This window comes from Populus euphratica, unplaced genomic scaffold, assembly GCF_000495115.2.
Source record: "Populus euphratica unplaced genomic scaffold, PopEup_1.0 scaffold202.1, whole genome shotgun sequence".
NCBI classification, from domain to species: Eukaryota; Viridiplantae; Streptophyta; class Magnoliopsida; order Malpighiales; family Salicaceae; genus Populus; species Populus euphratica.
The window spans coordinates 500,973-572,627 of NW_011499975.1; the positions used below are offsets into that span (position 1 = coordinate 500,973).

General features: G+C 31.9%; 6 protein-coding genes and 1 long non-coding RNA gene across 9 annotated transcripts; 1 reads left to right on the top strand and 6 right to left on the bottom strand.

Annotated features, from left to right (window-relative positions):
- Positions 1-3,583: 3,583 nt before the first annotated feature.
- LOC105139505 (uncharacterized) lies at positions 3,584-5,149 on the top strand. The gene is made up of 2 exons (XR_844990.1): positions 3,584-3,827; positions 4,625-5,149. It is a non-coding gene; the product is annotated as an uncharacterized LOC105139505 (long non-coding RNA).
- Positions 5,150-6,016: 867 nt separating this feature from the next.
- LOC105139506 (PH domain-containing protein DDB_G0287875) lies at positions 6,017-8,436 on the bottom strand. Its single transcript, XM_011045967.1, has 2 exons — positions 7,676-8,436; positions 6,017-6,505 (listed from the first exon to the last, which is right to left on the bottom strand). The coding sequence occupies exons 1-2, from the start codon at positions 8,134-8,136 to the stop codon at positions 6,391-6,393; spliced, it is 576 nt and encodes a 191-aa protein (XP_011044269.1). The 5' UTR covers positions 8,137-8,436; the 3' UTR covers positions 6,017-6,390.
- A 4,092-nt stretch (positions 8,437-12,528) lies between these two features.
- Positions 12,529-16,072, bottom strand: LOC105139507 (uncharacterized). Of its 2 annotated transcripts, none has more exons than XM_011045968.1 (3): positions 15,887-16,072; positions 14,671-15,304; positions 12,529-13,051 (listed from the first exon to the last, which is right to left on the bottom strand). In XM_011045968.1, exons 2-3 carry the CDS (start codon positions 15,219-15,221, stop codon positions 12,982-12,984), a joined length of 621 nt encoding a protein of 206 aa, XP_011044270.1. In that variant the 5' UTR covers positions 15,222-15,304; positions 15,887-16,072; the 3' UTR covers positions 12,529-12,981. The 2 variants fall into 2 exon arrangements, with proteins under 2 accessions (XP_011044270.1, XP_011044271.1); XM_011045969.1 differs by having other exon boundaries at positions 15,814-16,072.
- An 8,643-nt stretch (positions 16,073-24,715) lies between these two features.
- On the bottom strand, positions 24,716-29,731 carry LOC105139508 (uncharacterized). 2 transcript variants are annotated; one of them, XM_011045971.1, is made up of 4 exons: positions 29,517-29,731; positions 26,884-26,964; positions 25,081-25,463; positions 24,718-25,000 (listed from the first exon to the last, which is right to left on the bottom strand). In XM_011045971.1, the coding sequence occupies exons 1-3, from the start codon at positions 29,673-29,675 to the stop codon at positions 25,089-25,091; spliced, it is 615 nt and encodes a 204-aa protein (XP_011044273.1). In that variant the 5' UTR covers positions 29,676-29,731; the 3' UTR covers positions 24,718-25,000; positions 25,081-25,088. The 2 variants fall into 2 exon arrangements, with proteins under 2 accessions (XP_011044272.1, XP_011044273.1); XM_011045970.1 differs by having other exon boundaries at positions 24,716-25,463.
- A 9,467-nt stretch (positions 29,732-39,198) lies between these two features.
- Positions 39,199-42,510, bottom strand: LOC105139509 (Nucleotide-sugar transporter family protein). The gene is made up of 6 exons (XM_011045972.1): positions 42,306-42,510; positions 41,602-41,837; positions 41,330-41,514; positions 41,052-41,252; positions 40,721-40,882; positions 39,199-39,813 (listed from the first exon to the last, which is right to left on the bottom strand). The coding sequence occupies exons 2-6, from the start codon at positions 41,729-41,731 to the stop codon at positions 39,484-39,486; spliced, it is 1,008 nt and encodes a 335-aa protein (XP_011044274.1). The 5' UTR covers positions 41,732-41,837; positions 42,306-42,510; the 3' UTR covers positions 39,199-39,483.
- A 4,244-nt stretch (positions 42,511-46,754) lies between these two features.
- On the bottom strand, positions 46,755-48,665 carry RPS18C (S18 ribosomal protein). The gene is made up of 4 exons (XM_011045973.1): positions 48,551-48,665; positions 48,241-48,401; positions 47,432-47,620; positions 46,755-47,081 (listed from the first exon to the last, which is right to left on the bottom strand). Exons 1-4 carry the CDS (start codon positions 48,551-48,553, stop codon positions 46,976-46,978), a joined length of 459 nt encoding a protein of 152 aa, XP_011044275.1. The 5' UTR covers positions 48,554-48,665; the 3' UTR covers positions 46,755-46,975.
- A 1,491-nt stretch (positions 48,666-50,156) lies between these two features.
- On the bottom strand, positions 50,157-61,227 carry LOC105139512 (protein GIGANTEA-like). Its single transcript, XM_011045974.1, has 15 exons — positions 61,056-61,227; positions 60,375-60,699; positions 58,571-58,642; positions 58,394-58,448; positions 58,136-58,278; positions 57,724-57,998; positions 56,439-56,494; positions 55,138-55,378; positions 54,613-54,763; positions 53,708-53,917; positions 52,069-53,610; positions 51,731-51,799; positions 51,151-51,369; positions 50,877-50,969; positions 50,157-50,722 (listed from the first exon to the last, which is right to left on the bottom strand). Exons 2-15 carry the CDS (start codon positions 60,462-60,464, stop codon positions 50,423-50,425), a joined length of 3,516 nt encoding a protein of 1,171 aa, XP_011044276.1. The 5' UTR covers positions 60,465-60,699; positions 61,056-61,227; the 3' UTR covers positions 50,157-50,422.
- Between the last annotated feature and the right edge of the window lie 10,428 nt (positions 61,228-71,655).

The following is a 71,655-nucleotide window of genomic DNA, read 5'->3' on the forward strand; positions in this document are numbered from 1 at the left end:
GAGAAGAAATTCTTATCTTTTATCAATGAAAAATTAGAATGGAAGTCGCCACCTAGGATTTTGATCATTAGAAACCCTAACTGGTCTTAGAGATCGGGTATGGGAACTGGTTGCATAAAGAGAAGGTGTTAGCACTCAAAATACGCCCTATCTAAGATAAGCTGCATTGTTTTATTGTCTGATAAAATTTAAAGTCTTGTTGTGTTTTCTAGTTGTTAGTCCGTCTATGGTTTAAGAAAAAGTTCTCTTTGGTAAAAAAATTCATATCTTATTGGATAAAACTTAATCATTCTAACGTTAACAAATAATTTAATATCCAGAATATGTTTTATGTATAAGGTTGTAACCTCATATATTAAAAGAAAATAAAATAATTTTTTTGAAAATTTTGAAATATTAACTAGTTCTCATGACTTTAATAAACTGATTATTAAAATCAAAATACATGAGTAGTTCTCATAACTTTAATAAATTGATTATTAAAATCAAAATACATGTTAAATTTTTTTTTTTATGAAGATACGATATGATTTTTTTTATTATATATATTTTTTAGAGAGATTTCGTTGTATGCATAAAAACAAAATATTTTATTTTTTTATGTTTTGACAAATATCAGGTATTTCAATATCAAATTTATATCTTTATAGTATAAAAATATAAATCAATATTGATTAAAATATTATAAAATATTTGCAGAAAATCATAAAAAAATTTTAAATATATATATATATATATTTTTTATATTTTTCAAGTTATAAGAGGGCTGGACCCAGCCACCCATATGGCTTGACCCAGCTAAGCCATGCACGCGTAAAATTCTACGCGTGCATGGAACAGTGCGAATGTAATTATATATTTACCTTCGCACTGTTCATCCTTCGTTTTTGCAGATAGCAAAAACGAAGACCCCTGGTTATTAACAAAGCAAAAACGAAATGGCGATCTTTTGGCTTACTTTCGTCTCCTGTTTCTTTTCTTTTTTTTTTTCTATACAAACCTGGTGTCGATTGTTGCGAAGAAAGTACATGAACATACCTGCTTCTGGAGAAAGGAAACCAATGGTGATGTTAACCTCCCCTGCTGTTTTTGTGTTTTGGATTCGCCGTTCGGTTTCTCCTTCTGCCATTGCTTTGCTCTTCTGTTTCTATATCCTCGTGCGGCCTTCCTTTGTGTTTCACTCTCCTGAATTTCCCATTGTGTTCTCTCTTCTGTTCTTCTTTCTCCTCTCTCGTTCCCCCCTGTCTCCTCCTTTGTTTTTTTTCTTTACCATCTCGTTCTCCCTGTCTCCTTCTACCCCTAGTTCTCTTTGTTTTCCTTTATTTTCCCCTTCTATCTCGTCCCCCCCCCCCCCCCTGTCGGTTTGGTTCTTGATTTTGGATTATTTTAATTAAATTTTTAATTGGCTATCAAACTTCAATAATTATACGATTAAACTTTTTTTTTTATCAAGTCAACTCTTCAAAATTATAATTGGACCATAAAACTTTAATTTATTTCAGTAAAAGTATAAATTGACTTAAAAATTATTTTTTCTTACAATCTAACCCTCCATAAATTCAATTAAATCTCAGATAAAATTTAATTGAGTTCATAAATATCTGATTTTAGATATATTTTTTCAAAAATTGAATTTTCTTTGTCAATAAAGCTCTCATCAGTTAACGATATACTGTCAAATTTCAACTTTTTACATTTTTAAACCTTCTAAACTAAGTTTGAAATTATTTCTACATTCTAGCGTTCTTTTTTCACTTATATTATTTTTTTAGATTTCTTCTAAATATTTTTTAATATATATTTGTTTTTTTAATTATTATTTTTAAACTCAAAAATAAGTAACAATATATGTCACTCAATTTCCTCTCTTCACCGCTAACAGCACGATCACCATTATATTTTCTAGATGGTTGTTCATGCTAATGTAGCCCTGCCAGAGTATCTCTACCCAGTTGATCTTCATGACAAACGATATCCTCCTTTTCCCACATAGCCGCTTTCCATTTTGAGCTTCTCTGACCCTTGTGGTGTTGGTAATGAATTTACTGAATACTTTCCTTATGCATGGCCTTTCTTGGTCCAAGTATTGAATATAACATATAACTAATAACATGTTAACATGTTGTTATACCATAAATTTTTTGGATATATATATATAAAGAAGAAGGAAAGTGTATATAAGTAAACATTTAATTAAAAAACAGCACTAACTCTGGTTGAAAAATAAGATTGTAAAAAGAACTCTAAAAAAAAAAGGATAAGAGGTTATTAATGGTTGATATACATATTTATAAAATACTCTAAAGAATGACAAATTATTAGCGGTTGATATTACTTGACCATATATGACATATAGCAATAAAGATCTTCATATAATTCAATAAAAATTTAAATTACTGAACTGGAATTTTATTAAATTCTCAGGAAAACTTGTAGGTAATAAAAAAATAGACAATAACTTTCTAGGAGATAATTAAGTAAGCTTGTAATTTCAATTTTATAAACTAAAAACATGTATAAAAAATGTTTTATTATCTAGAAATTTCAATTCATGAATATAATTGATAGAATGTAAATATTATTTTTTTCTAAATTATTAAATTTACTTTACATTTAAATTATTTGATTTTCTCTTCAGTTAAACTACTATTTGAAGTGGATTTCATTATGTTAATATTTGTGGGATTTCATCATATTAATATTCTTGTAACCATGGAATACAATTACAGAATTCAAACCTGTTAACTTAAAATTTTAATTTTAAGTGGTAAAGTTCTTTTAATTGAGTCAACACCAATCAACTTACATAAAGCACATGTTTTTCTTTATTTTATCTTTTCTAATATATTAGACATCTAGATTTATTCAAGTTCCTTTTTATAACTAAATTTATATTTTTATAGTTTGTTTCTATAAATTCTCCCAATTATTATTTGTAATTTTCTTTCTTAATGCCCCGTAACAAATTAATATATGCAAGTATCTTGCATGTCATTAATCAGCTAAAATCGAGTTCAAGCCAGAAAGGGTACGGGGTTAACTCGATATTTCCAGTATTCTAGGAACACCCGTCATTTTATATTCCATCTATTTAAATTAAACCATATATTTTGAAGGCAATTATATTAAAATTGATATGAGTTAAATAATTTAAACAAATAAAAATAATAATGAAAATCACATCAATTTTAATATATAATTATGAACCAATACATATTACTAAATTTAAACGGATAAAGTATAAGATAGTAAATAATACAGAGTACGGTTAGTTACATGCCAATGAATACCGGTTAGTTACATGCCAATGAATACCATAGGTATAATAATAAAAAAGAAAAAAAAAAACCGACTTCAATAGAACTGGACTAGGTGGATTTTTCCACTCATTTAATGGGTTGATTAAATGGATGTTTAATATTATAATAGTAGTTATTTTTTATATAAAAACATATTTCAATAATATTTTTTTAGTTCTTAAAATTTATTTTTAGTATAAACACTTCAAAATAATTTATAATTAATTAATTATAAATAAAAAATCAAACTTTTAAGAAATGCACGGTCACCCGTGTTCGCAGAAACTTCCTCCTAAATAGAGGCCCTGTCTGATATGGCCGAGATCAGCGTTGGGCTGCCACTAAAAAGGTAGCGACGGCTATCAGCATTTAGCACCTGACCGTCACCCCCTTTAATCCCGTCCTTTCTTTCCTGGTACAAGCTCCAATCCAATGATTTCTCTAGGGTTTTGACAGCCCAAAAAAATAATTCTCTCTGGGGATTTCGCGTCAAGAAGAATCTCGGCCATCATTCTCTGCGTCGTCGAGGTATGCTTTTCTTTCTTTCCTTTATGATTTATGTGTGTTGGTAGTAATAGATTGTCAGCAGGGATTTGGATAAAAAAATTGGGTTCGTGCAAAATATTTTGCTAGGATGAAGCTGTTTCTCTTTTCTTATTTTTTAGGTTTCTAGGTTTTAATTGTATTTTCATCCTTTGAAACCTCTCTTACTTTCTTTTTTTTTTAGACTTTGTTGTCCCGGCAAGAGATGAAGCTCTTAGCTTCGGTATGGTTTGCTAAGTTTAGCTAAACTAAAACATAACATTCTCATTTGACAGAAACGGACTGGGCAATGGCATATGCCATTAGTTTGAAGGGAGATAAAGAATGTTATTCTGATGAATGAACGTTTGTGGGTTGCTGTGAAGCCCGTTTAATAGCTTCATCTATTGAATCTTCAAAACTTGCATATGAAGAGCTGGGTTTTTTAAAGCTAACCCTGATACCACACATTATTGACTGGATATAATTTTGGTTCGGTAGCCATTCTAGCTGTATTTTGGGTGCTTTATGCTAAAAATTTAGGAGATCCTACTTCTTTGTTTCCATGAGTGGGTTTATAGTAGAATTCTTTTTATTGTTGCTTGATACAGATTAACATGAGGCCGAGATCAGTTTGGTTAGAGTCACTCTTGATAAACAGAACATGAGAAATGGCCGTTTCTTAATATCATCTTGATGAGAGAAGTTTTAAAGATATATTTTATAAGCAGGTTTAAACACTTTGGGATGTCATGATGTATTGCATTGATAACAAACTAGCAAATTTTCATCTCTCGTTGCAGTAAACTCCATGAATTGAAATGTGTCAGTATCGACCATGGGAAGATGATTCAGCACAAATTGAAGATTATGAACAACGTACTAGAAATAACACAGGGCATGTAGATACAAGGTTGGAGGCTCGGGTAGCTTTATTGGAGGCACGGATGGCAAATGTTGAGGCTCGAGTGGAAAGGCTTGAGGCGAAGATGTTCTTTTTGCAAAAGGGAATGCGTGTAGTGTGTGCTTTGTTTTTGGTCACTCTTGCATATGCTGTATGTAAATGAATTCTGGAGATGATTCACTCATTAGTCTCAGGCTTGTATCTGCGCTGCTCTTAATGAGATACACTGGAAAATGTGTTTCATAAAATGAAGAATGTTTGTGCCCACATAAAAGGCGGAAAGATGACTATATATACAAATACCTAATGTCCACTAGAGTAGAAGATGGCCCGCAGGGAGGACTAAGTTATGGGACCTGGTATTTGTTAATGTATCCGCTTATTACGGCTTTTGTCTGAATGGCAATTACCAATTATGATGCTAGATTGTTTATCTTCCTTTAGGTTATGAGGATGATTATATTCTGCAAATTCACACCTTCACAAGCTGACATGCTACTATGCTAGTTATGCTAGCTATTTTTTCTGAGCAAGGTGCTGGAATGATCAGTTACCATCTACTGCAGGAGAACCGCAGATGGCATGCATGACCAAATTGCAAATTGCTACAAAAATTTGAAGGCTTTGGTGATCTCCTGGTGGCCATTTTAGGTGCAAGAATGTTTTCCAATGGTTCTTAAGTTCCTTCTACAGGTTGACAACTCGCTGGAAAATGGTTCTTGCAGCTAACAGAACAAGCAAGTCGATCTCCTTTATACTTTTGAAGGTTGCTCGTGGAGCGTTAGAGATCCAGCCTCAGTGAAACTCTTAACGTTCAACCTTTTCCATGCAAATGGTGTAACAGACTTGAACACGAAAAGACAAAAAGAACCAAAGAAAAAAGAAAGGGGCTTCCGTCTGGAATCTGGATAATGAGCAGGTCTAGTTTCCTTATTCCAGATGTTGATGGCTTGTTCATGATTTAACAGATGATAAATTAAGTTTAATGGCAGAAATTAAGGTTATGTTCTATATGATTTGTATAAATTGCTTTAAGTTTTGTTTTTTTTTTACTTTTAACTTACAGAAAAACTATTAAGTATATTTAGTTAGAAATAACTTCTAATTTAAATAAAAAAAATTGTTATAAAATTGAGTCAAATTTTTAATTTGGTTAGAAGTTAAATTTTCTAATTTTAACTTATGGATTCTAACTTGTACTATGTTTTTTTTTTAAAAAAGTTTAAATTTATTTTTATCAAACATGCTTCTAACTTAAAGTGGAAACTATAATTTTAAAGTCATATCAAACTAAGGGAAAAACTAAGCCCTGGATTACAATGATGAATAATTGAAACAGAAAATAATAGCAGAGGGATGAGAAACAGAATGTATGTTACCCAATTTCATCAATAATGGGATGAGCAGGCGGAATTTGATTATGAACAGTATGCAATGATAGCACTCCACTTGCGAACGATTGTCGCTGAAACAACCTCTTCTTCATGATGTATAAAAATGGATGTTGTCTATTGAAGTCGAGATAATATAGATCACCGAAGGAGTTGCAAAACAATGTATATGCTACAGAAATTACAGAAATCAAAACGTATAGGTGTCTTTGAGGACGAAGAAGGCAATTGCAGAGATCAAAAGGTATCCATGGCTCTGAGATCAAGCGTGAAGTTATTCCAGATCTATTATCCCGAAATTGGACAGAAGAATCTTTACTTGATCAACAAAGTCTGAGCCCGTTGCATACTCTGTTAGCATCCCAACAGCAAAACCAAACATTGCCCATCTGCTCAACCGGAAATGCAAGCGGCATCAGATCACGTAGAGCTTTAATTTTTCATGAAAAGATATGTGAACGCATTTTCTCTTTCAGTTGGGAAAGGAGGGATTTTTTTTTAATTTGTCAGCGCAGGATAAATTACAAACAGTCTGCAGAAACCTTATGAAGGATTATGCTGGAACTCCAAACGAATAGATTACAATTTAAAGGGAAGAGCTGGTTTTTGAAAGGGAAAAAGAAAAGAAACACTTGCAGAACAAAAATAAAGAAAAACTAGGGGTAAACATGAGAGTGAAAAAACATCTTTCTCGCTTCAAAAGAAGCTTTTGCAAGTCTGTGGTGCAATGGATGCGTACCACCCGCACCGCCTTGCCTCGAGCACTACTGATTGGTTAGGCATAGAAAATCACCAAGATAGTGAACTTTACAGGGGTCACAACGTCGTGAGAAGCATTAACTTGAAGGAGACTATATTTAAGCACAATCTACAAAGGAAAAATGCGCACTCTTTTCCTTTCAAAGGCTAAAGAACAATGGGTTTGAAATACTTTCAGTTATCTATTCAGGGAGGCATTCTTGCTGATATGATCATTCCAAGGTTCTCCTGCATAGGCTCTTATTATTTGTTCTTACTACGAAGATGACAGAAACTAATTTGGCAAGAAACTAACTACTTTTAAGCCAGTTTTAGTGGGAAGAAGCCATATCATCACTTCTCTTTTCTCTACGAACAATGTATCATTTTTTTTTTTTTATTTTTTTTATTTTTTTTTTTTTTTTTTTTTTTTTTTGATTTACTCCGGGCCAGCTTACGCGCACCACGACTAATCCCCACGGCCCACTGAACATCCTGCAAGCCCAGTGAGCAGGTAAGGCACCGCGGGGGTGACAGGCGTGCATGGTGAGGTTCGAACCCAGGTGCGGAGGAAGGGGACAAGCCCCTCCCACCGCTAGGCTAGAACCTCACTTGCAACAATGTATCATTTTGATTGGCCTAGTCGTTCAATTTCACTATTCAGGACCATGTAACCGTCAACTTGGGGAAACACCCACGAATCTATCCAGTAAGATGAAGTATCGGCGTAAACCCAGATAACCTAAACTTCCAAAAAATCCAAATTGCACAGGGAAAGCTACAGGATAAAAACAAAAAAAAACAAAAACAAAACTTCTTACCTCCCATTAGCAATCTCATTCTTGCCAAAGAACCCAAAGAAAGGACCTTGATCTGCTTCCTCAAGCTTCTTCTGCTTAAAATATTCTTGAAGCTCCTTAGCCTTTTGTCTCTGAAACTCCAAAGTCATCACATTTTTGTCCTCCACAGCCACCTTAGCAGCTGGCTTGGGTGGGGGGGCCACTGGAGAAGACAGTGAAGAAGGAGGAACGGGCTTCAAAGGAGGCGATGGTGATGCAGGCGGGGAAGGTTCTCTAAGAGGAGGGGCCACGGGTCTCCTTACAGGCCCTTCAGCTTGAGAGCTCCTTATGGTCACAATATAAGGCTTAGTTGTTGTTGAAAACCTATAGTAAGAAGATGTCGAGGAGGTTGATGAAGAGGAAGATAGAGAGGAGCAAGATGATGATGATGATGATGAAGGGTTTGGGATTTTGATGTACGGAATTGAGGATGCCACTGACATTTTTTCCTGCTCTTCTTTCTTAATCCAACTGCTAAATCTCTCTCTCTCTCACTCAATTCTTTCTCAATAGGATAATTGTTTCTTTTTCTGTGCAGACGTGGGTTTCTACTTCTTCTTGTTTTTTTTTCCGGTTTAGGAGGGATTTTGTGTATGTGAGGTGTTCTCAGAATCAGAAGAGAAGAGGTGTGTGGATAAGGTGCGGCCAAGTTCGAAGGACCGGTGACTATGGCGCTTCGCAGCCACTCAAGCATGTGGGATGTTACCGGCATGCCCCTCTTCTCTTCGCTCACCAGAAATCACAGCGTGTAAGAAAGATTCCAGTTTTTCGTTTTGACGCCTCGTGTGCGTCTGGGAATGCGGTAAAATTTATTTATTTATCATTAAAAATTAATTTATTTTTGAGTGTTTTGTATTATTTTATTGTAATGATTTTAAAAATAATTTTTTTTAAAAAAAAATATATTATTTTGATATATTTCAATATCAAAATATTTTAAAAAATAACCACAATTATATTTGCAAACACATTAACTATGTTAAACGTGGTTTGTTATGGATTAAATATTTTTATTTTTTATAAAAAGTTATGTATGTAAATTTTTTTAATATATTTTTATTATTAAAAAATATAATAAATTAAAAAATTTATATATACATGTAATTAAATAAATTAAAAATTATATGTTTTAATAAATAAATAAATAATCATTAATAATATTCAAAAACAAAACTTCAACAAATAATCGTTAAGGTTGAAATACTTAATGTTCAACTTTTTTATGTAAATGACATAGATTAAGATATTTAATTTTAAAAAATAAAATATTAAATTGATTGAATAAAATAAAAAGAAAAAAAATAACATGTAAAGTTGCACATATTAAAAATATCATCTAAAAATAAATATTTTTTTATTTTAAAAAATATAGTTTATCTATATAAAAGATAAAAATAAAACCATAGATGAATCAGAAAAACCTTTACAAAAATAAACACATAAAAAAATTAATATTATTTAAAAGAAGCTCTCTACACAGAATAAAAGAGAGGAAGTTTTGTCTGTTTTTTTTTCTTTTTCTAACATGTTTTTGATCCAAAATAACTACAAAACACCCTAGAAACCATGACAAATCCATTTATAGCCTTAAAAAACCTAAAACACCTCCCAAAAAACAAAACTCAACCCGAGTTTAAATCTATTTTTTCACGAACTTTTAAGGTATAAAAACACTTAATATGAACTCCCGCATTAAATAGAACAATTTAACATAAAAATCTTTTATTTTGATAACCTAAATTAATACTAACAATAAATTTTTCTCTCTACCACTGGAATTCACGCGACCCCTCTCTACTCTCTTAATAAGGGAAAAAATAACAAAAAAAATAACAAACATAAACCTACCAAAATGTAATTGAAACAATTTAGAGGGACAGTAATTATATAATTTGCATGATTATTTAAGTTGGAGGACCGAAATGAATATTTTAAAACTTATGGTATATCACCTATGTTTGTCACCTTTTTTATTTTGGTCCCCATCTTCCAATCCCACTATTCATAAGAATTTGAAATTAAGTACTCTTTAAATAGAACTTCATCGCTTAAAAATAAAATTTGAGAACCAAACCAAAAAAACAAAATTTTGTACAATGACAAATGTAGAAAGAAAATCTCACACATTTTAGTATACAAGTAATTTTTTTATTACAATTTTTAAATATTTTATCATCTAAAAAAATATTAAATTAATATTTTTTATATTATTTTTTAAAATATTTTCAATTAAAAAACACTCCACTCTACAATATCAAATAAACATGTAAGTGAGAAAGTTAGATTTGGAGAAACCCCCGATTTTTGGTCTAAATACAGACCACCACTAAATATTATAAAAACTTAAAACATATGGGAAAAAGTACTATAATACATACCTTGATTGATTATGGATTATAATAGTAAATTTATGGTTTTGCCCTCAAAAAGATATTAATTGAACTTTCATAGGAGGGAATAAATTATTTTCACAAGGTTCATTTTTCTTTCTATGTTTTTCAAGGGACAACTTGTTTTTCTCTTAATTTATTTGTATGGTAAATTCAAAATTCTCAAGATATGGCTTTAAGGGATTTTGCTTAATTTTATCAAGGTTTTTTTCATAGTAATTATTTGATCCTAGGACAATGTAATAATTTGATAAACAAAATTATAACAAAAAATAAAAATATATTATGTTGCTTGCATTAGAGTGTTTGCTACTATGCTGCCTTCGAGAAGCACATGGAACTTACTCTATTTATGAAAAACTTTCTTTTATTGTGTCAATAAACTTCTAGCGGTGTTCTCTTTTTAAGAGATTATGACTATATAAGTTGGTTGTTTCTTGGAGGATTGCCATCGACAATGTGTTTTTCTTTCTTTTTCTTCACTTGAAATTCGCAATAACCATTTGAAATTTTAGGGCAATTCCCTTAGTTGTGTGCATTTGACTTTCGGTGTTTATTTTTTTAATTTATAATTTTAATCCTTCATCATTTTGTAGGTTTTTAATTTTTTGATTTTATCATTAAATTTAAATTTATTATTATTTTATTTAATTTTAGTCGTGATTCTTTTTATTTCTTTTTTTTATGCTTCTTTTGTAAACTTTCAATTTTTTTTTTTGAATTTCATCCTTTAATAAAAAAAATTAGTTTATTATTTTTTAAAATTTAGTCATTCTTTTGGTGGTTTCTTCTTTTAGTTATTTTGTGTATTTATATTTTTTTTATTTAATTTAACCCTCGATCCAAATTTATTCATCATCTTATTTTTTTAAAACAATTTGATCATCGCTCTTTAAATTACTATTTTTTTTTCTCTTGGATCATTTTGTACCATTATTTTTTTCAATTTTATTTATTAAAAATTAGGCTTCGTGGTTTTTTCAAGTTTGATGCTTATGTTCAAATGACCTGGAACACAGGTTTTATACGCTAACACAGGTTGACATCTTTTTTCTAGATTTTTTTTTGTCATTACTCGACATAGATTTTTTTAGAAAATAGGCTTTGTGGTTTTTTTTGTTTTGTTTTCTATCAAGTTACTCAATCTCATAACTTAGCCCATGAGGTTGAAAGGTTAATTTGTGTTGGCTTTCATCTTTTTCATGGCTTTTAATTACTCTTTTTTCTTTTGGATTCTTTTGTTTGGTTGATTTTTTTATTAGTCAATAATTGATTTTTTAAAAATTAAGTTTTATTATTTTTTAATATTTGATATTTCTGATCAAATGGCTTGAGTCATGAATTTTATAAGCTAACAATGGGTGTCTTTTTTTAAAAATAACTTTGGTGATTTTTCTTTTTATTAAGTTAGCAAATAGCATAACTTAATAGATGGGTGTGATGAGTTGACTTGGGTGGGTTAGAGCTTTTTTTCTTCATATAATTACTAAAAAAGTTTTATCTTTTTGTGATTGATTTTTTATATATATAATTCAATTATTTAATATTTAATTAATTAAAAATTAAATTTTAAAGTTTTTTAAATTTGATATTTATGATCAAATAACTCGGGTCATAAATTTAATAAATTAACATAAGTTAATATTATTTTTTGAGTTTTTTTTTTGGGACAATAGCTCAATTATTGAGCCCATTTGAGATTACATATATTATGATTTTAAAAAATTAAATTAAATTAGAGGATTGTCTTTTTATTATTAAATTATTTAAACTTATTAAAAACAGTCCGTTCAATCACTTGGGGTTTTGAATTTCTTTTACTGTTTTAAAAAAAATTGGCCTTTAACTTTGTTTTACATATGATAAAAAAAAATTAACCTGGCTTGCACTGTTATGCCTTCTACTAATATAAGTTTACTTTCAACTTTTAATAATTAATTCATTACAAATAAAAATTTTAATTTATTTTGATGCAGGTTATATACCTTTATCATGATCTAAGATGAATTACCTCACAATCTGTTGACACAAATCGATGCTGCGTCTAAATATTAATTTTTTAAAATATATTGTTTAAAAGATCATAATTAAAGTATTCTTAATAAAAAGTATTTCACCTTATGCATAAAGTTTTGACTTCCTATTGCCTTGGTACTTTTTTAGGCTGAAAAAAAAAAACCAAAATAAATCAAAACTAGCACAAGCTAAAAAGCTAGCACGTACCAGAGTTTGACCGGCAAACGTGACTAAAACCTTGAATAAATTCAACTACCAAATTATTGTATTCTCTTCTCATGCCTTAATCTGGTCACACAGTAATTCCTTTCGGGTTGTTCTCAGAGCACTTAAATCTATCCTCGAAATAAATAGAAAAGGAGAGAATCAGTTCAACTTGGTCTCGTATTGCTGTGATTCCTGGAAAAGCTTTCTCGCTAGTCTGAAGACTGAATAAAAATGGTAAAGGTGAATAATATCACAAAATGGGAGCATACAAGCTAATCCATCAAACTACCAATAAATGGCCAAAAATAACATGAGACATTCATTGAGAAAACAATGGGCAGGGCAATCACAAGTAACAAGAATAAGGTGATAAAACAGCGTGAAGAATAGAGTAACAAAATTGAAATCCTCATCAATTGAATATAGGCACAAATGATCAGAGTCCAACAGGCGTGGCCGGATATAGAACTTCTCATGAATTCACTATGGATGCGTGGTCGGATGCAGAACTCCTTGCTATGGTAGCATTTCATATGCACTCAATTACTCTTCTTCTTCAACAAAAATCAGTTGATCCAGGGAGAAAGCAGATGACCTCTGTTAGTAGTAGCAAATTCAAGGGATGTACCAGGCATCTTGTGAAAACTTGGGCGCCGCCAAAACTCTGGTAATTGATCACATAATCACACATGAACAACTTCTTTCATTTCCATTCTCATATTCATCATCTGATCCACCTGTTTCACTGTCATGGATCAAGTTTACGAATCAGCAAGATTGTCATGATGAATATTAACCAGATAGAAAGGAAACCTAAATGAGATACGAGTTAGATAAGAAAGTCTGGATGAAGAAAGCTGTGCTTCTGCATAATGCATAGCAAAATGCTACCAAAAATCTATATACAAAACAAGTGGACTCCTTCACACTTTAGGACCAGAAATTATAGAAACCATGTCACGTAGGAAACCAACTTGCTGACTCCAATGGTGCCCAACATTTATAGCTTTCTTCAATCATCGCATATGCATATGGCAGGGGCTGTTGTAGATGCAGGAAATGGATGCCCAAATCAAAGACCAATAATACTTGAACATAATGCCTCTTCAATATGGAAATAGCAATCAGAAGACCCATCTAACACACTTCAGTTGTGTAGATGGAAGCAATCAACAAACAAAATAACATCTATAAACACACTTCAAACAGTGGACTGACAGAAGATCCAGTATAACCAATCCAAGACAGTAGAAGAAGAACAGAATCAGTGCCAAAATAGGAAAGAGGCTTGAGGCCACGTTGCTATTTCAGGCTGTTAATTCAGAGAGTTGCTATTTGCAAATGGCAAACATGCACCATGGTCAATATAAAATTACTGAGTATCAGAAGAGAACTATCTTTTGGCAAGTCTCAGAGAGATGCATGCAATAAATATATCACCGACATTTCACTTCAAGCCTTCAGCTAGTTTGATCATACACAAGGAAAGGAAATGGTTTGATCAAACAAAGCTGATTTGCAGAAAGGAATGTGCAATGTGAAGTGACAATGTGCATGGAAAGAGAGTGGAATGCAAATGTACATGAATTGGCAAAGAACTGCGAACAAAAACAATATAAAGAAACTCAAAATCACCAGTGAAAGAAGAACACGCTACAAATAACACAATTGACGATAAGGAAATGAGAAGAACTGATGTAAACAAAATATTCCCTGCCCTCACTTTTGAGAGTCTGCTCTGGAACAAGGACACAAAACCTCATCCATCATAGCTACGGTCAATCACAATCATAAATCCTTTAGTGTTTTACTCAGTTTCAAAATCTCCAAACACATCCCATCCTTTTATCACTTGAGCTAAGGCTCAAGTTGAATGCTCATGTTATCATATAGATCACTTAACCTCCACTTGTTAGTACGAGATAGGCCAAACTTGCTGAAAGTTTTATTTGTTTCCTTATCAGGCAATCAAAATATAATTATCACTTTTTGAGATTGCGAGTAACCTGATCTTCTTAAGACTGTACTGATATGAACGAGTCATACAAAATGACTCAAAAATAAACATCTCATGTTAGTATTCCAAATGAAAGACAATCAACCCCTTAAAGCTCATGAGAAACAGGGTCCATGTTTAGCAATATGGGAAATCAGAACTTGTGCAGATGTAACTTGGAAATTCAAAAAGACAGTGGTACCCCTAGAGGTACCTATAACGGAGGCTTATGCCACATGGACAAGAGCACACATGAAACAAATTCCAGAAGAGGTTTTGCAATCTCCTTGATATGCTTGAAACATGAATTAAACTTAATGCAGATCTCATAACATCAAAATTTAGATCAAGAGAAGGTACTCCAATACCTTGGTTCAAATTCCCTAATTTCAGCAAGCTCACTCCCACAAACATCGGTCCACTGCACTTTTCTCCTTTCTGTATGACCAGGGATATCACTACCTTTTTCATTCAATGGCTCGCTCTGATTAGCATCCTCAACAGGAACTGGAATACTTTTTGATGTCTTCTTCAAACTACTCCTAAGAGTAACTTTTATTGCATTATTATCACCTTCGAGTTCAGTTGTAAGATCTTTTCCCTTGTCAGCAACAAGAGGATCTGGCAAGACATCCTTCTGTTGGGCAGGGCCTACTTTGAGAGGTGATGGGGATTCAAGTCCTGCGGAAGCGCGACCAAAGCAGACAAAAGAAGCGCAGCCGCGGGAAAGCCGGTTCTTCAAGGAAGCCAGCTGGAGGTCAAAGTCAGGTTCTTGGTCCACCAACTGGTACTGATTCCACGGCGTAACTCTCATGGGTTTGTCTTCGTGCTTCTGACCCAAGAGAAGAAGGGTCAAGCCCTTGCTATACCCAGAAGCCGAAGAAGAGAAGAACCCTCCTCCTTCCACTGCCAATAACATTAGTTCTGATCATCTGGGCATCAATATATATTTTCTGTGTCGCTCCCCACACCGCCCCCTTGCTAGTAACAAAGACACCAGCCCTTCATAGAGCAATTATTTCATGGTCAGATAGGTTGCCATCAAAACACAACAGAAAATCAAATATTAACAAAAACAAAAACAACCATATGCTAGTGATTACTCAATTTATATTCGTTTCCGGCCAATGAATGGTTAGATTTATCACGGTGATCTACAAACTTTAAATCCCAGAACCACACGCGAAAAAAAAAAAAAGCTATCCAAAAGTGGCAAAGAAAATGGCATTAATATAAATAGTTAGATCGCCAACATCAGCAATCTGATCGAAGTTACAACAGCCCATTTAATACAAAGTCATCAAACAAACATGGTCAATCCCAATTTTGACCATTAAAAAAAAAACAGGTATCGATCATGAGATGCTTAAAAAAAATGACTTGAACGCATCCCAAACAGGATTCAACTGTTCAACGAGAGAAAGATGGCTGGCATGCATCAATTCATTTTTTTTTCAAAAAAAGAGAAGAAGAGGGGAAAACAAGAGCAATTCAGCTGCTAATTTTACTACCTTTTGGTTGTAACAAAGTGGATATTCCTTTCTCTTTTTTTCTCGGGAACCAAACAGAAAATCTTTTGAGTACCCGATAGCGACGCGATAGATCTACGAGAGAATCTGGAGGACTAAAACGGCGGCGCCGGCATGTCGGATCCAATAAATCGGCGAGGAATTTGAGAATAGTGTAGACAGCAAGTAAATAAAATGAGAAATGTAGTTATTAGTGAGTGGAAAATAAATTGAAATAGAAGAAAAAGGAAAGAAAGGTAAAGAAAGAAAGAAAGTTTGGGCTTACTCCTGGTTCAAATTATTTAAAAGGTGGATAGGGACGTGGCGCATGATGCAATTGGGCCCCACCTATTTTTCTTATTATTATTTTAGTGAGGAGTACTTTATTTATTATTTTCTGTGACGTATGTGAAATTTGGGAAGGAGAATATATATTTGGGTTAAAAATGTTTTTATTTGAAAATGTATTAAAATAATTTTTTTAATTTTATATATTAGTATATTAAAATTATTAATTTAATATTTTTTTAATTAAAACATATTTTAAAAAAATAATTATAAATAAAAGTTAATATACTTTTGAACACGAAAAAAGAGAAAGTTGGCTTTTGTTTGATTATCATCATGTATGCACGCAAGTTTTCTTTTAACTAACAAGTCAAGTCCACTTTTTAATTATTTATTTAATTAATTGATTGATTGTATTAGTAATTATTACAAATTCTTCTTTTATCTTCCACCTTTTTACTCTTTCTATTTTCTGGATATAATTTAAGTACTATTACCACTTCTAATCATTTCTTAAGTAGATTTAATTATCATTAATGTTTTTAAAAAGTAAAAAAAAAACAGTCTTCTTTACCCAAAATAATAGACACTATTTTAATTTAGTGATTAAATTACATGAGATCTAATTTGATTTTTGAAAACAATATTTAGACAAACCTATAACTATTATCAAATATTAATCAATTAACTATAAATAACATTTTATCTAAAAAATATGTTTTTCTAATCAAGTTCTAGGCATAGTAGTTGATGATGTTTTAAAATCTAATATATTTAATAATTAGGGTTTTTAAATGTTTTGAATAGAGATTCATTATATATTTATGTCAATATTTTATTTTTTAGAGTTCATAAAATTTATTTGACAAAAAAACTTATTTTAGGTCTTTCAAATGTTGTTAAAAGTCATGATTTTCACTAATATATCATTCATATGAGCTTCCATGTTCCTCTCGGTTTGGTATATGAATAATTCATTGACCATCTACTAATAAATAACCCTTGTGTTTTTCAAGCTAAAAATCATTGCCTTATAGCAAAAGATTCCTTCTTTTTTAGTGAAAAAAGTTTTCTCCTCATCTTTCACATTTATAAGGATTTAATGGTATCCTGAATTAATATCCAATGAGCTTAAAAACTCAAAGTCAATCATAGAATCCACTAATTTATCAAATTTTTAGAGATGAAAACTATTATTTAAACAGGCCTTATTCGGGTCAGCGAAGTCTACACACATCCTCTATTTTCCAATGTCTTTCTTCATTGTGATCATATTAGCCAACCAATCTGGATACATGACCTCACAAATAAACCCAGTAGCCAATAATTTAACCACTTCTATAGTTATTTTCTGTTATCTTCTCCCCCAAAGTTTCTCTTCTTCTCAATTTGAAATCTATAAGTAACTATCTCTAGATCGATCCCTAGCAAATCTAAATTGTTAAAAGCAAAATTGGTCTTACAAGTAAGGAGGAAATTTGTCAATAATTTCTACTGAGATGGTTTCAAGATGGAGCCTATCTTGGTAGCAACCTTCTCTTATTGCCTTAAAAATAATTATTTTAAATGCTCTATCGCCTCAATTTTGACCTTCACCTTTTCTTTCAAGGACTTGGTGTGATCCAAGGACTTTGTGTGCTTTAAGACCAAAGACCTCTTATCTTTCAAATATATATACATTATGGCCTTTTAGTTTCCTTTCATGATAACCACTTTTTTTTTAGTAGGGAATCTCCAGATCAAATATCATATGCTTTTGAATGCTAATCTTATTATATAAAAGAGGTCTTCATATTATAGCCTTGTAGGCCAAAATCATATCTATCATCATCAAGGTTTGTTGAAGGGTAAGGTCTTTAGGTATATGTTTATTGTGATTGAGATCTTCAAAGCACCCTTTATTAGCATTCCTAGCTCTTCAATCCCAATTAAATAGGTTTTTATATAAGTCATCCTTGAGGAATCTATCCTCATTTGGGACATCACTTTTCTAAATAAGATGTTAATTGAGCTTCCATTATCTACCAATACCTCATGGACTTGATAATTGGTAAAACTATGAAAATTACTAGTACATCCTTATAGGAATAAGTCGTCCTTCTTCATCTTTTAAAGTAAAAGTTATTAGCTCATATACCTAAAAGTATCTCCCTGAATCTTAGATAGGGCTTAGACAGGTTGGCCGGGGTCTTTTCTATCATGTTCCATATGGGTATCAACCTCTCAATATCTTTCTTTAGTGTAAAACAATATTTTATGTGATGCTTTTTATGCTTGTAGAATAAGCAAAACTTCTTGGAGGTGCGTGTGTATAGTGGCAACACCATATGAGGTGGATATTGAACAAATTATTTTCCCTTGAGGGTGGCATTCAAAAGAGTCATATATGCACCTTTTATCCTTGTGGAATAGCAAAACTTCTTGGAGGTACGTGTGTATAATGGCAACACCATATGAGATGAATATTAAACAAATTATTTTCCCTTAAGGGTGGCATTCAAGAGAGTCATATATCTTGTCTCGAGGTATTATATGCACTTTCTTATTAGTCTTTTCTGACATTTCTTGGAATTATTATCTCTATTGCGAGAGAGACTCCATTTGAAAGGTTTCTCAACCTCATCCTCATCCTCTTGGTAGAAACAAGTAGATCCATGCCTCAATATAGTGACCTCTTCTATTCATATATGATTTTTTAAAACTTGTTTTACCTTCCACAAGCTTCTATCTGGTAGAGCATACAAATCCTTCTAAAAAAAAACATTTCTTTACTCCACTTATCAAAATGTTAATCACTTCTTCCATATGAAGCATTTCTTTGTTACACCTCTTCAAATATAACCTAATGGATTTTCCTCTTAATTGAGTAATGCTAAAATTTTTAACAAAGCTCTTCTTAACGAGTATACTAGTGTTAAACTATGATATAAGTTTAACATAGATGTCTTTAAAACTCATGATAGAGCCTGACTTTAGGTTTTTATATTAGGCTTATGCTGACCTTTTAAAAATCACAGGTTGAATCTTACACATAACATCATTGTTTTGGATGACCGACTCTGGGTTGTTATACACGTTTTAGACATATTCTCATGAATCCATGAGACCATCATAATTGTCTAAATTTATCTTTATGAAGATGTAATCCTTATGGATGAGGGTGTGTAAGACTTGTCTAGATAAATATGATCTTTTATCTACGAGGACCATAGACCTCATTTTGGAAATATCTATTAGCCATGCTTCTTCTTGACTGTTGTGTAATAGACTCTAGAGAGTTAGAGAATTCTAACATGAAATGATAAGATTGATAGATAACTTCAATCTCACAGCGGCTAGAAAGATCACGTCTAGAGTAACTATTTATTGGGAAAACTCGATGTCTATAAAAGCGATCTCTAGCGATCTCTAAAGGAACTAGGAAATCATTGAGGTGGAAAACTTTCCAAGTCATTTAGTCCACCTTCTTTGGATAATACAATTGTCTTATGGTAAAATGGATTACTTGTGGTTAAGAGTTAGGATAAATGGAGCTACCTCACACGTTAGGACTTATTGGGTTGATGTTGCCTCTGGGGTGCCAAGATAGCTTGGGTAAGAGCTTGCACCTTATTAATGAATTGTTGAAATTTTGATGGAGTAGATGTGCTAGTAATTATAAGGAGATCTGTGACACGTCCCACTCCAGGAGAATCTTGATATTTTACCATTAATAACGATTAGGGATGCTAGAAACCAATTCATAAAGAATAATTAATGGCTTTTTTTTAAGGTCTCATGGACAATACCAATTGATGATGTTTCAAAATTCAATATATTCTGGAATGATAGTTTTTAAGTGTTTAGATAAAAGGTGGTCACACATTTATGACTTCATAATTTATTTTTATTTTTTTCTATTGGGTTATTATAGTCTCATGACTCAAATTACAAGTTTGACATGTTAACTCGGGTTGATTTAAATTAATATTTTTTTTATCTTTTTTAATTGATTATTTTTTCAATTTCATCCTTCAATATTATATTTATTGTACATTAAGCTTTATAATTTATTTTGATTTATTTTCAATGACGTTAACATAGTCTCCTTTCATGGCATGCAGATAAACAGATTAACTCGAGTTGATCTGAATTAATCTAATATATTATCATTTTAAAATTTAATCTGACTTGTAGTGCAGTATAGTATATACTGGTAATCTAGTATATACTAATTAGGAATAACATTACATGTTTCTATATCTTTTCTTAAGTACTCACTCGGCTCCCTCTTCTTTTTTATTTGTTAAAGAGAGAGAGAGAGAATCTTGGAGCTTACCTATACCTAAAAATGAAAATTTTTATGGTTATTATTTTTATTATTATTATTCAATAAAAATTTCAATATATATGAAGTTTAATTTTAGTGATAAAATGCATTAATTCTAATATTTGATGGTATTAATTTTCAATGAAAGATTTGATGATCTTAAAACTTTATCAAATAAGAATATTTCAATTTCAGTATATAAAAATTATTATGAATATAATTACTCTGAAGACCTAACAATGGTTACTTCAGGTTGGAGGGTTCCACATCGGCACACCTCCTGTGGCCTCCAGATTTTAAAATGCAACTCGTGAGATGCCGCTGTAAATGGTTGGTATGGCAAAATCGCCGCCCCTTCAAGTCTCTTGAAGATCAATTTACTTCCCAAAACATAAGACCAGGAAATGGTAAATTGTTTTTTTTTTAAATTAAAAACTGATGATAAATTGTTTGAATCTGTCAATTTTGGATGGTCCCATAGTCACCAAAAACTAACGGCATGGACAAACACTTGCACTATCGAGCTACTTACGAGCTAGTTGTCCGAATTCGGTGCTGAGGCGGACACGAGAAAGAAGAAAAAAGGTTTACTGGTCGGAATGACTGGATAGACGACTTCCGAAGCTTATTGCATTAGTATTCACGAGTCTACAAAAATGATGTGATTATAAAATAAAAAAATAAAAAAAGAGTCTTGCATTGGAAGAAAAAAGAGATGCAATGGTGATAAATGCACCCTTAGATTTGATCAAGCAAGCCAATTGGTTCATTATTTACACACATCTATCCTATGTCAGAAGCATAAATAAGACTTCCGAGGTAATAAGTGTATAATTTTAAAGATGAAAATTCCAACTTTAAGCATCACAAGCTATAATATATATTACTACAATTTTATATACGTTGTAATATTTAATATTATTTTTTTAAAAATCAATAATAAATATATAATTATTTACAAGATTGTTTTCATTTAATAACTAAAAAAGCATTTATATTTTATATTCAATAAATTAAAAAAAAAACTTTCTCCATCTTCTTCCCCTCCACACCAAACCTAGTCATAATCTTCCATTTTCTTTGATCTCTCACCAACCACCATCCTCAACAACAATCTCACCAAATTGTAAGGGACTAGATATATTATACGCAGTAAACAACAATATTGGCATGTTGTTCGGTAACCCCTTAATCCTGTTAAGTGAGTTCATCAGTAATTGAAAAAACAAAAAAAAAAAACCTATAAATCTATTTCAAATAAGTCCAACAGCTTTGGAATAACGATCTTGAGATTTCTTTATGAAAGACTTCTCCTCCATCCTCGGGTTGACAACTGACAATGTGAAGGGTGATTTTTCCATGTTTTTATTTTAAAAGATAAAACACCGAGTCACTTCTTGGTTCAACCAAATTGATTTGATTGGATTCCTTAAAATGCAATTTTTGAAATTAATTCAATTACATAGTAGAATCTTTGAGTTTTTAGTTGGATTTTATAAATACATGGATTATTTTATTTTTGCATGTTTTTTTTATTTTTTTTAATTATAAATATCTAGACCCCCTTTCACATATCTCGATTAATTTTTTAAAACTTAAAATTAATAATAATATAAATTTTTAATAATTTTAAAATTTATAGCATTCAAATTAATAACTTTTAATACCAAACACTGTAAATTGAGTTATATCCCACATAATTATACCTTTTCTTTTCTTATTTGGCTAGTAGATCTTCCTCTTTTCAGTGTATCCTATTTCTTACAAGTAGGTTAGGTTACAACAGAAGAAAGCCACTGAAAACGCGTGCTGGCTAGCACATATATAAATATTGCAGCCGGCGCAAGTAATTGATCACATGCAGTCGTCTCAGCTCCAAGGATTTAATAATTTAATGGTCACGGTGGCACCCTAATAGCTCTAAAGCTTATGGTTACCAGAAATAAGAAAGGTCCAGTGGGTCGTGCTCGTGCAAGAAGCAGCACCGCCGACTCTCGAGGCAAGAACATTGTCACTTTAATGCATGGATGAGGACCACCAACTTTATCGGAAGTTAACTTGAAACTTCCAAAGAAACGCTGAATTCCTGGGAAAGGGAAGTGTGCCTGTCATGCTGCTGAGAGCAAAGGGTCAGAAAGGAAACAAACAAGGCAATAATTTAATGAGCCTCGTGTTAAAACTTCCCATATAGGAGGCTCTAACACCCTGTAAAAAGCTGGACAATCATTTAGATTCCACTCCACTATGCAGAGGTCTGTCTCTACAATAATTTTACTGGTTTTTCCTTCTCGCGTTGGGGACAAGATTTTTAGTCTTTTGAAGTGGACATGAGTAATTATGAACAACTCGCTGGCCTCGTTTGTCTTTCCAAACTTGGATGTCTCCTTGGATTAGATCATCCCTAGATTTTCTGTGTCGAGAACTAGGGCCTTAAATTGTCAATAATAGGCCATACAGCAATGGTAGTGGCTTCTCTTTCCATTCCAAGATGTCTTCATTAATTCTCTCCAGTGGTTGTTCTGCAAATACAATGTTCAATCATATGAATTATCTATTCATTAATTTTGTTTTAACGCCAGATATTCATTCAATTTGGACCATAAAGGGTCAGTGTCCCTGGGCCACACACATTAGACAAGGAAAATATCCCAACTTGAATCAGATTAGTCAAAGATGGAGTTCTCCACAATCTATTCTTTCTTATAATTCCACAGTCAAAAGATGAATTTAATCGATAAATCTTTCTATGGAAAGCAGGAGGAGAAACTTGTGGCCTGGAGTTTTCCGATAATCTTCACCGAGGCACTCGTTGAGCTTCTTGTTCACCACTTTCTTGTATGACAGCGGCCATGGTATTCTTTTAGGAGGTTCTTTACTTTAAGGTCAAGACATCCATAAGCCTAGATAGTATTTGACCAGACTCCTTTCTCTGTATTGTCAAAAGGTTTTGCTCCTGTTTTTATACACAAAAGAAATGCCCTAAAACCGATTCTTATCGATTGTGAATATAAACATTAAATCTAGATTTCATAATTTAGATAATGGATGCGGTTCGCGCCTAAAGTTGGAACATGATGAACTCGATAGGTTACGCGTGTTTGTCACCTATGCACTCACTCAAAAGCATAATTCTAGACCAGGATGCTAATTGCAATGCAAAACCTACAGTAAACTTTTAAGCCAATCTCGTTGGATCAATGATTGAGGGAGTGGTCTAAAAGTGGTGGCGTTGCATTTCTTTCTCTTCATCTATCTTTCCAAATGTTTAGATCAAATTGAAGTCTCTTAAAAGTGATTCGTAAATATGCTTTAGGCGAAAAAAGACGAGTTGTGCGTCATATAACCACCAATACCTTTATCAACTGCAGAGTCGTCCAGGAATTACAGAGAAAAAAATAAAACTAGATTGAGGAAACAGAAACATCAATCATTTTTTAATGGAAGGTTAGCAAGTTGAATGGGATTCTCTTAATGCGAGAACTGAGTGCGAGAGTGAGCAATGCTTGCAGGTAAGCTGCGTATTCATTTCCAGCCAAGCCAATGCAAGGAGAGACCTGAGCATGTGGGATTGGGATGGCTTTGGACCCCATGATCATTGTCTGATATAAGATTAAAAATCGCGCCTGTCACCCTGTACCAGCAGCTGAACTGCTACTCTGGCAGCAATCGGAAGGTTCATATCTTCTGTTACGTTATTTGTTTCTTTGTTAGTTTGTTTCTGGGGGATGGTACAAAATACAATTCATAGCATTATTGAAGCTTGAGCTATTTACGTTGGGGACTCGCTATACACGTCAACTAGTTCTCGTTTACAATAATTGGCAATTCTAAAAATTACGGTGCGGTGCAAGGTATATTGGGCACCTTGTAATGCTGGTGTTGAAGGCATGAAAGAATGGACAAGGCTCAAGGGAAATCTCATAATCCAAGGAACAATCAAACCAGTTGATTTTATGTCTGGTGCAACAGGGAATGTCGGGGGAAAAATGAAGTGTAAAACCAGTTAATGCCAAGTAGAATATATGAACAGGGACCTTTTCAAGCTAGATTCTTTCTTTCATCTGAAGATTTTCAACTACTTAAAGCAATCTAGCATTGCACAAACGAATGATTCGTAACATTGTTTTTCCCTTTCCTATGCAACTCCTTGATGGTATCAATGCTTTAGACTGTCTTCTTAGCATTATAATTTAAACTTCAGCAGAATAACACATACTGAAGCAAAATCATGGAAAACACGTATCAAAAGTGAAAACTACACTTGCGAAATGATCATCAGAAAACACATCCTAATAAACCAGAACATCATGCAGAACAAAACATTATAAGACAATGCAACAGGTAATACCAATTTATAAGTAGTGTGACCAATTCAACAAAGCACTTTACGTATGACATAAACCAAATTAACCATTTAAAAAAAAAACAACAAAAAAGATAAAATGATAGGTTATGGTGCTCATCGTATAAGCATTCTGCTCCATAAGAACTCACCATTAAGCTTTCCTTCACACGCTTCAACAAGTTTAACAGCATCATGTGATTATTCTAGAATGGAGTCACCATTTCCATCTGCTTTCTTCCTGAAGAGAACTGCAACAACCAAAACAGCAACATAACTGCAACAGCCATCCAAGTCCCTTAACCAAAACATGGAAAGAAGCTTGCAGGACCTGCTATCTTAGATGTCCATAGAGGAATCATTGGAACTGGGAGGATTAGGATCCCTGTTATGGTGTTGAAGAAAGTTGGGCTCATTGTTGCGGGTTCCATTTCCTGAGGGTGAGCCACCTTGCAGACAGTAGCCTCCCTGAGTAATGTGATAGTTCTGGAGACTCCGGCGAATGGGGCTCGACAAAGCATTTGAGAAAACTGTATTCTTGGGTTGTTGATCACAGTGTTCAGAACGAGTGCCCTGAGCAGTAGCTGTTAGGCCAGATGAACCTGAAGAAACCAGAAAGGTGGAATTTGTGAATGGAATAGGTTGGGAAGTCTGATGTTGATGTGGCGTTCTAGGGGACATTGATGGTTCTTCTCCACAAAAGTCCAGTTCATTCTGCGTCAAGACCATAGCATTTCTCAATTTTAAATAAAATCAAGTTATTATCAATACGCATACAAGACAATCCACTTCATTTCAGATCTCAACTAAACAATAAACATGGATAAGTTAAATAGCCAACAAAGAACTGTCTTAGCCACTCATAACACACACAGTCACACACACACATGTGCATCCAAAAAAGGAACATAAAACCCAGAAAAACAAAAAGATAAGAAAAAAATAATAATAAAAATAAATAAATAAACCAAGCCTATTAGACATACACCAATATTCATTGGATAGCTGTGTAAAGAAACATCTCTGTTACACTAGTGCTCAAATAAGAAGGTTTTACTTGTTCAGGTGACTGGAATGCAATTAATATTAATTGACAATCGAGTTGATCAAATCCTCTTTTATGCAGTGTTTGCAAACAAAGCTCAAGTAAAAAAAGTTTTACAGTGTTTCAAGTGGCTGGAGCATGATTAATTTTTTAATTGACATTAAATAAATAAAATTATGTTATATGCAGCCTTGGCAAATAAAGCCTCTAGCTGTGCGCATGCCTAAGTCTCACACATAGATCGAAACCCAAACTCCAATCTCTTCCAAAGTAGCAAAAGTAAGTCCTGCGATATTTTAAAACAAGTAAATCACATTCCAGATTAAATGCAAACCAATACTTCAAATTCCTTCTGATGTTTCAAACTGGGAAAATATGATGCAGCATACAAGTTTCTCTTTAACATGGCTTTCACGTGTCTTCCATTGGAGAAGATAAGATAACCAACGCATTAGATGCACTATTAGCTCTACAAAATAAACAATAGGTTTTTCAAATGCCAATTGCAACAGAACTCATTGCATTCACAATATCCCTGTTTTTGATGAAATTTTCTAGGCATTCTGTTATTTGGTAATGCAGCACTGTATCCAGCAGTGTTAAGGAGAGCTGTCTCCTGGAGCAGGAAAACAAATTAGAGGATTTAAGGTTATCTTATAAAACAAATTAATATTTTGGTGCATCACATTTTATTTATTGTTATTGTTGGCCTCATACTACTTATAGAATAGCCTGTATAATAGCTAGATCTCCTATACCAAGAAACGGAAAAAATTGAAAGACAGTTATCAGACACATCTTAGACAGTCAACGACAAAGTTCATCTTCATGTGCTACTGTAGATGTAAAATTACCATGTTGTACATGAAGATGTTCTCAGTATCATGATGAACAATGAATTCCAGGGAGACTATCACTCTAACTTTTAAACAGATATCTCATAATCTAACTGTTGTTTTGGAGCTAAGGAAGTGCCACTATCATTTACACAAGCACAGGAGGCAAGCATATGTGCATGTTGGATATGTCAGTATGCACACAAATGGTCGATTGCAATAAATCAGGCAAAAAGAAATAACTGATACCAACCTGTATGTAATTGATTATATCAACTGTTGCCACTCGAGAACCTCCCTCTTGTTGTCTCCAAATCCATTGATAAAGTTTTTCCTGAAAACAATGAGAGAAGGCTATATCAGAAAAACATCATTCAACAAGAGAACTAAGCTAGTAAGACATTAACAAGGGTCAGTGGATAAAGTCTGATTGGGAGGATATATATAATGTGACAGCTTAAATGGCATTCACCAAGCAACAACCTTCCAATTTAAAGCATCAAGAGAACAAGAGCATCATCAAGAACATGTGTTCTGGGTTATTCCATTGACTCTAATAAGAGAAAAGTTTTATCGACACTGAGTGTGTAGCATGTAGTGTGTAGTTGTTGTGTGCAGGTATAGGTAATGGTATATAATTTGTTTAATCTTCATTTTAGAGTATCTCTATCCCACTGTATTTTCAACTCTGCATAGAGGAAAAGAGCAGTGGGCTAGATTGGAAAAGAAGATAATTGTTCTTAATGTTATAGGCATTTAATTGGTGAAATACCATGCTGAGCTGAATATATTATCTTAAAGTTGAAAAGAACAAAACAGATTTGAATGCAAAAACAAAACTGACCATACAATTGCCCTTCAATCATTTTCACAACCAACCAATAAGTTTAATCCTTACAGTTTAACATGAAACACCATGAGCTAATCTCAAACACAGCAAAACTTCTTAGTTTTGAACCAACACCACCACCAAGCTCCCTAAACACTCTCAATAAGGAATAAACATCTCTAGACTACTTCATCGCTTGCTCAATGTCGATATTCCTAGTTAATGTCTCACTTATGCCAAAAGCATTTCTGGACTGAGTGAGTTATATGAATAAAACTGACAAAAATTGGTTCAAGGGCTCATGCTCAACGACGTAAAAGATAGATGAGAAGTAAGGAAACAGCTTCAGACACAAGAGAATGCAATGATAAAATATGTACACCATCTCGGGAAAAAGTTAGTGATCATAATGTCAGACAAGAATCAACACAGAACACCTACAAAATGATCAATGCAAAGAAGGACCACCTTTAATGGCTTTTCTAATAAATCCATAATACTCCTCTAACGAGTTGGTGCTTAATCTAACTGGTGTAGGTGATCCCGTTCCCTAAACTTAGTATTATCCAGCCTCAAGATTTCACTATAGGAAAAGGATTTTAAACTTCCACGTGAAAAATAGAAAGGTTGCACCTTACATGCTTAATAAGGAAAAGTACAAAATGAAAACTATAACAAAGATTTGTTTCAATTTCAAAAATTTGTATTTCTTTGATAATGTTAACTTATAGTGCCAGTAAGCTTCATCACACATAAATTACAGTCCACATTTTCTTTTCTAGCTCTTCCATAATTTTTTGTCCACTGCCAACAATCAACGAGTTGCTATCATCCAAGACTTTGTGAAAAAATGTCCAATCTTTGGGCCGAAGCCAATCTATAAGAACTCCATTTTCAAGCTTCTCCAATCTTCCCAAAACAGACAAGTTCCAGACCAACGAGAACTGCTTTCCTTTTGTCTTTCAGAGTACCAAAAAGTCTATTCTTTGACACCCATTGATCCAAAATTATAGGAATGTGTTTTTTAATCTAGTCTTATGCTGGTGTTCTAACAGCCCCATCCTCTTAATTTATTAGAAAACAAACTCCACAAAAACTATCTATTTTCTTGTCAAAGTATTGAACTATTTCATGTCTCTCACTGATAGATATCACATTTCAAAACAACACTTTCTCAACATCAAAGTATCACGCAACGCCACAACTTGGAAACAAATGCGAGTTCCTCCACCACCAATTAGGCTAATTATGCTCTTGTATCACCATTTACAATTAAAACCATTAGGACTTTCCATGCTGACATGTAGCTTCACGACAAACCTCTCGTAGTTATGAGTGCTTCACAGCCATCAGCAATTTCTCCAAAGAGGAAAATGAATCTTATAGCACAGATGAGCAAATTCATAATCAAGAGCAAAAACACTGCAACAACTCCAATTTAAAAGTTAACCCCCTAAAAGATTAAAACTTTATTTCAGTCAAGATTATATTGTTTCTCTCCCACACAAAGCATCCAAATAGTCAAAATACCCACATCCCACTTGCTTCCTTAAACGGGAATGGTAGGAAAAAAATTTGATGCTTTGATCAGTCTACCTCCTCAACAGTCGAATTACAATGACAATCTATTCAAAGCACAAGCCAATCAGAAACAAGTGAAAAAGCAAAGTGCCTAGTTCAATTGAAATGATAATTTACAACAACAATTAGCAGAAACTAAAATACCATACCATAACTTCAATGTGAATCCATTAACAAAACCGCATAATGTATCTATCTAGCCATTAAACTTTACAATTAACTCAGAATCGAGCAGCCCATTTAAGTTCACAACAAAAATCGAAATGGGTAACCTTTAAACTAGACTAACAATAATAATAATATATATATATATAAACAAATTCAGTGACCCAACAAAAGGACAACAAAGAGACACAAGCTTGATTGATTAAAAAACAATAACTTTTCCACAAAGAAGAACAACCCCACAAGGAACACATATACACAAAGAACAAGCTGGTATTCTTTAGAGCAAAGAGATAACGAGGGAATCTTACAAGGCCTTGACGTTCACCGGCTTGGAAGGAGAGTTTTTGGTGGTTCATAGACTGTGTATAAAGCTGAGACAGAGAGTTTGCAGCACTGCAAAACGACGCGTACATGGTCCGATCCACCTCGTCCAGGCTTGTTGCTATGGATTTTCTCTTCTTTCCCATCGTTAATAACAGTTAATTAATTAGATTTTAATTTACAGAGACAGATTGATTTTATAATTTAGCTTAGGTTACTTCTTTTTTTGTCGGCTAAAAAAAGGAAAAGATAAATAGAGAGGGTCTCGTCTCTCCTTTTCTCTCTAGAGAAGAGGAGGATGTGGTGTTTTTGGAGAGATGAAAAGGGTATATGGTAAGGATGGTAGGTGCTGATGACACAGTATGTGGACCACTGTCCCCGCCCATAGTAAGCAATGCCCTTGTGCCATTTACATACCAACTCGTGCGGCCTTTTTCACCGTGCCTTTTGTCACATGGGCAAATTTTTCGCTCAAATTTCAGCCCTGATTTGGCAGTATAGAGCTGTTTAGTATTTTTAATGGTGGTTACTTAATATATATATATATTGAAATATTTTTTTATTTTTTTAAATTTATTGTTGATATTAACCTATCAAAACAATTTAAAAATATTCTAAAAATTAATTTAAAATAAAAAAATATTTTTTTATCAAAACACTTTCCAATCACAAAAATAAATAAAATCTTAGTTTTTCCTCTTTGTTTTGTTGATGTTTACTTGTACTCGTAGAAAGAGCTTCTCCCCACACTTTTACATGTCATAAGCAAGCAAGAATCACAATAGCAAAAAAATTAAACTTATGCAGAACAATTACAAGAAAATTTCCAACATTTTATTAACTCAACAATAAGATATATATACACCCGATTGTGTGTTGTTCACAAAACTCGCATAATACATATGAAAACATTACAATTTTATTTATAGATGAATTACAAGAAAATTATCACTCTAATTTCTAATAAATAGTGGATAGTATCTCTCATGTTTTCTATAAATATAATGGCACCCTTCTCTAGTAAGTTTGCCCATAAACTTAGTGGTTTCATTTTCTAGCAAATTTTCCCAATGTTCTCCATAACTTTAGTGGCTTATAGAGCATTCTCAATCATATCCCATATTAATAAGCACATCAACCTTATTTTTGCTAGTTTTCTCTTGTAACTAGACATGTTTATAACTGTAATAACTTTTTATAACATTTTCATAATCATTAGCCACAAACTCACTATTAGTCTACCAAACTTATGCTGCTAAAACTATTATGTTTTCTACTTACTTTGGACTATCCATCATTCAAGTCTAGTTCGTGCCAAGTCAACCCCTTGACTTGGACAAACTATTGTACATTACCTATCAATTTTATTAATATTCATATAAGTTGTCATAGTTGTTAGCATTTTTTAGGTGGTGTGCTTTTGTTAGCGTACTTTCATATCTAAACCTTTGAAAAACCACCCCCGCCAAAAGAGTTTGAAAGTGAGGTTTTATTGTATTTTTCTTTTAAATTACCACAAATCAGTATCTTTCTCCTATAAAACCTCATAGGTTTTCTCTTATTTTAAAAAGAACTCAATTTTTGAATTTTTCTTACACTGGTTAAGTCTTCGATGATCCAAAGTTTTGATGACTCTGTTGTCAAATTTTTTTCAAATTGTTAGAGTTACATATTGTGACTTACTCCTCTCAAATTTTATTAATCTTTATGGAATGGTTTTAAGTAGCTTACATGAAATGTGAGGTGAAACTTTAGCTACTCTAACAACTTCAATCTATATACCATAGCTCCTATTTTTTTTCATAATTTCAAATGCCTCATCATATCTCGACATCAACTTTTCGATGCCTTGTTTTTTCAATAATATTTTTTCAAATTTGAAAAGTCAATTAAAGTAACACCTTATCACATTCATTGAAATCTAATACTCCTTTTTATATCTATATACTTTTACATCATATCTTGTTTTATATAAGTTATATTGCACTTGTTCAAACAGTTGTTATATTTTCCTAGAAAATTTATGTATGGGCAGACTTTTACCACTAGATTTATGCATTGTAATCTTTATGAGTGTTTAGGGTTGTGCCCTAACACCAACTTGAATAGGTTTGCTTTAATTGCAAAAAACTTGTGGAGATTGTAGAAAAAAAAATATATTGCCCAACAACTCCAACGCTTCATTATTATTATGTAATGTCTCTAGTGTTCCTTTAACAAAGCATTGATCCTTTCAATCTGTTAATCGATTTGAGGATGGTTATCAGTAGAGAACTTCATTTAAGTCCCCGTCAAGCTAAATGGTATTGCCCAAAATATACCTATAAAATATATATTATGATCATTAACAATATCCCAAAAACTGCAAAATATTTCATTATATTTCTTTAAAACAACCCAACATCAACCTTAGTCATACACATTCTTGAAGCATCAATAAACAATGTGCACTTAATGGATCTATCTACAACTACCATTATAATATTCATGCCTTCAACTCATGAAAAACCTTACAATGAAATTAAACCCAAGGTTTTTTTTCTAGAATATATAGTGGTTGTAATAAACATATTATTTTCTACCATAAATTATCTTATTGGCACACAAGATAAATTTTTAAGTATAAATCTACATCTCCTTTCATATTTTGCCAATGGTAAGTTTGGGACAAAAAAAAAGCCTATATCATTTCCCTCTCTAGGTAGATATAAATATTTTTGTGGTTTCATACTTAGCACATAAATTCAATCTTTTTTTACATAAAGAAGGTTATTTTATAACCAATATTTTAATATCATTCCTTATCGTATAAGATCAACTAGCTTTTTATATGTTATATCTTCTGTAATAGCATGACAAAGTTGTTTTAATATGTTAGACTCCACTTATATAATAGCAAAAAATAGTAGCACGAACATAACTCCAACTCAAAATATTCACAACCTAATTATGTTTTCTTGACTTGTGATCCTATACAAAGTTATACTCTATTAGTAATTCTTTCCATCGAGTTTGTCACTATGATAACTTCTTTTAGGTCTTGAAAAAAAATGCTTGTTATGTTATCTATCTTTATTATAAATTTTATCCCCTACAAGTACACCTTCCACATACCAAGATAATACAATATCATAATCATCTTTTTTTCATGTGTCAAGTATTTTTTCTTGGTCTTATTTAATTTCTTACTCTAGAATGCCATTAGATGTCCAACTTGTATTAGAACCGTACTAATGGTTTTATCTGAAGCATTAGTATGTACTTCAAAAAATCTATCAAAACTTAGCAGTCTCAACACTAGATAAAACATCATTATTTTTATTAATATCTTAAAAACTCTTTGACACTCAACAAGTCATTCTCACCTTTTATTATTCTTTGATAATTTTAAAAGAAGGCTTTTCTTTTGACTATAACTTTTAATAAACTATCATTGGTGGTTTGTAAGTTCTATAAAGGATCACAACTCTAAAACTATCTTTTATGTTAGCCAATTAAAAATAGCCTGCACTTTATTAAGAACCATTCTCACTTAACTCTCCCGAACTTAATGACCCATGAAGATAATTTCAAATATTGCAAACTTATTTTTTGTCTTTACATATAACTCTTGTTCATAAAATCCATGTAGAATTTATATACATAGAACTTTTTTTAAAATGCATTATATGATCTTCAATTACCCTACCCTGGATTACAATATCATTCAAATAAATTATGACAAAGTTATCTAAATAATCATACACTATATTATTTATAATGTTACAAAAAAATTGTTGGGGTATTTGTTAAATCAAATAACGTACCTAAAAAGTTATATGCATTATACTTTGTTACACATGTAGTCTTATCTTCATCACCCCTGATAATTTGCATTTACCCATATCTAGACCACAAGTTCACCTTTGTAAATATGAATTCCTATATAATATATCCATAAAATCCTGAATTAAAAAAAATTTAATATTTATTCTTGATCGTCACCTTATTAAGTGATCGATAATCCAAACACATTCAAAGTCTCCAATCTGTATTTTCTTATAATAAACTTGGAGTACCATATAGAGCTATAGAATGATCAATGAATTTAATGTCAATCAACTATTTTCTCACTTTTACTAACTTTATTTGTGATATTTAGTATGAAGGATGAGTTAATAGCTCAACTATTGATAGTAATTGTATTCGATGATCAATCTTAGTCCTTGGTGGATGTTGTTTTAGAGGTTTTAAAGATATTATATCTTTGTATTATTCTAACACATCAGCAATAAAACTTGGGAGCTTTGCACACTAATCCATTTTCTCTATCCACCAAACTTTTTATATCATTAATGTTATTTTTCATCAAAAATTTATAGCATGGAATAAATATAAAGACACATTCACTAGAAATCATGATGCCATTGAGGTATGGCATTAAAGTTATTTTGACCTTATTCAAAAAAAATCAAGGCCAAGAATAATGTCAAAACCATCTAAATTCATCATCAACATATCTTGTCTTCATTTCCATTGATATAGGACTATCGATATATTGTAGGTCTTGCCTAATATTTTTTATGCCTTTATATTTACTACAATTATCATGATATGACTGTTTCTAACTCACATATTAAGTTTTTTCACCAACTTGTCAACCACAAAAAGATAGATCACACCCAAATCTAATATTATATTAACATCCTTATCATTTATTATAATTCTAACATAAATAAGATTATTTAAAGCTCTTGGATTTCTTTTATGTTATGTTAATTTATGTTAAGTCTTGCTCAACAATACTAGATTTGTTGGTCAAATCCATTAACTTGGCTATTAAACAACTCAGCTCACACATGGGATTTATATTGTGACTACTTTATCACTATTGCTAATTAAGATGACATTCAAATTCTTCTTCTTTAAATATTCCCTCATGAAGTATGATTTTTCATAAATAAAATTGTCTAAGTTTGGTTTGACATCCTTTATTTTCCCACCTAATTGTTTAGCCTTGTCTTTATCAATAACAAACTTAGATGCACCCCACCAAACTTTTTCTTTCTTTTTTACTCCTTTTCCTTTTGTCTTGGATTCTAAGAAACAGACTACAACATGACCCTCTCTTATGATAGGTTTAAAGTCCACCACACCATTGACAACAACAATGATAAAGGATAAATCTTTCATTTTTTGTCATCTCAACTCAATATATGACCATTGTTATAGTCTCAACATAAAATTAAACAGCTTTTTTTTTCAATATATTTTTAATATTGATATTTAGAGAATTAAGCATATTCTTGAATTAACTTATCTTACTTTAAGATCTCCAATTCATCTTATTCCAGCTAGGAAGTATTATTCGGCAGGAATTGTTCTTTCAATTTTTATTTCAAATGCTTCATGTCTTAATTTTAGAGCATCCAACATTTAAGTTCTTCTTAATTCTTATTTTGTTATCACAACTTTGCATTACATGTAAGTTACTTTACAATGATTTTGATTTGCTCATCCACACTGATCTTGGCCATGCTAAATTATTATTTTGAGTCCCAAAGATAGTTTTCAAGTTTCTTAAAACTTCTCACCTTATAAAAATATTTGGTTTAATTTAACCTTATAAGTATTTACCTCAATATAAGTGTTTTCCACTGCTTTCTATATGGCTTGCAATTTTTTTTTTAGTTTTTGCTGCCAAATTAATATACAAAATTTTAGTCTTTTCAGCATTTTTGATGGCTTCTTGTCACTTATCTTTGATAAAGCAAACTTCATCCTCTAAAATTGACGTATTAGACTTTGAAGTGTTGTCAGTCTCTACTAAATAGTTTTCATTATTGGCATAAGAATTTGGATTGCATAATTTTAAATGTAAATATGCTTTGATATAACTTATTATAAAGATAATTTTTTTATTTAAATCTTATCCTCTATACAACAATGTAATCCCACTAAACTTAGTTTTTCCTCATTATTTCACTAATATTGATAATTTTTTTACTTAAATCTTAGCCTCTATACAACAATGTAATCCCATTAAACTCAGTTTTTCCTCACTATTTCATTAATATTTACCTACAACTAGGTGTTCAGTCAACAAAAAAGGTTATCCCCACACTCATACTTGTTATTAGCAAGTGAAATTTACACAAGTAAAGAAACAAAATTATACACAATAATTACAAGAAGATCCCCAACCTTTTAATAACTTAACAAAAGGATATACACAAATATGATCATGTGTGTGCTATGCACAAAACTTGTACTCTATATAGCAAAAAAGTTGTGAAAATTAGTTTGTGCATAATCAGGCTAATTTGAAAGTTTATTTATTGAAATTGGTTTGTTATTATAATTATATAATTGAGATTGGTTTGAATTAAAAGTGCCAAGTTGATTGAATCTATATTAATTTTGAGTTACTGAGTTCTTTTCAATTAGCGATTGGTTTGTTTGGTTTAGTTCTAAATTGAATTCAGGTTGTTATTGAATTTGGTTTTTTATATTAATTGGGTTTGAGTACAAATAAGAAAGGAAATATCTTCATCTCATAAAAGATTTAAGTTATAGTATAAAGGAGATTGTGATGATTCAATGTCAAATCTTTTTTAGAAAAGAGGGAATGATGATAACCATCAAGTAACATCATATGATTCATTACATATGTTAATTTGGTCTAGTACAAGGTTAAAAAATATGGTGATTAAAGAAACATTCAATGGGTAACTCAATATATTTGAGCCTTATTTTCTATAAAAGTTATAAATTCAACTTGTTTTTCTACTTACACATGGATTAGACTTATTTTTTTAATGTCCAGTTTTTTTGTTAATAAGAATAATTTTTTAATTTGATCATTGGATAAGGTTGAAAATTTTTGGTTAAAGATTTTAAAGACTATGTTTTTTATTAGGTTAAAATTTCATAGTAATCAAACATTGAGAAGGCCTTACGATAAATCCTATAATTTATTGTTCAGGATTTATAATATTTTCCTTAATGATTTAAGATTCTTTTCTCTATTTTATTTAGAACTCTTGTGTTATTTTTTTAGTCTTATTTAGAATGTTTTACCTAGTATATATAGGATTTTTTAACTTGTATTTAGGGAGATGGATTGATTATTCAAAAATAAAACTTATTTTAGAGAGTTTACTCATATGCTTTGTTCTTTATGGAACTTTAAAAAATTATCAATGATTTTTTATTTATGGTGTTCATCCTTATATCTTCGATTCTTGGTTTGTTATAATCAATGGGTTGAGTTTTTCAACTTTTTACCATAAGTTTTTGATTCTTTATAATTAACGGGTTATAATTTTCATTTAATAACTACAATTCTTTGATTCAGGTAATCACTTGGTCATATTCTTTTCAACTTGGTTTTAGCTTTCTTATGTAATGTTCAGTTTAAGTTCTTGTTATCTGGGTTTGCATAAATTTATGGTATTAGAGTTTTCTCTAAAATCAGGTTTTATCTATCTATATTTAAATTTTGCTTTTGTTTTTGTTCTGAGTCTTGTTTTCTTTGTTAGGTTTAGTTGTTTGTTAAAATTATTGAGTCTTAGTTCTTGTGTCTTAAATTTCAACTTATTATATGATTTAGCTTAGTGCTGCGTTTTCTTTAAATTATATATAAAATAAAAGGAGAAAAGTTATCTAGTATTTATGTGTATGTGTAATCACAAATCAAAGTTGTGAAAATTGATTTATGTTTAATCAAGTTGATTTGAAAGTTTATTTATTGAAATTAGTTTGTTATTGGGATTATGGAATTGAGATCAATTTGAATTAAAAATACCAAGTTGATTTTGGGTTGATTAAATCTATACTAGTTTTAGGTTTTTGACTTCTTTTCAATTGGCAATTGGTTTCTTTCGTTTTATTTTTAATTGAATTTGATTTTTGGTATTGATTGAGTTTTGTGCATGTAAGAAAGAAAAGATTTCTAGCCCATAAAAGATTAAATTGTAGTTTAGAGGAGACGATGAGAATCATCAAAAAACAACATAAGATCCATTGTACTTTTTAATTAAACCTATTAAAAGGTCAAGAGTTAAAACGATTAAAGAAGCATTTAATTGAATAATTTAAGATATTTAATTTTTATTTCTTATGAGATTTGTGAATTCAACTCAACTTGTTTTCAACTTATATGATCTAGTGTTGTAGGGAGTTTTTCATTTTCTATGTGTACATTTAATATGATCTTGTATTGCTGGTAAAAAATAACTATGAACTAAAAATTTAATGTGTATATTTTTAATAAAATAAATGTGTAATTATATGTACAAATGAATATATAAAAAAGTTGGTAAAGCTAACTAAAAAATAAGTTGAAAAAATTATGTAATTACATGGAAATAATTTATTTATTTATTTGCAAGAAGAGTAATAATTTAAATTGTATTGAAACAGAATATTTTTCTTGTGTAATCTCTTATTTTTCTATAATATGTTTTTTTAACAAAAAAAAATATAGCTTTCCAAGCTATGTCTTTGCTCTGTAAAAACTAAAAGCAATTAGAATATATATTTTAAATGCTCATGTGAGTTTTTAAAATTTATTTTTTAATTAATTATATGGTAATAAAAAAACATTTACAAGAAAGTCAATGTAATTCTTTGTTTATTTTACCAAATTTTTGTTTATAAAAAGCATAATTTATTGAATAAAAAAGTAAAAACAATTCAAAAAAAAAATTGGCTACAGCTATAAAAACTTGAACTTCATCTTCAGAGAATAAAATATTTTAAAACTTAAGAGTAGAAAACCCTGCAAAAACTACAATTTATATTTCAACGCACCTGAGCTCATCAAGCTGGCTGGCTGGCTACTTGGTTAGTTTTGGCGTGTACGCTTGGGATAAAATTTGTTACTTCGAGTACTTCTCCAGAAAAGGAGAAATAAGAGGAGAGCACCGACTGTGGCAGCCAATAAATTTTCCATAAAATAAAATAGCCAAAAAAAAAGAAAAAAAACCCAGCACAAGTTAGATTTTCAACGAAGATGGTTAGAGGGGTCAAAACAAAAAGTTTGAAGTTTGAAGGACTGAAACGCTATTAAATAAAAGTTCGAGAACCGTCCCTTCGAACCCTCAGGATTTGGTAAGTGTTAACGTTGTTTAGGAGGGGATCGAATTATCAATTATAGTGAAAACCCGTGAATTTAGGTGAAAATCATCTATCATGCTCACTGCTGAACTAGCTAAAAGAAAGCAAAACCACCGCACTGTGGTTGACAAAACGTTTCGATCGTGATTCAGTTGACGACTAGATGCCATGCTATTCGCTTCGGAGGAGGCTAATTTTTTTAATATAAAAAATGATGCTAGGTTGTTAGAAGTATAAGTAACAGTAAATAGATCAAATATTAAAAAATATATATAATACGAATGAACCCCTTGAAAAAATAGTATTACCCCTAATAATAAACTTTGTTAAATTTTTTAAGAAGGGTAAAAGTATAATTATAATGTTTTATTCTAAAAACTTTTGAGCATCTTGAATTTTTTTAATGTTTTTAAATTATTTTAATATATTAATATTAAAAATAATTTTTTAAAAAATATATATTATGATGATATATTTCTAAACAAAAAAAAATTTGAACAATTACTGTTATATTCCTAAATATGCTTTAAGTCCAGAAAAAAAAAAAAAAACAATCCCTTTGAAATCATGTGGACAATAATGTAATCACAAAACATTTATTTCCCATTCGACTTGAATAAATTACTATGAATAATATTCGTGAGACAGAAGAAAATTTTGCAGGGAGCCTAGTCCTATCCTAAAGCATCCCTTTCCCTGATAGGATCGAGTACAAAAATAAAAAATAAAAAATAAGAATTATAGAATCGAGGAGAAAATAATTAGAATCGAATGGCAAGGTTTTCTAATCTCAAATGATTGACAAGTTGCTGGAATTAGCTGCCCTCGTATGCTTAACTTATACTACATAAACGCTTAGACTTTACCATCATGTTCATTGGATTCTGACAAATTACTTTGTTTTTGTTGTCTGCTTGTAGGAAGAGAGAGGCTCCTGCGCTCCTTTCCTCCAGGCTTAGATGAGGCATTGCTATACCAAATCATTCCAGCTACAGCTATGGTCATGCCCAGAACCACATGTAGATTAAGACCATCTTTTCCGAAGAAAAAGAATCCCATGATAAGCACAAGGACTGTCTTCATATGACCAAGTACTTGAAAGGACACGGCGGTGAATCTGCCAATGCAGATGAACTGGCTTAAGTTGGTCCCTACTGCTATGATGCATGATAGAACGATAAACATCTGTACAAACCAAGATCCAGAGAAAAATGTGAGATGGGATTCTGTAAACTTAGGTAAGAAAATTGTGATCACACACAAACAGAACAAGGATTAAACAAATGTAAAAAATTTCCCGTGGCCTTTTATAAGCAAATAAAAGGCGCACACACGTGTATAGCAATTTTATGCAAAGCAATACTGCTACGTAAAAATAGAACAGCAAACACAAGGGGAGTTTATGCAAACGGCAACCCTTAAAAATAAGTAGCGGTATAACTTGTATGCGAGATTCAAAGTCATCATCATACTTGTTAGTAGAAAATGGTCACACTATTATTATGGTTTTTAAGAGTACGCCATAGGCTCTAGGAAATTTTCATAGCAAAAACCAGGGTTGCTTTTCCCTTACTGTTTAACTTTCCTTGTTAAGATTGCATCCCACTAGCTCTTTAGGTACAGATTGCATGCGGATTAACTGCATTGAAACCTCATAATCTTTCTGCTGACAAGGAAAATTAAATTAACACTTTCAAATTGGCTACCCAAATTGGGGTTTGTAAACCCCAACATAGCCCAATCATTCCCTTGTGAGCCAAAATTCAAATTGGAGTGTCCAAGGCAAAAACTAGTTAGAAAACAAATGAAACTATAGACAAACATATAAGCACATCTGGACATCAGAATGATGGGCTACAGCAACAAGCATGTAGACAACTGGAAATACAGATGCACCTATATGACGTTCATGTGATTCCTAAGCAAACATGGGGTACAAAAAAGTGAGCTACTTTACAGCATAAACATGTGGAAAAAAAATGAGCTACTTTACAGCATGCATAATAATCTGCAAGAATGACAAGTGTATCCAGATTACAGCTAAATTACGAAGACGGTAAAAAAAAGAAATCAAATTTTTCTGAATTCTTACCACAGAGACTGCATTGTAGTCATACGTGTCGATTCTTTTGTTTGTCAACCAGTAGTCCAGAAAGGGGCCTAATAATAGCAGCGTTGCAGCCTGGGATGGAGCAGTGTGACCCAAGAGGTTGAAAGAACTTAGTGAATACTTCCTTTGGAGGTAATGTACATACTGCAAGAAATCATTCAACAGAGTTATAAGAGGAGCTGCTTCTGAATGGTATATGCTATTTTAGTGAACTGAATTGGTTAACTCCAAGATTTACAATGATAAAACTTCTTTAAATTGAAATTTAATAGGATAACACATGTAAAAAAAATAGATGTTCATAAACACTTACATACTGTTGCAGAGAAGTGCTCCAAACTGCAATGAAGGCAGCAATGAATCCTTTGGCATTAACACTCACATCAGTGACAGTGCAAACACCAACACCCAAGAGAACAACTCCTATACTCAGCTTTGTATCTCGCGAGTACCGAATCTTGTCAAGCAACACTTCCAACAGGCAGGATACAGGAATTATACTCAGCTTTGCAATCTGACAGTTAAAACAAACATGTGATCAACATTGTTGCAATAAATCGACAGCCAAAAGACAGTATGAAAAATATTTACCTGATAAAATCCCACTGAATTCCACATTAGACTAACATTCATTCCAACAATAGAGAAATTTGCAAAGACAACAAATTTTAAAAGCTCAGGGAAAGGTAGATGAGAAGCTCGGATGTATCCCAACCACCTTAAAACCCCAGTCATCAAGGTCGTGGTAGCGAAATGCATACCAGTTAGTGTCGTGGCTGCAAGAAACCATAAAAAGGAAATATCAAACTACATGTCTCGTGAATGCATAAGCAAATACGAGAAAACATGAGAAGCAAGCTCACCGTAACTAAAACCATAAGTAGCCATTAAGGCTTTATTGACAATGATAATCCCAACAGAAGTGACAACATTGAACATCCAGGCACCCACATCGGCAGCTCCTTTTTTATCAGCCTTGCTAGATGGAGCCATCCTAATTTACTTGTCTCAAAACTTTAGATTTTGAAAAGTTCCAGAACACTTATCCTTGAGCCTCCAAAGGCAACCCCATCCACATTACAATGAGCAACACGCTTCTCTGAAAACATCAAGTATAAATGGAAATCAAAATCATGGTTAGCACATGAGTTGCCAACCATTATTTACTGCTCCTCCATCTCCTAAAGGAAGCTATATTTAGGGTTTAATTAAAATTAGCCTAACAATTTATTTATTTTAAATATGTTTATTTTGGGCAACAGATGTCAATCTCAGTAATAAAAATACTAAGATCTAACTACTACAAGAATCTCCTTAATCAAACAGTAGTTATGAGATCAAGTAATGAAGGACAGATGAGATACGAAAATTCTAAAACAAAAAACCAGATCTGCATTGCGTTACTATTTTTGTGGTCGAAACAGAATTCAACAATTACTACAACAGATCTCACTCTCTGTAAAAATCAGTTGATCCGTCTAAAAGATTACACAATTGTAGTAATTAAATTTTTTTTTGTTTCTTCAGAAAACGTGAATTCTACGGTGTCAAGAAAAAATGCACGTACCGCAAAGAGGAAGCTGGGAGGTAAGGAATGGCGGAGGACGCTATTGGGTGTCCAATTATATGCGTTTTTAAGGAATTTGCGGTCACCCTTTCTTCCCCCCCTTTCTTTATTCTGTTCTTGTTTCTGTTGAAAAGATGAAGATTGGTAGTGAGAGTGGGAATGTGAAGTTCTGTAAACTTGGAGACCCTGACTTCCCTACACATGCCCATCACCTCCAACCAGCTCACCCTCTCAATTTATACTTTTCTTTTCTCCTTTTCAGAGTTGAAATATTACTAGAGATCGTAATATATATATATATACTGATCGGAATATAGATGATACTTAGTCATCGTATCCGGGCTATGCTATTCTATACTGATTTATAAGTATAGGTCACGGAGAGTTGTGTAAGTTAACGGTAATAAAAGTGCAGTAAATTGTGGAATAAATAAAAAAGATAAGACAACAAAATCATTTTAAAAGAGGATTTTTATTTAATTATGCAATAATTAAAATAAATATTTGAAAGGGTTTGAAGTATTAACAATGTGGGAAAAAATACTGAGTATTTAATCAAAATCCTAATTTTTTATTTATGTATTTTTTTTATTAGCAACATGATTTTTTAAATAAAATTCAAGGTAATTAAAATAAGTTTTTACAAGAATTACTGTAAATTCAAATTCATGAGAAAAAAGTATAATTCTTTAGTCAAAATCCATTTTTTTCCTTATTCATTTAAGTTTTTTTAATATGAAACCATGTTTTTTTAAGGAGGAATGAAGCTCCATGAAATCTTTACGTCTCCTCTTGTTTTAGTGACTTTTCTCTCGTTTCTCAACATACACGGTCCTTAACAGAGAAAAATAGTTTCAAGACCAAGATATAAACTCATAAGAGTAAATAGACTAAAAATATACAAATAAAAAAATTTAGGGACTAAATAGACTAAAAATACACAAATAAAAAAATTTAGGGACTATATCAAACCTTGGTAAAGATTTCAAGGAACAAATTAAACTTTTGGCAATGAAGTTTTAAGATTGTAACATCAACATCTAAAATTGCAAGGGTCAGAAATAAATAATTAACAACTTTAGGTCCAAATTAATATATTTTTTTGAGAATATTAAAGATCAAATTGAACTTTTTACTGTATCAATGGACTACAATAGGAGAAAAAATATTTTTTTATTATTGAAATATAAATAACTAAAACTAAAAAGACTAAAAAATATAGAAATTAAAACTATAAAGACCAAACCATAACAAAATAAAATATATATATATATATAGAAGAGGTGGGTGTACATTAAAACATTCACCTCTTTTGTTTTATTAGCAATGCTTAAAATTTAATAAAAAAAAACCTATTTATCAAATCAAATAATTCAAGAATATTTTATATAAAGTACTAAAACAAGTAAATTGTTTGATTAGTTGATATCATCACCAGTTATGCACTACTACTCTCCTCACAATTCATTATAAATTATAGCAATATATTTTTTCAATTTAATTATTAATTTTTTTTAATTTTATCCTTTCATACTTGTTTTTTTTTGTGTATTTTAGTATATATTTTTTATGAAGGTTTTTGAAACTTGATCGATAGTCAATTTAATAAGATACTTTTGAGATTTGCAGCATTATGATCAAATTAAAACAAAAAATAAAGATCAAACCAAGAAATCAGTGAAAACAACATAGAAATCCACAAAGTTGCTAATGAAATACGAGCACAACAAAGTACTTAACCAACAATATACATTCATATCTTGATAACATTAAAGTAAATCAAAATAATTTCATTGCTAATTAAGAGAAGTTCATAGTATAAAAGGTTCGTAGGGCTAGGGCTAGGGCTAATAAGAAATATGGGAAGTTAAATCTCCATAACTATACGCAAGAATATATGCTCAAGAGGCAAAGCATAAGGGCAACATGGTTAAGAGAAGTTCATAGTATAAAAGGTTCATAGGACTAGGGCTAGGGCTAGTAAGAAATATGGGAAGTTAAATCTCCGTAACTATGCGCAAGAACATATACTCAAGAGGCAAAGCATAAGGGCAACATGGAAGTAGACAAAAATTACACATGCACATAACCTTGTCGTAAGCAAAAGGTAAAGAAAACTTGAGCATCCACCCACCTAAAGTTCTGATCATCATAGAGGGATTGAAATGATGTTGGAGCCATGGTGTATGGACTCAATATTTATTTTGTGTGTTTCACCCAATATATGCAGGCATACTAACAGCCACATTCTTAACCATAATTTTCTGGACAAATTGATTACATAAATTTTGTTCTTAGGGATGGTGTATGGACTCAATATTTATTTTGTATGTTTCACCCAAAATATGCAGGCACACTAACAACCACATTCTTAACCATAACTTTCTGGACAAATTAATTACATAAATTTTGTTCTTAGTGTTCAGTTTTTTTATTAAAAAATAAAGAGTGATGTTTCAAGAGAGAAGATAAGAGGAGAGAGTTTTAAGTATGTGATGTTGTTTTCATGGTTTCTTTCATGTATTATATATGAGTTTTTTTTTTAATATTATTTGTTTGATCGAGGATAAAGAATAATTTTTGAAAGTATATATCCAAACGCAATCAAATTAAGAGTTTTTTATTTCAATTAATTTTAAAATAAAATTATTTGTTTATTTATAATTAGTCCACATATTTTTTATTAACTTTGTTTTAGATCTGTTTAGTTTTTTAAATTTGTATGAAGTTAGTAGGTTTTTTTATGAGAAAAGTTTTAGGTTTTTGTTTAATCTTTATATTGTAGGAAAACAAGTAGATTAGGGTCACTAAAAAATAAATTTTGGTTTGATTTTATATATTTTTTAATTAATTTAGATGTGTTTTGAATTAAAAGATTGATTTGTTAATGTTACAATAGTGTTTATTAAATGAAAATATATTCAAAATTAAATATTTGTGTCTAAAACCCCCTAACCTAATAACATTTAGATGATGGAGACAAATGACATCCATCTACTAGGTCGGAAAAAAATAAAAAAAGGCATGCAAACATGCATAATCTTACATGACAATGCAGTTGTTTTTTTTTTTAATGTATAGGCATGTCAGGCCACTTAAACCTACTAGTCTAACCTTTATTTTTATTTTATTTTGGTTTCTTTAATTAATTTTTACAACAATAAAAACTTAAAAAATCTATCAAAAATATAATTTATTAAATACTATTTATTTTTTTTATTTTTTAAAATAATATTATAATATTTGTTTCTATCAAATTATGGGCACTCTAATATTCCCACTTGTAGTTATAAAATCATCTCCAATTGGTAGTTGATCTAGAGTTTAGCCATTGGTTTGGAACTAACTCTAATATTCCCACTTGTAGTTATAAAATCATATCCAATTGGTAGTTGATCTAGAGTTTAGCCATTGGTTTGGAACTAACTCTAATATTCCCACTTGTAGTTATAAAATCATATCCAATTGGTAGTTGATCTAGAGTTTAGCCATTGGTTTGGAAGTTAGTTCCGTTAAATTTATTTAACTAAAATTATACGAGATTTAGTCGTGTTAAATTTAATTTTTTTTAAAAAAATATTCAAAACAATAGTATTTTAATTTTAAAAAATTAAAATAATATCATTTAAAATAACCAACCGAATTAGTTCCGATAACCATGTTACCATCAAATTGGGTTGGTATTTCCCACCTCAGCAATTTGATAAATTCTCTTTCAATATTTGCAAAGTAGCATTGCACATGTCTTCCATCTCTATGGTTTCGAATTCTTTGCTAGCTTTCGATATTTTACCACATTTTAATTTGGGGCTTTTGGAGAAAAAGCTCGAAAAGCCGAGTTAGAGATGCCTTGACAATTCTGATTGGGCTGCTTCTTAAGCCAATTTAGACAAGACCAAATTCTCTAATGGACAACTGCCGGCGTAGAATCTCAGTCTATTAAATTTTATTTATTTTTATATTTTAAAAATATTTTTAAAAAAATTAAATTTTATTTTATTTTTTTACTTAAAATTAATTTTTTATTTTTAAATTATTTTGATATGAAAATATTAAAAATAATTTTAAAAAAACCAAAAATATTATTTTAATATATTTTTTAACAAAAAAAATTATTTTAAAAAAACAGCACTATCACACTCTCCCAGTCTACATCTCTATTGCTGGTTTGGCTATTTTCTAAATTCAGGCGGACCAAATTCTCTCATGGACACCAGCAGGGGGTGAACTCCCCGTCTCGACCTAAAATGTCGATCTCTTATCTTTTATAGCATCAAAAAATTATTCATAAGCACCTACAGATTGGAGGGCCACAAATGCCCTTCCGTTGGGTAAAATGTCCCGAGCATGTTGCATCCCATAGAACACCCAACCGAGGAAAATCCAAAAGATCGCTCACAAAAATATCAAAAGTAAAAGAGCAGCTTATGCAGACAAGAAACAGAGATGATAATATCTGAAATGGATGTCAAGTGAAACCATTGTTCATGTAGTGAAAATAAGATTTTGGCAACTGATTCAAATAGATAAGGGAGTTCACAATAATAAAAATATTTGTAATCTAACAAAATCACCTCTAAACTTGTCTAGAGCAAACATTAATCATACCAAAAAATGGACCGATCCTGCCAAACCATATATAAAATTTGTTCAATGCTGCAAAAGTATGTTCATCGCTTCTTAGAGACACCAACAGTCTTTCCACGTCGGCCAGTAGTCTTTGTGTGCTGCCCCCTGACACGAAGACCCCAGTAGTGCCTCAGACCACGGTGGTTCCTGCATAACAAGGTCCCTATCAGATGGCAGGATTATCTTTCACTGATAGTATCATCAAGGCCATTTAACAGATTCATGTTACCAATTTTATTACCTAGGCCTTTAACAGAGATGCATTTCCCTAGAGAAAATTACACAAGAAGCTGCATCACAGCTATTTGACAGTAACGTTTAAAATGAGTTGTGAGCATGCAAATGTTGAGAAGCTAATAAATAGTCTACGTGGCAAGAAAAGCCTGTAGTAATTTGAATGACAATATTTTCAGTACTCTAAACAGCTTAACATATTTTCAATGAGTGCACTTTCTATCAGATATATTGATTTATGTACACAGAAAACAAGAAATTACCTGATCTTCTTCAAACGCTCCAAATCATCTCTCAACTTCATGTCCAGTGCATTTGACACGACCTGAGAATACTTCCCGTCTTTGTAGTCCTTCTGCCTATTCAAAAACCAGTCTGGGATTTTGAACTGGCGAGGATTTGCAACAATAGTCATGAGGTTATCCAACTCGACTGCAGATAGTTCACCAGCCCTAAGAATAATGAAGACAATTAAATTAGTCTTTCCGGGAAAAAAATGATACTTTAATCGATCATGACTAATTTAAAAAATTAAAACTCAACCAAAATCTGAAGAGATTTTATAAATTCCCAACAAATCATGATTAATTAATTCATTCTCATTCGATTTGAAACATCAATGACAAATGATCCCAGGTATTTCATCTCAAATTCCAAAGTTCACCAGCTTTCATTGTGCTCTTTACCCCCTAGCATGTCATTAATGACCCCCAAAGCAATCATACCTTCCCAAACATTTTTTTATCAAAAAATAATCATCATGAATTCGAAAGACATTTTAATTTTCCTTCAGGGGGTGTAAATGTTAAAGAGTTCTACCTTTCTTTTTACAAGGAAGCACTACCAACCCTCAAGTCTATAAAACCACAAAGAAACATGCGTGCTACATGCAAAGATACTCCAAAAATAACGGATATTAACCAAGAAAGAACAGCAATTTCCATTTAAAGGGGAATTTATACTTAAAAAACAAAATCAAAGTATTTACCCAAACAGATGGCTATCGTATGATTAAAAATCGAACCAAATAAAAATCAAACAAAACAATACAGAAAGAGAGGGAGACTGAGACCTCTTGTTCATATCAACATCGGCCTTCTTGCAGACAATGTTAGAGAAACGCCTGCCAATACCTTTGATTGATGTCAAAGCAAACATTATCTTCTGCTTACCATCTACATTCGTGTTCAGCACACGTAGAATGTGCTGAAAATCCTCGTTAGCCACCAAAGACTGTTTCACACATAAAACCCACATGCGACATCATCGATCAATTACAAAACACCACATCTGAAGTCAAATCTAATATATGTGTTTATTGCTATTATACATCAAGCATAATAAATGAAATTTGAGAGTCAGATATCGAAACGCTAATTTACCATTTTGTGTTTTCGAGAGGGGCGGGGCGAGGCGGGAACGGGCGGATTGTAGCAGAGGAAGAGTCAAGACAGCGAACGAGGGTTTTTATTAAAAAGTGTTTGGGTTTTGTTTTTTCAAAAGACGATTTTACCCACCAGAACTTTTCTATTTATTATATGACCCAATTCTTTTTTTTCCCAGGGTTTAAGGATATGAGGCCAGCTTCTCATCGGAGTTATGAATAAACCCGGTCCACCTAGCAGATTGATATGGAACGACGCCGGCCTCCTCTCTAGCCAAAGCCGGGCATAAAAAAATCAACTTAGAGTTGACATGCCAACCGGTTAGGTTTGATTTTTTAATATTTTTGCAAAACAACATCTTACTGTTTTATTTTAAATATTAAAATAATACTATTTTAATTAATTCAGTTTAACTCACCTAACTTACTAACTTGTAACGGGGACTTCAGGATTAGAAAGATTTAATTACTATGGTTTCCATACATGAGTTAATTGTACAAGACTTGACCTGGGAGTTGATGCAACTCAAGACCTGGATTGTAAATCGAGCGAATTAATTTGTATCAATTCAATTACTTGAAAGTTTAGAATCTTTTCATGAATGTTTTATTTGAAAAAATAAATAAATTTTCCATTAATCGAACTCAATCTAGGCCTTGGATTAACAGACCACAAGTGTAGTCAGGTCTTACAACTAGGGAGTCAGCTCCCTCTTTCTTAGGTAGTGTATTTTTAAAATTTATTTTTTATATTAAAAGCATCAAAACAATTTAAAAACTTTAAAAATAATTAATCTGAAGAAAAAATAAAAATAGTAAAAATATTTTTTTATGAAAAAACAAACATTCTTGGTTTCTTAATTATTATTTTTTACTTTCAGCTTATTTGAAGATTTAAATACAAGTTAATACTCGAGGACGCGTGTCCAATTATTACAATCCATTTTTTATACTAGATAAGAGATGTCTTCGAGACAGATGATGGATCGGATCAAGGCAGGCAAAAAAGCTCTCTTCATCAGGCCCATTCATCCCTGTCACAAGGCACTGTCGAACCAGTGACTGGCACTAGGCCGCTGGGCTGGCATGGCTTGCCGTGGAAGCAGATTTTAGAAGAATGTTGTGTTTTTTTTTTAACATGTAGAAAAAAATAATGCACTACCCCTTTAGCATTCAATGAGAATTAAGATCTCATTTCTGATCGTATTTACAGCTCGTCACTCGCAATTTTTATAATCCACTAGGTTTTCCACGAAAGATAATTAAATTTTAATATCAGGAAAACATAAATTATCTTCATATCCATACCCATTTTTCTCTTACTCTTTGGGTATCAGAATTTATTTCCATGTCTTGATGCCCTAGTTTTCTGCTTTGAATGGGAAGGGGTCATTTCTTTGAAGGCCATGTCTTGGTTCAGAGTTCCAAGCAGAACCAGGGATGAGTAGTTATTGTTCTTGCAACCAGAGACAGAACTGAGACCAACAGTGGACCGAAATACAAAGACAATCTACTTCTGGAAACAACGAGAGAACCCGATGCCTTCTCAACCTATGCTATGGAAATTCAGATAGAACTTGTCCCCTCTGCTGTACACCAAACTGTTGAAGGAAACCTAATCCATCCATGTTGAACCTTGGCGTGAAAATAGGCATCTATTCGAACTAGATAAAATTAATATGGCCGTGTTGATTTGATTCACTATACACTGTTATACCTCAGGTTTTAAACCTAGAACAAAGTGAAAGTTAATTCTCTGGCCATCAGATCCTTCAATCAACTTAACATGGTCTCTACTTATATCTCTAAGTTTTCACTCATGGAAAGACCAATGATAAAACCTGCAATGGCTGGCAAGAGCTCATCAATGTTAAATGGAAATAGTACAGCCTAACTCCTTGGCAGCAGTATCAAGGTGATGAATGGGCATTCCTGTTGCGAGTCGGCTATGGGCTTCCCAAGTTAGGCACTTTTCTATATCAGCTTGCCAGTTGATGACATCGGATCTGAAATATTGATAAGAGGGTCCATGGATTCCATTCCTGTGTGTGAGTTTAGAAGCAGGTTTCATTGAACCAGTATGCTGAATATCACGTAGAACAGATGTGCTCAGAGCACGGACATGAGCACTTGGATGAGAAAGGCATCGTATAGTCGCTGGCAGACGACACTGCATGAATTGGCCCAAAAATCCCAATGAGCAAGCGTCATATTTACTCCCAAACTGGCATTACCCAATTCATAGTGTGCATATAAACACGCTCGTGTGTATGTGCAGCCTTCATACTAAATGAAATTGGATGTGTTAAAGAGGATATATTCACCTTTAAGAGGTTTGAAAGGCCATCTGCAACTGCAAATCCAGACTCCCCCCACTGCAGCACTGGCTGAACTGCTCTGGCTGTTGCTTCTAATAGCTGCCAAATTGAAGATTGAAAGATTAACCGCAATGAAGAACAACTTCTTTTTTTTTTGACAAAGGACTCCTGACTAAACTTGGAATGCAGCGAGCCTTCAGTCAATATAATTCTGATGTCTAACTTACAAAGAGCAGGTCACATATTCCAAAGTGAAGTGAAATCTTCTTTGGTAAGTTACCTCAAGCTGTGGTAAAGTGCAAGCTTCTCCATCAACAAGCATCCCATCTGTGGCACGTAAAAGTAGGTCTGATGAACTAGCCAAAATTACCACAGATTCTGGGGTATCATGATTTCTCATCAGCTCAACAATCAACTTGACAATCCGCTGGTTGATTCTCCACATCTTCTGACCTGAATCATCATCTTTGGCGATCCAAGGCTGCAATTCCCTCTCCGCCTAACAACGACACAGAGAAAATGAATAAACAAACAAAGCAATTGAATCTTAAAGGAAAATAAAATAGAACAAAAAAAAACAGGATGCTAACTTAACAACCAACAGGCTACACTTCCAAATTTGGGATCAAAATAATTGCAGAAACTATTTAAGAAACCATGTTTTGCACCTTCCCATTTTCTAGGTGAGTAAGTTTTGCATTATCAAAATAGGTAGTTTTGAATTTTTATTGTATTTCCCTATTCTGAAGATGATGCCACCTTGGAAAAAAAAAATGGGCGGTTTCAAAATGACAGGCTAAACAGTAAAGGGTAAACAATTGCATTTTACAGCATAATTACAAGAAAGACAAAATTTAGACCTGAAGAACAACTGCTGTGGCTGCTATTGTTGGTGATGCTGATACAACATTGCATAGCGCGTCAACAACCTGAATACATGCTGACAAGTTAGAGGAAGCTCTCCCAAAGAAAATAATGAGAATCTAGATAAAATATAGCCTGATGGATCTATCAAATCCATTTCCCCGCAACTGGGAAGCACCTCATGCTTCCAAGTCACATGTTAAAAACTTTTAAATGCCCATTGAGTGTGTGTGTGTGTGTGTGTGTAGCATGAAACCTTTTATATAAAATGCATTAAAGCTTCTAACTTTTATTTCCAATTTTAAGGAAAAGTGATTAGAACATGGAGTATGACCTGTCTCCATCCTTGATGAGCGGAAGTGCTTTCTGCACTAGGTTGAGTTTCGGGTGATGCAATTAACTTGTGCCACAACAGAGAAACAACAGAGAAACATAACTCTTGCTTCTCTGGAAGCACTGATCTCAATAGAACTTGTGCACTGCAATTGAATCCAATATGCCTGTGCATTGTTAAGAAATTGGCCAAATCTGAAGCATCCAATGGGAATCCAGCAATACCTTTTCCCGAAGTGCTTCCAGAGCCTTCTTCTGAATGTGATTCTCTTTCACATTTAAGTTTCGTTTCTGAATGAACTAATTCTGTGGACTGCACGGCAGATGATTGCCCTGAATTAAAGCAGGCATTGCTTGCACTTCTATTCTGCTTGTTACCATCAAAACACACAAGAGAATCTTTCCACACTGGTGGGTGAAAATGCGCTCCTAATGGCTCAGCTTTGTTAACTATGGATGCAACAGCCTTACTGTGAACATCAATGAGGTTATATAGTGAGGACGCCCTGGTGTAAATTTCATTATCCCACTTGCATCGCATCAGAACAGAGAGTGCATGCATGCAAGCCTTTGAACGTCTAAATAGTTCAGAAACATGGGCAGCAACCATAGCTGCAGCGACTATCTCATTTGAACTATAACTCCAAGATGTGCCAATAGTAGATGGTTTTAGAGAAAAAAGTGCCTCCAAAATAGCTAAAATTCTGTGAGTATGATGGATTGCAGAGTTGAGACTAGTTTGGAACTCACTAACAGTTCCATTCAGTTTTGCAGGCTTGGCTACAGTCTCTGCATGTTTAGAAGTTGAATGGTTACTCCCCCTGGAAACATAGGGGAATATTTGAAGCTCACAAGCCAGAGCACATACAGCAGCTAGAACATAAGAATCAAACGCTGCAACTGGACCTTGTTTCTTCATCCTTCTAGATTTCATGTTTCTTCGCATTTCAGATGTTGATTGTGAGTCCTCTGTGCCATCCTCAGGCAGATCGTTTTCTTCTCCTCTTGGTCTCTTGCTCCCACGGGAATGAGCTTCGTGACTGACACACACAGTTAACACAACAAATAGTAGTCGCGATGCAAGCTCTACAGAAGCACATGATTCTAGAAAGAGCGAGTGGACCATAGTACGAAGCTCTGCCACAGCAAGGTTTTTGGAGGCAGGCCCTAAGCTGGAAAAATATCTTGTTTTTCTGGTCTGTTCTCTAGAAGACTCCGGCGGAAATGTTCTCTGAAGAATTGCTTCCACAGTGGCAACAAATATCTTCATGAGGCATGCTTCAGAAGGACTTCCACTAGGAAGATATTCCAGGACCTTAAGGAGAGGTATATACAGATTCCATGACAATATTGGAGGTTGCAATGGTGTTGCAACTATGATTTCAGGAAGATCAACTGCAGAGGAACTTAAAGGAATCAAACCGTAAGCAGCTTCCCAAATGGTACAAATTCTCCATTCAACCTCAGGTCCATGGGCACATAGCATAGATGCAATTCCCTGGGCAGTTGCTTCAATAGTCGCTTCAGCTGCAGGCACTTCTATCTGTTACCATGTTCAAAAATGCAACAAAGCAGACATTGTAGTGCTTCTCATAGCTTGAATCATAAGAAGACGTGTCACCAAATAACATTCATATTACCTGCTTCCTGTAGCATGAAATGTAACCACCCAAAGGTTCATGTTGAACTTCCACTCCTTCAACTTGCCTTAGTGGAGGAAAAAGCAATGCGGGCTGTGAGAGAATGCGGAAAAGTAAAGCTGCAGCTGCGTCAGCTGCTATACCTGCTCTCATGGACATTGCAGTCCCTATTGCACGCAAGAAATGCAGATGCATCCAGTTCCTGGGAAGCTGCATAAATGAACACTGAAATTCAGGAGAATGAAATGGAAAAAGGTAAAAGAAACTAGATAGTCAAAGGTGGGCCAAAGAACCTAATCAAGTCAAAATATGATATTCTGAGTAAAATCCACTTGTCTTGGATAGGAGAAAGCTTCCTTGTGATGGAAATAAGTGATTTAATCACAAGTAGAGAAATAGAGAAAAAGCGACTATTGAAGTAAAAATTGTTCATATTTTGTTTTCATTGATGACATACATCAGAAGACTCCTGAAAGGGGGAACAGCTATCTTTCATGGCTTTGCACAGGCTAAGTACAAAAGACAGATAAGTTAATTTTTTAGTTTTAGTTTTTCTCTTTTACATTCTATAGGAGGAGGATTTATTAACCTTGCTGTAATTTCTCCTCTCTCTCTTAATAATACATTCTTCTTTTATAATAATAATAAAAAAACAAAAAAACTAAAATATTCCACATGTATAGTCTTTCCAATAAGAAAATTGGTTTCCTCTTGATCTCTTGACAAGAACACGTGAATTAGCATAAAGACTATTAACCACGTAATAAGAAATCAATACAAAGCATAGTTGGTTGCCAAGGTGAATTTCTGTAATAAAGGCAAACATACTCAGAACAAGATTAGAAGTAAAGCAATACGCTTATCACAGTACACTTAAATGTCATTGATCAAAAGCATATAGTTACCCTTATTCCAGATGCATAATCCTCAGCAGCTCGAAGAAGTTCCACAAGTTGTACAGCAGCATCAAGTGCATCTGGAGCCCATGATGGTGGTGCTTCAAGAAGTCCCAGAAGAAGTCGTTGAGTGGCACTCGGAGTTGCAATGGCATAATACCTAATCCAGAATAGAACACATTTAACAACCACTACTAAGTAGAATGCTTCAAACTAGTAAAATTGAGATTGTCACTCTCGTTGACAGGGGACTCGGTGTCCCACCACCATCTTTAAGATCTTTAAGGTCTCTTGTATGCTAGTCCCCACCTTTATTAACAGAGTTTTTCAGAATGCCAACACTCAAAAATTGATAAAGATAAATGTTCAATAAAAATACATGAGGGCAGGAAGAGGCACACAAAGAACTGAGCCCCCACAATTAAAGAGCATGCATGTACATGAATCCTTAGATGATACAAAGACCATATTCAAGAAGTTAATCAAATACACATGCAAATTCAAAAAAAAAAAATTATATAAGCATGTAGTTACCGGTGAAATAAACGCGCATATGGCTCAAGAGCAGGTAGGCCAGCAACTAGATGCTCATCCAAAGCTGTTGTTGGAGGAGGGAGTAAAAGTGCAGGAACAGCAGCTGCAGTTAATGTAGCAGTCTCATAACGAGCAACTTCCTCATCACACACACTTAAAATAACCCCAGCACCATTTGCTACAGCCCACCTTGGAGTTGATGGGATGAGCTGAGGATGTTTTCCAGACCCACGTGAAGAAGCTAACAAAAATACAAAAGATATTCAGTTGATAATGATATTTGTCTCAGGGTGTAGACTGCTGCCATGTTATTCTTGTAGATTATGCAATAAAATTTAAATTATTCTCTAGCAAAGACAATAATTGCTCCCAACCATATTATGCATTCATACTTACAACCACAATGAACAGCATGTCTCTACTACTACAATCAAGGATTAACCACACAGAGATTTTTTTAAGCTAGACCTTCAGTTCCAAAGTAATTTTGGCAATGGAAACAGTGCAAAGACAGTGCTTTTCTTTGCCTTCAGTGAAACTTTTTAAGCTTTGCTGATTGTTTTACTGACCGTTTGAAATGCTATCTAAATGCAGTGTTGAAAATACTTATCAATGATAACAGACTTGGAGACAATGCTGAGAAATAACAAAAAAACAGTACCACGCTATCAAAGAAAAACATTTATCATTTTGGTGCAAAAGAACAAACATGTCAATGGAATGCAAAACAGGAAAACCACATGTAATTTCACTTTACAAAATATGTTCCAGAGATGGAAATATCATCATGTGTGTCTTGAGCGCTATCTAAGAAATAAAAATTCAGAATTGTCTCATGTTATTTCTCTTTAGACACCAATGATGTCTTCCACTATCTTGTGTTAATCCTTGTAATTGCAAAAGCGAAAAGATCATCATGCATTTTAAATGTAACTTAATACAGCTCAACATCAAATGAATGAATATATGATCTTCGCCATTCTCTTTATCAATACAGCTCAACATCAAATTTAGACGCTCACTTTTGGAGTCCAGCTATTCCTTAAACGTGATGTTTGGCCATTCAGTAGCCTAACTGCCTGTACAGCACTACAAACTTTTCTAGTAAACTCCCTATCAAGGAACCAGACCTCGTCTGTAATATTTGCAAATCTCCTTAACTTTGAAATTTAACCTCGTTATGCAAGAGACATCCAAGAATATTCTAAAATCAAACTTGAAGCCATAATATAAAAAAGTTTATCAGATGCTAGAAAAGCAAAAATTCGCATGCTATGTTTCTAAAGTAAAGATTAACTAACTGGTTGTTGGTGGTTTGAGCTCTCCCGCAGCATATTTACCCATAACACCACTGCACCTGAAAATGCATGATAACATTTGAGGTTAAGGGAATCCCCATAACAAGAAGTTGACGAGAATTAAATATGGTTCATTATATTCCATGACAAGTTCACAAAAAATTCCCTGAATGAACTTCTAGCTTAAATTTTGAAAACAGAGAAGAAAATAAATATAATTCATTGTATTCCATGACAAGTTGGTAGCAAATTTCTACCAAAATGAATTCCCTGTGCTTAAAATTTGAAAAAGAAGAACAATAATTTAGTGAGACCAACCGTGTCAGTGCAACAGGTGATACCCCAACCCCACCCCCAAAAAAAAAAAAAGAGGGCGCTTCACAGGTTTGAAACTTCAACTGTCGAATAAGCCCAAGATCACTCTAGCATAAATTTGATATGGAATTGTGACAGATTTCCCTAACCCCCGATTTCTGATGTCATCATCATTGGATCCACACATGCAGGATCCACCATATGATAGTACCTCCATATTAGCTTTGGTATCATGTGTGATGGTATTGTCTGCTTTTGCCATGTGGCATCACAATTTTGTCCCACAAAAGGTGCCTCACACGTTTGAAACTTCAGCCGTCCATACAAGTCCAAGATCATTCCAGTACACTTCCTACATGGGATGCTGAAAGGATCTAATTCCAACCCCACCTATTTCTTATATATTATGTTTTGAGAGAGAATTTTATCCAATCATCTATGCAAGGAGCTTGGCAGTTTCAGTTATCTATAATTTACAAGCCGGTGGAAGTAGAATACAGTTCAAGAAATTCAATATTACAGTTTCTGCACAAACCATAAAAAGGTTTCTGTCCCTGTTTTGCCAGGAAAAAGTATTATTATCTACTTTCATGATGGAGTTCTCCTTTGATTTTATTAACTTTTTTCTGATTTTCATCATCATGTCATGTCCATTCTGATCAAGGATATTTTTATGTTTAGTTTCAATCTCAAGACTTGTTGTTAGAACAAAAAACAAAAGGAGGGAATGTGTAGCAGTACACAGATTAATTTCAATGCCAAATAACACCTAACTTTCAAGATCAGGACATACGAGTTGCAATAAATTGAGCAGGTGAGAAAGGACCGAAGATTATCACACTAAAACTTAAAATATGCTCTTTAATCCTATTTTAGAATTAAATGTAAAGCAATCGTACTGTATTACTTTTCTTGTTATGTTGATTACTTTTTAACCACAAAAAAACCAGTCAACATAAAATATGGCACTCACCAACGAAAGTAGTCACTTCTAATACCCAGAGGTGCAGCAAGCAATATATCGGTGATCCAGGGAGACAGAGGCCTGAAAGGTTTTCTCTCTTGTTGTACCAAAGGCATGCTGGAGGATTTCCCTTCTGCTGATTCACTACTTGTAGCGTGGCTGTCACTACTGCTTCTGTCTGTTTCATTATCCTGTTGTTCCCTCTTGTATATTGGGCGATTGTAATGAGTTAAAATCCGCAAAATCTCTCCACATGCCAGAGCCCATTGTTCAGAATATTCATTCTGTATAAGTATCAAAAGATGTGTTGTAAATAAGAAGCTTCTTTTTCAACCCATACAGCAATTGCATGCTGTAAACAAATTAGAAAAATTAAAGACAAAGGTAAAACTTGTGTAAGCTAATGGTTTACATTACATACCTCACTACCAGGGCAGACTAAGGAAATGAAAGAGGCAAATGGTGGGCTACTCCTATCATAAACTAGTGTACCATCTATAATACATGAAATAATCGGAAGAACAACAGCATGTCCATGCTCTGGATGATGAAGGACAAACGTAGCTGGAAATTGATGTAAATATTTAAATCAGAACTACTGCAGCCACCAATCATTGATATGAAACTTGACAAGCGCAATTAATTCTTTTATAGATTAGCATAGGTGAGGAATCATTACCCAAAACATCATCAAAAAGGCGTTTGTCCTTTGATGGATAACGATTGCGAATCAACTGTCAAAACCGTATCCATATCCACAACCAATATATGTTATAAACTTCAATGAAAGTAAGAGTCTCAATAAAATTAAGTATTCATACCGCATGAACAAGAAAGACTGACTCAGAGAGCATACCTCAGAAATATCATCTGGAAAGTGTTCCGATGTGCACTGCCCAAAGTAGTCGACATAGGCAGTAATTTGTGCCTGCAGACGAGGGAAAACATGTAGAAACATGGGGATCAATTCTTGTAGGAATTGAACTTCAATAGAAAGAAATGTCACAATCAGAAGGAAAATAAGTGCAGATGTACGATAGAGTAATTTTGAAAACAAAGACAAGATGCAGATGTGGGACTTTTCCAAGTCAAATGACAAATTCAATGCTATAACCATTGGAGAAAAAGTGATGGCTGGGAACAAATTGACAATAGAAGTTCTCACTTCAAACTCAAAAGTTTATCTGTGCATAACATGGTGATGTTTTAATCGCTATCAACAAGTGCTGATTCTGTAATTTCTGATTGATGTCCTAAAAGACAAACTCCAATAAAGTCTAAAGGATGGATAGATGGGAGGACAAAAAGGGTAAAATGCATGGCTGTGGAGGAGAAAAGATGGAAATTAACCCTCCCGAATTGAGCAGATTGCAAATTACATGTCAGCTAAGATAAGCGGGTTCTTCCTATACTTCCCTGGGACGTTTCATCCACCCAACCAAAAAGACGAGCATCCCATCCACCCCTTTCCCATCCACCCATAGTCCCTACTTTCTTTCATAGAAAACAAAGAGCAAGGATTTGAAAGTTAAATTTTAAGCTACTATGGAATTTTTTTACAAGAACAATTCATGAAGCGTGAACATGTCTGCATGGTTGTTTTTCCCAAAAATTTTACTTGCCTAAGAGGGAAATGCCAACTTATGCTAAAAATATCCAAAATCAGAGGAATCCTAACTTCTCTGAGCAGTCAGCACCATTTTCGTTCACAATACCTTTCCTCATAAATAGATTCAGTATTTCCTCAATCTGAGGCAACAGTACATGAAATTTCCTGATACCACATCAAAATTTTCACATCTTCTAAGACCTAATTAAACAGTAAACCATGGTAAAGAGAGAGCCTTGAAGAAAAGAGTATTTCATTATCTCATCACAATGTTGTTGACAATTGCCAGAAATGATGGAAAAGCATGAGATTTATAGTTAGAAATGAATACAGTTTTTATAACCATTTCATTTATGTTTTCTTGATTCAACTTTCAAGTTTCTCATATCCTAAAAACTAACAGCAATATTATTGCTCTCCATGGCATACCTACTTATGAAAACATAAAACCGGTCACAGCGATGTTTGAAAGTCTGAGTCGGCAAGGAATTTGATCAAGGATTAGAAATGATAGGCAAGTTGGATTAATAAAAGGTTATACCCTGTCGAATACAAAATCACACTTCTACTCTCTAAAAATCAGTTATTTATGCATAAGGATAGCTGGCAAATTGAAATATTAAAAAAAAATCCCATTTAATAAAGATTTTGCAGCAAAGCCAGTCCTCCTGTGACATACTACTGACCGATATAGGTGGTGCTGGTTGATCCACCGAAATAAAGGTGTCCTCTAAGTAACAAAGTCAGTCTTGAAACTGTGTTCCATGGTTATATCTTCCTTCTACTAGGAAGAAATTTGAAGATTCTTTAAGGCAAGAATAATCTGAATTTTGGCACCCAATAAACCTAAGAGACAATATGCTGATACAACTATATATAAATAAAAAGAACTGGAATAGAAAGAAAAGAATAAATAATTAAAATTGAATATAATAAGCATGCAGCAGCACTCATCAGAATCCAATAACTGCCACAGAAATGAAATAAAATGCTTCAAGAATTGTTAAAAAGACAAAGGAAAAGAAAAATATGAGAAAATGCTTCAACTGACCTTTCTTTGCTGGGCATCTTGAGGTGGAGGCCAGAACAATGAAGAGAATTGAAGACCATCAATCCATCTCTCAGAAGAAGAACTAGCCATTACAAAGTTGTCTGTCCTTTCAATTACCAAAAACCAACAACAATTTTTTTCTTCCAGCCACTACCAATCAAGATCAATATATCGTCATTTAACATCCCCTCGTATTCCTCCCTGAATCCCCCAGAATTTCTCGATCAAAAAAAATTATCTTAGTTTGTTAGTTTCTGTATTTCCTCCTCTCACCCAATATCTACACAGTGTCTTGCAATCCAAACAAATACTTGAATCTACTGCTCTGCAAGAACATGGTTAAAAATGGCTTGCTGGCTTAGAGTTGATAACCAGATATTCAAAGAAAATTCAAAAAAAAAACAGAATAACGCTCCAAAACAATTTATAAAATTTTGAAAAGGGAATCTGCTTTGAAAATCAAAGGGGCTATGATACAGCCACATTTTCAAACTATTATATAAAGGAGGAAAAATCTTTAAACGAATTAAACAAGCAAAGAAAAAAAGCAGAAAACATGAAACTACAAACAACTGGACTTAAAATCCATGAACCCAGAAAAGAAAAATCATTAATATTTTACTGAACAGAACAGAAAATGAAATTTATAACATGATAAACAAAACACGGACACCAACGTACCTGGTAGTTGTGTCTGGGAACCGTATTTCAGGTATCTGAACTTAAGCTGCCTGGTTTGATTTTTTGAGATTTTTTTTGTCACTCTAATTTCCTTGACAGTTCCCTTTTCTTTTCTTTTTTTAAGAGGTTGTAGTTTCAGTAGAGAAGAGGAGGAGATCTTTTAGATGGTCTGAGATTGTCTTGCGTACGTGGCAATGATATTTTCCTCTAACCTTATAGAACCACGTCATGTCAATCTTTGCCATGTAAATTTACGCATGTGCATTCATACATACATCATGACATGATAACATGGATTCAATGATGTTGCTGTGCTGGACGTAGATATAAAATTTGCAAGGGTGACCATTTTCATCCAACCCATCCGTTACTGAGTGTTATCTCATCCATCTACATCGTATTTTTATATGATTTGACTAGAGTTGAATAAAAAAAAATTAAATCTATTTTTTAATATAATTTATTAATTTTTATTTTAAAATACATGAAAGAATTTTATGATTACATGTTTAAAAAGAATATGCAAAAAATATAAATTGATAATTTTTTTAAAAAGAAAATCACAATACCTTAGAAAAAAATCCCTTAGAAGTAAAAACTTTATTAAAACTTGATAAAAAAATATACTTGGGTTAACCCAAAATAGTGCAATAGAAATATAATTTGGATAATAAGCCACAAACTAGTCGGGATTAACCCATAAAATATATGGTTTAGGTTATAAAACCAAGATAAACTAACATAAAAAAAAATTAAAAAAATCACAAAAATATTTTTCTTATTAAAAACAATATATAAATATAAAAATATGTCGACCAACATAAAAATTTTAAACTTGTAACCTAAGTTATTAGATTATAAGCATTATACATTGAAAATTAACGAAACATAATCCCAATAAATCAAATGCTAAAGAATAAAATTTAATAAAAATATCAAACAAAATGATCTAAGATAAAAATGGCAATTAAAAGAATGAGATGGAAACCAAAATAAAAAATAAATTAGAGGGAAATTTTTTAATTTTTTTATTGGAATGTTAACTTGAAAAGAAAAATAACTCAAATCAAAAGAAAAAATAATAATAAGGACTAAATTGAAGAAAAAAAAACAACATACCATAAACTTGAATTGAATTGTAAAGTCGAAAACCAGTAAAACATTTATAAAAAGACAAATAAAAAACTCAAAAACCAAAATAATAAGTACTAAATTATAAATAATAATATATTAAAAATTAAAATTGAATGATTAAATTAACAAGAAATAAAACTTTTACAAAAAGGACCACAATTATAAATCAAAAGAAAAGTAAAAGGGACTAAAGCTGAATAATAAAAAAAAATCAAAGATGATTGACTTGTAATTTGAGAGGGAGGAGACAAAAAGAAAAAAGAAAAAAAAGCTTTACAAGCAACAAATCATCAAATCTCCGTCGACACACGCCGCACCTGAAGAAAAAGGATGTTGCAGCATTTCTAATAATATAGCAGAATAATATTTTGACCATTAAGAAGCACCACATGCGTCACCCAAAATGTGAGTCGCCTCCTATGTCTTTGTAACTTTTAAATTTCTAATATTATTTCATTTATATTAAAAGACCATAATGCCTTCGATAAAACAATAAATGACAAAAAAATGAAAACAAAAAAAAAAAACCTTTAACTATATGCTTTTTTACTTCATGTGCATTTAAATAATTTTATTATGCACTTAAAAATAAAAACAAAAAACAAAATTGCCTCTTAATGCCCGCATGCTTATATTTTTCCTGTGATGTACATAAAAAAAAAGAAGACGTTGTTACTCATATAAGTTAAGCCATATTTTATTTAAGCAAGGGGAGAAAATTATAATTTTTCAATTGAGATCCAAAGTTAGGATTGCAATGGTATTTAAAAAATTAATGAAATACTAATCATTAATATTAATATTGATTATATGAGTTTTCCTACGTGATATCTAATATTGAGGATATCACCTGTTTATAAAAAATGGTCACATGTCAATCAACACGAAAAATTAATGTCAATGGAATCCTCTTTTATGATCAATATCAATATTGTTATGACACGAGGATGACCTTCAAGGAACCTTTTGATCTAAATGGGGAGAGGAAGATGATGACCCTCAATTCCCACCCCGAGTACTTATTCCTGAAGAAAGACTTGGCTCAAAAAAGGTCGGGTCTGATAAGATATTAAACCTATAAGTATTTGGATCTACCATGCATCCGAGCCTAAGAAAATTAGATATAGCAAAGTGTCAAACCCACACACGCATGGCTAAGCCTGGGAGATTGGGCCTTGCAAGTGTTAGGCTAACAGGCATTTAAATCTCACTCGTAAATAAGCCGACAAGGGTCAGGTCTTTCAAGGTAGAAGACTCTCATATGCTTTAGCCTGACGTGTAGCAAGATAGTATATTTGCCTTACATTTTTATCATGTATCACGACCTTTATCTTGGTCCTTTCTTGTCATAGACTTTTATAAAGAAATGCCTTTTAATATGAGGTACGTTGATTCAATCAAGTATCAATTCATGTGACAAAATTTCATAATATTTCTTTTAAAAATATAGAAAGTTTAAATTTAATGTACACAAAGAACATATACAATATTATTTTTCATGTGTTCTAAAATGATTTTGTTTTATTTAATTCATTTTGATTAGTATTAATTAATGAAAAATAGGACTGGTGCTCGCGTTTCTCCATAGGGTTTGACTATTTTTTTTTTACATAAAAAATAATGTTCAAATGCCCCAAACATGTTTTTAAAAAGGAGTAGAAAATCATGGCTTGGGTTATGACCCGACTGAGTCAAATAAGTTGTTTTTATTTTAATCACACAAACAATTAAGAAACGACAATAAATTGATCAAATTTAAAAACAAAAATGACCATAATAAACTAGGGAAAACAAATTAGAAAAGAACAAACCATATAGTTCAATTCACAACCCATTAAATATAAACAAATAAATTAAGGTACAATATATATTCTTTTTATTTTTTTCTATCATTCTAGTACAATCTTATGATATTGAGGTTGTAGATTTGTTATACTAATTCATATTGACTATGATTGTTGTGTGTGTGTGCGTGTGTGTTATAAACTCCTTTTCAAACCCATAACCTAGGTAATCAGATCCAAGACACCTTTTCTAAAAAAATCATGAAACCTGATTTTCAAAAAATAATTTCAATAATACAAAAGGACTAAGAACATAATTTTCAAAAAATAATTTCAATAATACAAAAAGACTAAGAACATAATAATTAAAAGAATAAGCATCAAAATTAAAATACAAAGAAAAATTATATTAGATTATAGGAAAAAAATTAAAAAGAAAAATCAATTTAGCAAAATGAAAAAAAATCAAAAGAGCATGAATCCAAATTGACATAGGAACTAAAAATAAAATTTTAATTCAAGGGTGAAATTGAAAATAAAAAATACTTTTAAAAAATAAAAAATAAAAAAACAATGACCAAATTGATAAAAATAATATATCATAAATTTGGATTGAATGATGAGATTGAAAATAAAATAAATTTTGACAAAAAGGCCATGAAAGAAAAAAAAACAGAAATCAAAACAATGAAGATCAAATTAAAAAAATAAAATACCATAAATTTGAATCAAAATGATAAAATTGAAAACCAACAAAACTTTCACAAAAAGGCAAACAAAAGAATTTATAAAACCAAAAGAATAAAAACAACTTGGCAAAAAAAATGTCAAGTTGGAATTGATGCACAAAATAAAAACACAAATAAAATTTTTATAAAAAAAATAAGAATAAAATTATAAATAAAAAAATTATAAATTAAAGTTGAAATACCAAGATAGCCTATTGGTACTTTTCGAGGAATGAGAGAAAATAAAAAAGAGTCTACGGAAGACAAAACCAATCACCCAACCACCATCGTTGCACGTGTCCCTCCACTTAGAAAAGAACATTAACTAATTTGAAAATAACAAAAACTATCAAATTGGAATTGATGTACGAAATGAAAAACAAATAAAAGTTTTATAAAAAATTAATAAAAAATCAAAGAAAAAATTAAAGATTGAAGTTGAAATACTAACAATAAAAAAAAAAAAAATTATTCAAATTGGAATTGATGTACGAAATGAAAGTTATTTGAGGGGAATGAGAGAAAATAAAAAGGAGTACACCGACAACAAACTAAACAACCTAACTATCATCAGCGTCACTCTACTTGAAAAATGACGTGGAAAAGTATTTTTAGATGGAAAGAGATGAAACACATGCCATGCAGTGCGCTTTATATGCCTTACCCTTTTATTTTTTATTATTGTTTTTATATCTAGTCAAATATTAAAATGCACTTAGACCAACTTGGTAATAAAATAAAAACTACTGTGAAAAAGACCAAAATTTTTTTTAACTCCATATTCAAGTTATTTGAGCTAATAATAAAAAATAATTTGAGCCAATAAAAAATTTCAAGTTATTGTTGCATTTTTAACAATCTAATATATAATATAAACTTTAGGATTTGGGATTTAAATAAAACAATATCTAAATTAAATATTTTTTATCGATATTAGTTATAATGTTTCTCTAACTATAACAATAATAACAATTTTTTTTTTTGATACAGTCGTGCAATAAAGTAAAACATTTGCTTATACACGATTAATTAAGAATATAATTATTTATATCTTATTAAAAAAGGAAATTAATATTAATGTATTTTTACTGTGTTTACTCGTCTTCAAAAGAACACACGTAAAACTTAAACAATGTATAATTTGAAGATAAGACATAGATGTTAAATACCTCCACACCAATTGTCTTCTGCCAAGCACGAGGTGAGGATTTTGGCTCCATTTCATGTAACTATGGCTTTTGCTTTGATCGAGACTCTTGATATGATCATCTGGTGACGAGTGTTATTAAAATGTTTTTATACAATATGATATTCTTGAATTAATTAAAAATATATTTTAATATTATTGTACGAAATTTTATTTAAGTTTTACTTTATCATAAAGTAAAATCATATAATTGTTTTTAGAATACCAACAAGTATTTTTTGGGGGAGTTAGTTCATCGGAATCGCGATTATTTTTTAAAGCTGAAAAATGTGAATGCTGCGGGCCCCGAGCCAGTCCCTTTCTAAACGCGACCAAGCAGGCCTATTTTTATTTTTATTTTCCCTCGGCTCGCGCTATAAAGTCTCTAAAAGGTGAGGGGTTGCCAGATAGGCTCCCAGCAAAACTCTAAAACGACACAAATCACAGTGAATAAACTATTGTAGTCTGTTCCAACTTTTGAATTATTGCGGGGTAAATTTTTGGTTCTCTAGAAAATAATGCGGGGGGGACGTGGAACCGGACAAGATATTTTTGCTCTGGGTATGTTGCCGAGTGGCATGGACTCCTTGCCATGTGGTTGTCTGGACTTGGTCTCATCATAACACTTCATCACATGTTATTTTACTATGCACATAGGTACAGCATTTTGGGTAGATCCATGTGAATTCCACTTCCCCGGGATAGAATTAATGTCCTCTGCTAATATTTTTTTTTTTAGGTTAGAAAAGTTACTTTATTGCAAAGTTTTTTTAAAAAATATATTTTCCTGTGTTTATTTTTATTTTTTTACATTTGATTATTGTAATGTATTTTACAAAAAAATTGTTTGATAAAAAATATTTTACCATCAACCTTAAATAATACAAGGACGTGTATTGGCTGTGGAAATGGAACTTTGCTAGATATTTAAGCTCAGTTTTATGATTTAAATGTGGCCAATTGAAATATATATATATCCCTCTCTCTCTTCCACTGACTTTCACTGTTATCTCGTGATGACATAAAGTCTAAGTCTGATAACTAAAATATAGAAATATAAAACTACAAAGACTAGATATATAAAAATAGGAAGCTTTGGGGATAAAATGGATTGTTCCCCTGGAGTGTGGTCTACGGTAGCTTTGAGTGGAGGAGAGTAGCAAGGCCTCCGAGATCAATTAGTTTATTTTATTATCATAGGGCCCGAGTTTTGCCACGTATGTTTATAAAAAAAATATAATAACTTACAATTACATTCACATTTAAATATATCAAAACTAAATTTGAAAAACAGGAAATGTTATCTCAGATATTGATGCTTTAATTAGAATATATTTTTTTGTTGATTTTTCTTTTAGAAAATTATTGAGCTAAAAAATCTTGAGTAGAGAAATGGCATCTATCTCACTCGAGAGATATTTTTTATACAAGAAACACTATCCAAAACCAATGTAATTTAAAATAATTACTCGTGAGTTTGATTTCTTTTAAATAAAGTAAAATATTTGTAACCTTAAAAAATAATATTATTCAGTTTTCTCAATAAATTTTTATGATAATCAAATTTTAGTTTTTAGATTTGGTATGGTGCAAGACTCAAGTTTGGGATTTTGATCAGATCTTTTTTATTATTTTTTTTTAAATCAAAATGATATCGTTTTAGTTAAAAAAATCAACGAGTTATAATTAAATTTTCAATCGGATCACACTAGTTTTTTCTTTCTATTTTTTCTTCAATTTAACCGGATTTAACTCTGAATTGGTTAGATTCCAGACCAACCTGCTAAACCGAATTTTAAAACTATGAATCAAATTATTTTGCAAATTACAGGTACGAGATTGAAAAAAATAAATGGTGAATAGACAGTGTTCATGAATATACACGCAATGATAAGTGAGTAATGTTACACCATGACCACTGAAAATCTTTTTTTTTCCCTCTCCCTTTCCTGTGACTTCTCTCTCAGCCTTTGATGACCGAAACATCAAACAAATTATATGATTGAGTTGTACATTCTGCAAACAACAAGGATCGAAGTGCATGCAAGTATAAAGGTGAATAGAGTTTTCACATTAAATTATATGATTGAGTTGTAAATTCTGCAAACAACAAGGATTGAAGTGCATGCAAGTATAAAGGCGAATAGAGTTTACAAATGTAAAGAAAGAACCATCTTAATTCTCTAATATAAGATCTCAATATATAATTTATATTATTCTCTAATATATATTTTTAGGTAAAAATTCTTTGGACTTGAAACTTATACATGTTTAAATTACTTTGTGTTTAATTTTTATTAAAAAAATAAGAATTATAAAATTCAAACTTGAGACTATTTGATTTTTAAAGCTTTAATAATATATTAAAAAATTATTTTAATTTAATATCTTAAATTATTTAAAAAAAATTAAATATAATTTATATTATTTTTTTGCTTGTAATCACGTTTCTTAAAATGTGAAATGAAAATGAGTTTCATGACGTGTCATGTAGGGATAGGCAGATCCATAAAATTTTCAATTTTACTTTTTTTTTATTATTATAATGGTGTAGATTACTGTGTCATCATTTGTTTTAGGGTTGAAAAGTAAGTGTTTTGATAGAAATCTATTCTTTTTAAAATTAAATTTTTTTAGTGTTTTTAAAAATTTTACATGTTAATATCAAAAATAAATTTAAAAAATAAAATAATATTTTTTAATATATTTATAAGTATGGCAAAACTAGATGCATTTTACAAGAAAGGCCAAAATTAATATAATAATATATATTATTAAAAAAATTATTTATTTAAATTTAAAATATTAAATAATTTTTTTTTAAATGTTTTGTAGGAGTCCGTTTTTTCTTATCACCCTTGATTCCACCTTGTTTATAAATAAAAAAATATTTTAAAAAATAATTATTTACAACATTACTGTGATGTGTGTAGAATATTTATTTGCAAAATTCTCAATTCCAGTACAGGTGACCAGCTTTGGCTAAATTAAAACCGTGAGCCTAGTTTGATTAATGTTAAGTAACCTTATAATGCTATGTGAAAAAAATAAAAATTCCTGCCATTGAAAGTAAAAATAAAATCATATTAAACGAAGTGGATATTTTTTGTAGCCCAATTGTCTACTGAAAGTGAAGCTACAATAATACGATAGAAAACGTGGCTCTATAACTCCCACATTCGTTAGGCATGATAAAAGGTCGCCACTTGGGCTTCATTTATTACATGTCTACAATCACTCAATTGGACCGCAGTCTTACCCTACTTCATGGGATATGATTATGGAATCTCGACACTCTATTAAAATCCTACAAACAACGTGAATGATTAAAAATATATTTTTTTTATTAATATAAATATTTGAATCAACTTGTATATATGTTAATTAATTTTATAAATTTTAAAAACCAAATAACATGTCTCCTGGTACCATGAAAATATAAATTTAATTTTGACATGCGTATTCTTTTTTAAAAACCAAATAACATGTCTCCTGGTATCATAAAAATATAAATTTAATTTTGACATGCGTTCGAAGAAAGAAAGCCAGGGACAACTGGTGTAATCTATCCATTTGAAACAACAACTTTATCAATAATATATATTAAGCACACGTCGGAGGGGGGGAAAGAAGAAGCAATAAGCTTAGTTGCAAAAAATCTTAAAATGACCACTTTATGTCAAGGAATGTTTTTAATTTTTCTCAAGCCTCTAATATTAAAAAATTAAAATTATTAAAAAAAGCAATAATTTAATATTTTTTCATAATAAATATACTTTAAAAGAACATTTGAAAACAAAAATAACCACACTTGAACATATTCAGAGAAGTCCAAGTCCACTTGTTGCCGAGGAAGCACTGTTGGGCTTACATGTTGTGTATGACAATTACCATTTGGAACCCGCCTAAACCGAGTAAGTGGAGTTCCAGGTTAACCTGTCGAGACATGATTGGTTAGGCAGGGTACAGGGGCAAAATTGGAAATTTAGGATTAAAGAGGTAGTATAAAAGGGGAAAAAAATAGAATCAGGCTAGTTCACATGTTGATCGTGGGAATATACGCACGCCAGCAAATACTGCAGAAGGATAAGAATGAACACTGTTGGCAAGCCAAATTTACGGTCATGGCCCCATAATCATCGGCTGAGGTGGCCTGGAGAGACTCGTTTCTTGGCGATCAAGACGGATTCTGCATATGCACAGGAGCGGCTGTAGAAAATGGATCAAGAAAATTAGAACATCATGAGAGTGTTTGCTGAATTTCCCAGAGCCATGGATGTGGATTCTCAAGGCTTTCTTAACAGGTCCTGTTACTTCAATGAGCCACCCCTTCCTTCCCCTGTCTTTCCAGTTTCTTGAAAGAACATGGCCTTTTTAGTATCTTCACTTCCACCTCGTATTAATCATTTGTTAAGCTGGTAGCCTCCCTCTTTTGATCATTTAAATTTTGTTTGCTGCTGAAAAATATTTTCAAGATAAATAAATTATTTTTTGATATTTGATAATATAATAAAAAATAATTAAAAAATAATTTTTAATATTTGATTATATTATAGAAAATAAGTTGAAAAGTAAATTATTAATATTTTATTTTTTTCAAGTTTATTAAGATAATAAGAAACAAATCTTATAAATTAAAAAGTTAAATGGGAATGAATTTAAAAAAAATTTATAAATTATCTCAAATAAAATAAATAATAGTTAAAATAATAGAGATTAAATATAACAAATTAAAAATTTAAAAGATGAAAAAATTAAAGTAATAATAATTATCATTTCATAAATTATTTCAAACAGAATAAGAAATAATTCAAAAAAAAAAGTACCAAATTTGATAGATGAAAAAATAACAAGGAAAAAATAAATAGTAATTATAAAAATAAGGATTAGAGTTAATATAAAAATCAAATTTTATGGAATGAAATTGAAAAAAAAATCAAAATAATATATATATAACTCAATAAAAAATGTGAGGAACAAATTTAATATAATCGGCAAATAATATGATATTTTTAAATTTTTTATAACTTTCGAAAAGTATTTTCCTCCAAAAATACAAAAACACTTTCCTAAAAATTAAGCTAAATTTTTTATTAATTAACTTTTCTAGTAATAAGCAAACACATTAAAATTTAAATAATAATTTACATTTCAAGGGATTATAAGATTTATAAGATTTATATTCAAATTAATAATTTTTTAGAAATAAATTTAATATCTTATCAGTTCAGCTATATCTGAATTATAATATTTATAACTTCTTGTATACGCTATAAATATTGTATTTTCTATCCGTTATTTTACTGATTTGTTTTTATATATATAAATATATGTACGCTAATTACCAAAAGCTGGGGTTTAATTAATCGAGCTGGTTTAATAGTGGCTTCCATGGCAGAGAGCACACGAGGTGGTCATCATTGACTTGACTTCCGAAGGCCCAAATCAGGAAAACAAGGGAATTAATTAGAATAATTCAGCCAATACAGGCAACCAGAAATGGTGAGTGCTGGTTGACATTTTCAGAGTGGAGAACCCATTCAAGATGAATAAAAGAGAAGCACCGAGTCACTCCCAGTTCATAATATAATGGTGATCGTGGGTTGACTTCATTCCACTTACTGAAAGCAATAAAAGGTGTTGACTCCTCTAAGCGGAAGAAACATGCTCTTGCACGACACTTTGAGATTTCGTTTCAAATACAATAAAAATTTATTATTTTTTATATAATTTTTATATATTAATATTAAAAATATTTAAAAAAACAA

What these genes read in the sequence shown, in the direction of transcription:
- LOC105139512 (XM_011045974.1), bottom strand. Translation starts at nt 60,464, where the DNA reads ATGGCTAGTTCTTCTTCTGAGAGATGGATTGATGGTCTTCAATTCTCT. An exon ending in TAGTCTGCCCTGGTAGTGAG is followed by an intron (nt 57,999 to 58,135) that starts GTATGTAATGTA and finishes ATACTTATACAG; the next exon opens with AATGAATATTCTGAACAATG. An exon ending in TATGCGCGTTTATTTCACCG is followed by an intron (nt 54,764 to 55,137) that starts GTAACTACATGC and finishes ATTCTGGATTAG; the next exon opens with GTATTATGCCATTGCAACTC.
- LOC105139507 (XM_011045968.1), bottom strand. Translation starts at nt 15,221, where the DNA reads ATGTTATTGGCAGTGGAAGGAGGAGGGTTCTTCTCTTCTTCGGCTTCT. An exon ending in ATTAGGGAATTTGAACCAAG is followed by an intron (nt 13,052 to 14,670) that starts GTATTGGAGTAC and finishes GATCCATGACAG; the next exon opens with TGAAACAGGTGGATCAGATG.
- LOC105139508 (XM_011045970.1), bottom strand. Translation starts at nt 29,675, where the DNA reads ATGGGAAAGAAGAGAAAATCCATAGCAACAAGCCTGGACGAGGTGGAT. An exon ending in CCGGTGAACGTCAAGGCCTT is followed by an intron (nt 26,965 to 29,516) that starts GTAAGATTCCCT and finishes CATTGTTTTCAG; the next exon opens with GAAAAACTTTATCAATGGAT. An exon ending in ATATAATCAATTACATACAG is followed by an intron (nt 25,464 to 26,883) that starts GTTGGTATCAGT and finishes GTCTTGACGCAG; the next exon opens with AATGAACTGGACTTTTGTGG.
- LOC105139506 (XM_011045967.1), bottom strand. Translation starts at nt 8,136, where the DNA reads ATGTCAGTGGCATCCTCAATTCCGTACATCAAAATCCCAAACCCTTCA. An exon ending in AATGAGATTGCTAATGGGAG is followed by an intron (nt 6,506 to 7,675) that starts GTAAGAAGTTTT and finishes CCGGTTGAGCAG; the next exon opens with ATGGGCAATGTTTGGTTTTG.
- RPS18C (XM_011045973.1), bottom strand. An exon ending in GATGTTGATATGAACAAGAG is followed by an intron (nt 47,621 to 48,240) that starts GTCTCAGTCTCC and finishes CATTATTCTTAG; the next exon opens with GGCTGGTGAACTATCTGCAG. An exon ending in GAGCGTTTGAAGAAGATCAG is followed by an intron (nt 47,082 to 47,431) that starts GTAATTTCTTGT and finishes CTTGTTATGCAG; the next exon opens with GAACCACCGTGGTCTGAGGC.
- LOC105139509 (XM_011045972.1), bottom strand. Translation starts at nt 41,731, where the DNA reads ATGGCTCCATCTAGCAAGGCTGATAAAAAAGGAGCTGCCGATGTGGGT. An exon ending in TACTTATGGTTTTAGTTACG is followed by an intron (nt 41,515 to 41,601) that starts GTGAGCTTGCTT and finishes GGTTTCTTGCAG; the next exon opens with CCACGACACTAACTGGTATG. An exon ending in GCACTTCTCTGCAACAGTAT is followed by an intron (nt 40,883 to 41,051) that starts GTAAGTGTTTAT and finishes GATTTCTTGCAG; the next exon opens with TATGTACATTACCTCCAAAG.